The sequence below is a fragment of the Dendrobium catenatum genome, unplaced genomic scaffold (assembly GCF_001605985.2).
Source record: "Dendrobium catenatum unplaced genomic scaffold, ASM160598v2 fragScaff_scaffold_1082, whole genome shotgun sequence".
NCBI classification, from domain to species: Eukaryota; Viridiplantae; Streptophyta; class Magnoliopsida; order Asparagales; family Orchidaceae; genus Dendrobium; species Dendrobium catenatum.
The window spans coordinates 267,042-339,130 of NW_021319544.1; the positions used below are offsets into that span (position 1 = coordinate 267,042).

The 72,089-nt window shown below is 31.8% G+C and overlaps 3 protein-coding genes across 3 annotated transcripts; 2 read left to right on the forward strand and 1 right to left on the reverse strand.

Annotated features, from left to right (window-relative positions):
- Nucleotides 1-19,521: 19,521 nt before the first annotated feature.
- LOC114580536 lies at nt 19,522-20,607 on the reverse strand. Its single transcript, XM_028698402.1, has one exon. The coding sequence runs from the start codon at nt 20,605-20,607 to the stop codon at nt 19,522-19,524; it is 1,086 nt and encodes a 361-aa protein (XP_028554235.1).
- A 9,454-nt stretch (nt 20,608-30,061) lies between these two features.
- Nucleotides 30,062-41,746, forward strand: LOC110100971. Its single transcript, XM_020828694.2, has 3 exons — nt 30,062-30,305; nt 30,411-32,948; nt 41,346-41,746. The coding sequence occupies exons 1-3, from the start codon at nt 30,062-30,064 to the stop codon at nt 41,744-41,746; spliced, it is 3,183 nt and encodes a 1,060-aa protein (XP_020684353.2).
- A 10,067-nt stretch (nt 41,747-51,813) lies between these two features.
- Nucleotides 51,814-53,300, forward strand: LOC114580537. Its single transcript, XM_028698404.1, has 4 exons — nt 51,814-52,782; nt 52,903-52,981; nt 53,147-53,223; nt 53,280-53,300. Exons 1-4 carry the CDS (start codon nt 51,814-51,816, stop codon nt 53,298-53,300), a joined length of 1,146 nt encoding a protein of 381 aa, XP_028554237.1.
- Nucleotides 53,301-72,089: the final 18,789 nt, after the last annotated feature.

Sequence of the window (72,089 nt, forward strand, 5' to 3'; positions counted from 1 at the left end):
AACACTCTACCTATACCCACTCTATTTTATCTAAATAAAAAAGCATCAATATTCACTTTAATCCATTTGGTAGGATGATGTGCCAATAAGAATGAGATAAAAGAAAAAGCTTATCAATTATGATTATGAAAAATAGCCTCCAATCATAATTTAGGCAAGATTTTATATTTTATATATTTTTTCCTAATCATTCAGGATGATGTACATAGTACTAGAAGATCTATGACAATCATGCCAAATAGATCCTCTGATTAGTCAATCAAATCTACTTAATTTTGATATTGTTAACATATTATACAAATTGGATCATATTGTATGATCAATAAAGATAATCTTTTATGGCAGAATTGCATTTTTAGGGTTTTTGAATCTCTCTGTTTAAGCTTTCTACCAAGACATTATAGGTGTCTTTGGAATGCATTAAGTTTTGTAATTTTGAGGAAACTTGAAGAGAGAGCCTTGAAAGAGAGAGAGGAGAGGGTGGAGTTTCAGAGGGAGAAGATCCTTCTAGGTTTTAAGGGAGTGTGGAGGGGGTTTCACATGGTTGCTTTGGCAAGCTTGCCTCTTAGTAACATAAGATTCAAAGTTAGCTTTAGGGAAGTTTTGTTAAGAAGAATATTTATTTGGTGTTAAAGGACATAGCTACTCTGCCGCATCAGGGAAGGTGAAAGGGATTTGTGGTTATCAGCCATCTCCTTATGGGAAAAAAAAGGAGTCAAGGTTCTCTTCCTGTGAAAGGAGTTTCGGTCCTCTACCGCACCGGGTTGGTGAAAGATATTTTATATGGGCTTCTCTACTTAGCTGTGGGCTAAAGAAGAGTCACTAAAGATTTAGTCCAAAACCTGGAACGAGAGGTTATGGAGTGTGGATGTAGGTCAAGTTGACCAAACTACTATAGAACCTAGTGTATTTATTCTTGAATTTATTTTTCCACACTTTATTTTCCATATTTATTCTGTGTTAACTGTACGATTGAAAATCTCTGGTTTTCTATTATTGTGAAATTTTTTTATTTCTGCATCAAGAGATAAAACTATCAATTTTTAGATGTTAAAAAATCTTTTAAAAAGGGGATTTTTCTTTGTATTTAAAGAAGTTTTTTAAATCACCAATTCACCCCCCCCCCCCCCCCCCCCCCCCCCTTCCACCTCTTATACCCTCTTTTTAGCCTTGTAACTAGTTCTTTAGGGTTTTACAACCCTCACAAACTTTAATATGGTACCAGAGTGGGATTCATAAGTTATGTTTTAAAAAACTTTTTAAAAAAGATCAATGGCTAACTTTTAAAATCGTAACATTCTAGAATGATATTCAATAATACGACCACCTTTATTTGAAAATATTTCTTGTGATTTTTAGAAAATTTGCTTGTCTACTATCATGTAATCTATTGATTATCAAATGTGGCATATGATTCAAACTGGTTATTGTGTGCCCTCATGTATTGTAGATGGAGTCAAAATTGATATTTCTTTTGTTGAATGGAGTAGAATAGAACAAATCTAAGCTCAATTGAATGCTAAAAGCTTAAATTGTTTTTCTATGCTTTGAAATTTGAAGATTACATGAGAAACTCTACTTGTACTGTTAGCAAAGAAATTTGGGATAAATTATGCAATACATGTGAAGGTACTAATGAAATCAACCAATCTAAGTTGAATATTCTAAGGACTGATTATGAATAATTTTATATGAAACCTTATGATATAATCTTAGATATGTCTATTAGGTTTACTCAAATTGTAAAATCATTACATGCTTTAGTTAAAGAACTTTCAAACTTTAAAAAGGTCAATAAAATTCTACATTTTCTATTTGATAAATTTTATACTAAGTTACTGCTATATATGAATCAAAGATTTGAATGATTATTCTATTGATAATCTGATTGGCTCACTCATTTCTCATGATAAAAGTGTGAGTCAAATGATTTTGAATGTAGACGAACCTATAGTGCTAAAAGCTAAAGACATGTGTGGATGTTACTTAGTATATGATGAAATTGAGGAAATGGCATCAATAATAATAAAATTTAAAAATCTATTACAATGCAAGCATCAATATCAACAAAAATGGAACAAAGGTAAATATGGTAAGAAAGATAAGATTTCTTCTGATGTTATTTCTTTAAGGTGTAAGAAACTCGGACATATAAAAAACCAGTGCCATAATATAAAAACTCTTCATGCAAAGGAAAAGGATAAAAAAAAGCCAATTTTAATAAGGAAAAATGATAAAGAAAAACTAAAGATCTCCTAAGCTGACCTAGCTTCTAAATCAACAGATTAGGAGAAAGATAATGAGATGTAAAGTTTTGCTTGCGTGTTTATATGTGTTATAGTTGACGCATGTGTGTATGTTCTTTATTTTGTTTTTGTTCATCGTCAATGTTTTTATTTTTTTTATTGTTTTTGCAATGCTACACTCTTAAGATATAAATCTGGAAAGAAGTTTGTAAAGATCATATTTTATTTCTAATTTGTTTTTTTAATTAGATTATTATTTAAAAAAAAGACTTTAATCTATAAAAAGCCTGAGCTAGTGTTAATAAAATTTAAATTTCCAACATTTCTAGATCTTGTGCAGTCAATTCATTACTTATTCAATATTTTAATAAATTGAAGTTATAACTTTCTCATTTTAAAAAATTTTACTAAAATTAATTGATTCTTCTTAATCATTACCACCACCACCTGATGAGGGTCTATATGATTTTTAGCTTATTATGTGTATTACATTTTATTTTTTCTATGTTTCTCTTCTTTTGATAATGTCAAAGGGGAAGAATGTATTGGTTGGTTGTATTTGTGTTAAATTTTCATATGTCCATCGTGTATTCGCATTAGTTTATCTATTATTTAGGTTCTAAACTTTTTTTGTTTATTTCTATGTATATATATATATATATATATATATATATATATATATATATATATATATATGTTTGTATGTATACTAACATTTCAAGAAATCCATGCACCATCCAACGAAGATTTAAGGCTCAAGATTAGCTAGAATAGGTTATGTTGTAAAGATTTTTTGTAATATTCATTGATGTATTTTTTATTTCTTTAGTTAAGTCCTATAAGGGTGTATGCTAGCTTAGTTACCATGTACACACACACACTTAGGGGGAGTAAAATTGAACAAAAACTAGATATTCAAATTTTGAACTAATTATATTTTACGATTTATAACATACTGTACAATCAGCTCATTTAACTAATCGTTCAAGATGGCTAATTATGATAATGAAAAATAACCATCAATCAAAATTTTATCAACATTTAGAATTTCATTTTTTGTTCTAATCATCTAGGATGACGTACATCATACTGAATGATCTATGACAATCATGCCTAAATTGATCATATAATTAGTCAATTGAATCTGCTTAATTATAATATTCTGATCGTACTATATGAACTGGTTCTTACTGTATAATCAATAGAGATGATTTTGGTCATCCCATATTTCATCATGGATGAACTTTATTTCAGTTGAACTAATCATCCCATATAATCATAGAATCATCCTGAATGATAAGTACAAACCCTTGAACTTATCGTACATGATAATGTACGTCATACTATCAAAAAGTGTTATTTTGTACTAATCATATAAGATGATCATACAGGAACATCTTAGATGTCAGTACAAATTTGAACTAATTGTATTGGACTATCTGGTGATTGTAAATGACTATCAAGTCAAATTCTACACATCGTATTAGATTATCTTGTGATCGTACTGTATGATCTTTGACGGCAGAATTAACTTTTTAGGGTTTTTGAAGCCCTTTATTTAAGTGTTCTTCAATGACATTGTAAGTGTCATTGACATGCATTGAGACTTTATTCTTTTGGAGAAAACTTGAAGAGACAATCTTGAAAGCGAGAGAGGAAAGGGTGGAGTTTGGGAGGGAGAAGATCCTAGTAGGTTTCAAGGGAGTGTGGAGGGAGTTTCACATGGTTGCTCCAGTAAGCATGCATCTTAGTACCATCAGATTCAAAGTTTTTTCTTGAGGTATGTTTTAGGAAAAAGAATATTTCTTTAGTATCAAAAGATCCTGCAACTCCCCTGTATTGGGGGAGGTGAAAATGATTCATGGTTCTCTAGTATATCTTGGAGGGAGAAAAAGGAGTCAAGGTTCTATGCTTATGAAAGGAGTTTCAATCCTCTACTGCACTAGGTTGGTGGAAGAGATTTTATATTGGCTTCTCTGTCTAGCTTTGGGGACTAAAGCATAGTCAATAAAGGTTTAGTGCAATACTTAGAATGGGAGGTTCTTGGGAGTAGATGTAGGTCAGGTTGACCAAACAACTATAAAATATGGTGTGTTTATTCTTGGATTTATTTTTCTACACTTTACTTTCAACATTTATTTTTGTGTTAATTATGTGGTTGAAAATCTCTGATTTTTTATTATTCTGAAATTACTTTACTTCCACATCAAGAGATAAAACTACCAGTTTTTTTATATTAAAAATGCTTTCAATAGGGGGAATTTTATTTGTGTTTAAAGAAGCTTTTTAAATCACAAATTCACGCCCCTCTTGGTTAGGCTCGGGACTAGTTCTTTGGGGTTTCACAACCCTCATGATCTTTCCGTTTAAACTTTTTTGAAATAGAATTCACACATTGGCATCCAATCAAATGATAAAACCTTCTAGATCAATCTTATTAAAGAATTCACAATAGGTGAAAAGCCGATGATAAACATCCTATAATAACCTGCCAGGTCTAGAAACTATGGACCTCAATTACTAATGTTAGCATTGTTCACTCTAGCATAGCTTGCACTTTCTCGGGATTTGGGATTCCTTCCTTACTCATAATATACCCCAGGAAGACCATAAACATCAACCATAACTCACATTTGAGGAATTAATAATATGGATTATGTTGCCTAAAGTTCTCTAGAGATAACCTCAAATGTCTTGGATGGTCAACTTTTATATTTGAGAACACTCGAATGCCATCACTAATTGTAATAATAAACTAGTCAAAGTAATTCTTGAATACTTTACACACCAAATCCTTAAACAAAGTTGGTATATTCATCACTCCAAATGGTATTACTAGAAGTTCATGTTGGCCATACTTGGTGTAAAAATTATCTTATCCATATCCTTAGCTTTACCCCCAATTAATGGTAACTTGATCTCAAACCATTCTTAGAAAGTACATCTAAACCTTTTAATTGATCAAATAAATCATCAATCCTAGGTTATGGATATTTATTCTCATAGTTACATTTTCCAACTCTATAATCTATACGCACCTATATGCATCTATCTTTCTTCATCACAGATAATAAAGGAGCTCCCTATTGAGACCCACTTGACTTGATAAAGCCTATATCTAATAACTCATGTAGCTGAACATTCAACTCCTATAATTCCCTTGGTTTAATTCTATAGAGAGCCTTTAACATGAAAGATGTATCTATCACCACTTCAGTACAAAAATCTATAAGTCTTTAGATATAAACTCGTCATCTTATATGGGAAGGCATTAATGAAAGTTTTATGATGCACTAACAGGGGTGAGGGAGGGTGTGAATTGGTTTCTAAAACTTTTACTTTAAAATTTGAGTATTGTGTAAAATCTAAGTGAACATAAAAATAAAAAGTATAAACATTTTTCTTTCTTTAAACTTTGTATACTTAAAAAAAAAAAAACTTTATCTAAAAGCATAACTAAATATTCTACAAAAAAAATTCTCTCAACGATATGCAATATAAACAATAAAGTAAGAAAGTAAATTTATAAAAAAAGTAAACAATGTAAACTTATAATTTAGAAGTGTTTTAATCACCAGATTGTTATCTACTTCCCAAGTTCCTTCTTATTGGGAATTTCACTATATATATAACTCCTTTAGCACTCACTCAAGAGGAGAAGCCCTTCTATCTAACATGGGATAAATGATCTTTATATAGTCTAATATCCCTAAAATTATTCAAGTGTAAATTGTGTACTATTTTTTTATTTTTAAATAAAGTTATAATACATTTTTCGGTGGTGTTTGTGTAGGAAATATTCATGAAAAGTAAAAAATCTATGTGTTTTAAATAGCTCTACAACTCCATCATTTGAAATTTCAAAACATACATTATTATGGCACCTCAGCACCAGATTCAGACATTATAGTGCCATTGCTACACCAAAGTCAGCATCGTGGTTTTACATAGCACTATTGAACCAAATTTGAGAACTACAATGCTAGTGTAAGAAAAAAAATTATTGGGGTGGTGAGCCATATATGAACTATTAATTTAATCTAAAAAGCTTTAAAATTGTATAAGGAAATTCCCTATTTAAATTATCATATGCTTTTGTAATGTCAATTTTATAAATAATATTACCACCCACAACTTTATAAGGAAAATCATGAACTGATTCTTGGGCGAGAAGAACCTTATAGAAAATGGAACGACCTTTAATAAAACATGATTACTTTAAATGAAATAATTTTAGGTAAAGTTATAGCTAATCTACTCACTATGATTTTATCTATGAGTTTGTTGAAAAAAGAGCATAAACTGATAGGACGATAGTCATTCTAAGATTTAATGGCATTAGACTTAGGAATTAAAACTATAGTAGTGGAAAAAAATTAGGAATATTTTTTCCCAAAAAGAAATAACCCAACTTATGTAGGTTTCATGTATAAAGATAATTAGGTTTGCTAATTGAATTTCCAAATCTCAAAACATCATGAAATTTTAAAATTATGTAAATAATAACTAAATTAAACTTAATGAATATATAAAGACTTTTAGAGTAATATTTGATTCTAAATAATTTCTATTTTTTAAAGTTTTATCATTATTCAAATACACAAATAATGTATTTCACGTATGTTTAGGAGTTTACTTACTTTTCCTTTATTGTAAGTTTTATTAAGGATCTTATCCAACTTTATTTATATGTTTATTACTTTATACAATCATTTAGATATTTCTTAAGTTTCTTGGTCATCTACTAGGCTAATTTGAATGGTTTACTATTTCATTTAACAATTGGACTCAAATTTTATAAAATTAAATCCATGGGTCCTTAAGGACAACAAAAGGTTACCATAAAAATTTGGATATATTTGGAAACTTGGGGAAGTTTTTAAATATTCCCTATGATGACAATTTATTGACACTAAGAGATTTACCTAGGACAATCTGGACTTTAAACTAGGATGCAATCGATGTTCATCTAACCATTATGCATAAATATAAATTCCACAAAAAATTTAAACCCTAAATCCTTATGGATATATATATGAATTTTCAAGTCTCTAGGTTAAAAATTGACCTTTAACTTTAAAAATTCTATGAGGATAGAGAGGCACTCAAACATCTTTAAGAAATAGTAGGGATGTTATACACATCCCTAGGCTTCTTCTAATCTAATTTGAACTTATCCAAAGTGATTAATCGAGAAAATAAAATACTTAGGCTATTTAATAAATAAAATATTCTCATAAATTCACTATGTATTTTATTTAACAAATAATTTTATTGGATAGTACTTCATTTCTTGAATCCATAGAATTAGTAAACTTATAATTCCACTGGATCATTTCTTATAATTTTCAAAAAAATTATTATTACAAAAAAATTAAATCTATGAATTATCAGCATTACACATTCAGCACTGACTAAGTTGTACTTTATAGTTAGCATAAGTGGTTATATGGAAGGCACCAACATCATATAGGATATAATCCTAGCCATGATCCAAGATTATAAGTTTGGGATTTATATCCAAGAATAGTGGTGCCCTTGTATAATATTTGATCCAACAAATTTAGAGTCATTCTTTAAAATAAAATGAAATGGATAACTCTAATATTTTCTTTGACTTCTTACATCTTTTCTCAACCATCAATGTAATCTCATATGATCCATGCATTCTACAACTAAATTCCTCTAAAATAATCTATTAGGATTTATGCAAAGAAAATAATCAAGCTACAGTTGGATCCCTTTTAATTAATGGATCTATTTATATTATCTCTGACCTCTATTAAACTAGCTTTTGGTTTGAGAATTACCTTAATATTGAGGTCAATTAAAGTGGCTTTCCATAGAGTTAAGTTCATGGAGCTTTAGAAAGCACATCGATCTCCTTCATGTAGAAATAACTAAAGATACTAGATCAACAAATAGAATTTGACCAAAGGATGCTCACCGAAGCTCACTCAAACTTGAGGTTGTAGGCTATTAAAGGAATGTAGTACACTCAGAATCAAAGTCTCATTCAGTAGAAAAGTGCATGTAAGCAAGAGTTAGAGCAGATCCCTTTTGGAGTTGGAATATTTAAAGAGGCTTAAAGTTCCTTTGGGATGAAATTTTGGCAAGGGTTGTTCATACTAGTCCATTGGCAAGTTCTGGGAAATCTAATGGGAAGCTAGTAAGTTGTTAGAGTAAAGACAAAAGCTGAGATAAGTTGGATGAATCTAATTTGCTAATTCAAATTCAAATAGCTTTGGTTGGCCCAATGCATAGGCTAGTTATGAGGGCTAGTTTAGTATGTTAATCATTTAATGGTAGGGTTAGAATCTAATGATTTGAATTCATGAAGGTTAATCCTATGAAATAACCCATATGGGTGAACCATATTTGTCTTAGTAAAATAACCCATGATCAGCATGGGTTAGATTGGGATTAATTAAGTTCATGGAATTATTTTGGAAGTATAGAACTCCACTTCCACTTATGACTCCTAGGTTTAACCCGCACTTAGTGAAGGAAACCAACATTTTTCCTTTATAACTCCACTTTAACTTATAACTCACTTAATCCTTCCACTCCCACATAAAAAGGACAAGGATAGAAATAACCTCTAACATCCATAAAAAGTAGATAGCATCATAATTAGAAGTATAATATAGAATAAATTTATACCTATATAATGATTATTTTACAACACTTTAACATCCTCCCAAATCAAAACTTCTTCTATAAGACATGAATGCACATGCAAAGCTTAACAAAATTAATAGATATACATTATAATGAATATGGACATAAAAACATATATACACAACACTTTAGAAGATGATGCATATATAATTTGCCGACACATCAAATAATTTCCATTTGAAAAACCTATTCATAAGAAATCTCTAAAATATTATTTAAGACTTTTGATGAATAATGGTCAAAGCCTAAATTACTATTTTCAATAGAAAGTACCCAAAAATTAATTAGGCAAAACCTATCCAAAAATTTTTGGCTTCTTATAGTTAAAATAACCAGAATAAGTCATTTTATATTATACCATAAAATGTAAAATAGAAAGGTTATTATACTCTTTAAAAATCTATTTTACTTAATAAATTTTTGTAAAAGTACTAAAATTGAAAAAAGAAAGGACATTGAGAGCCTTACTTAAGTAGATTTATTCTCCTAACTTCCTTTACGGATGAATCTCATACTATAGACTATGAATCCTTCTTTTTCTTTTCTTTCTCTTCTTCTCCTCCACTCGAGTGAGGGGTAATGGTTTAAAATTTTTAGAATATATAAAAAAAATACTTACTGGTTAGCACTATTATACTCTAATATGCAACGCCATAATGCTAACACATAATATTCTATATTCCAAAAGATTTCCCTAAAACAAAAAGCTCAACATCATAGAGTTCACCCTCATTGATGCAATACTCCCCTAACTTCCTTTAAAAAAAATAATAGCATAATTAAGCCCCAAGGCATAACACCACAGTACTTCTAAATGGATTTCCCTTTTTTTATTTTGAATATTATATTATATTTTAGGCTTTCTAGTTTTAAATTTAAAATATACTTAGGTATAAGTAAGTTTCTTACCAAGTTTTATAAAAGTAGGTATTATGTATATTTTTCCTAGGATGATGATTTATTTAATTAGAATAAAGGAAAATCTATATTTTTAAAATATAGATAATATTTGGATACAAATAGTTGAAAATGAAAGAGAAAGGTGTGGCAAGGACAAATTTTACTACTACAAATAGAAAATATGAGATTTTAATAAATCTTTTTTGAGTGCTTAATGTACCTCCCATTATTTATTGATTTGATGACTAGAATATTTAAGGCTTATTTGGATCATCTTAAAATAATTTTTATTGATTATATTCTAGTGTTTTCAAAGAATGTGGAGGATCTTGCAACCCAATTGAGAATTAAATCAGAAACTTTATGGAAACACCGATTGCATGAAAATTTTTGAAATTAGAAATTCTGAATAAGTAGTATCTCATTTCTGGTTCATGATATGAACAAAGAAGGGATATATGTAGATACCCAAATGTGCAATCTATTATTAATTAACCAAGGCCCAATATTATATCTATTTTGCATAGTTTTTTGGGTATGGCGAAATACTATATGAAGTTTGTTAAAGGCTTTTATAAAATTATTATTCGTTTAGTTTGACAAGCATAGAAAGCAATTTTATTTAAGTAGAAAAATAAATGTGAAATTAATTTTTGAAGTTAAATAATTATTTATTGTTAGCTCCTATCCGGACCATCCCTTTTAGTAATAAAATATTTCAAGTGTTTATTAATGCATCATTGAAGGGTTCTAAATATGTACTGATGCAACAAGGCAAGGAGATTGCTTATGCATCTAGATAGCTAAAGTGTTTTGAAAAGAACTATTTTTCATGATTTGTAATTGGTAACAAGTAATTTTTCATTAATTATTTAGTGGCACAATCTATAAGGAATTAGGCATGAGATTTACTCAATCAATAAAGTCTTAAGTATATTTTCAACATGGATGTGGTAAACATGATATTAAGAAGGTGATAAGAATTAATTAAAGATTAAGATATCATTATATAGTATCATCTTAGTAAGAAAAATTTAGTAGCAAATGCTCTCAATATAAATTCTTCTCATGTAATTAATTTTATGATGAAATCTAATGTTTCACTAGTGTATGATATAGAGAAGTTAAAACTATAAGGGGTTAAATCAATTGTTATAAATTTTGTGCTTTCTTAGATGATTAGGTAGTTAATAGAATTCTAGAAGCTCAAAAGGCCAATAATTAGTATATAAAATTTATAGATTTTGTTAATATTGGAATGAAACTTGAGCTTTAGGTAAGTGACCAAGGAGTTACAAAATATAAGTTGATTATGTGTTCCTGGTGGTGCAGCCTTAAGCCAAGAAATTTTATATAAGGCTCATCATTCAAGATAGAAAATTCACCTTGAGAGCAATAAGATATATCTTAATATAAAATTAGTGTTATTGTGGCTCAAATTAAAAAAAATTGTATCAAATTTTGTTTCTAAATGTGAAGACTTTTAAATGATTATATTGAAACATTAATGACTTGGTAGCTTTTTATAGCATTTTCTAATTCATGAGTGGAAGTGAGAGTAGATTTATATAAACATTACTATTCAATTTTTTATGTCCAAATAGTGTCATGATGCTTTCTGGCTCATACTTAACTGACTAAATTTTTTTTATCATTTTCTATCAGTTTGAAAAACTTATTCTATAAAAATTTAATATAATCAATGTGCATAAAATTATTATAATGCATGGAATACTAAAAGTAATTATTTGTTATCATGATGTTCAATTCACTACTAGATTATGGATAAGTATCTAAGAAAGTTTAGAAACTAAATTGAATTTTAGTACTACTTATTCTTCATAGACATTTGGTTTGCTCAAAAAAATTATTTAGTTATTGCAAGAATAACAAAAATTGTGTGCAGTTATTTTTAGTTGAAGCTTAGAAAATTACATTTTATTTATTGAATTTGCTTATAATAATAGCTTCCATCTAGCATTACAATGGAACCATAGAGACTCTAATGGTCATAGATATAGGAAACCTTTATCTTAAACAATGTTAGGAGAAAGAAATCTATTAGGAAAACTCTAGTAGACCATGTTTTGCCTTATGATGTAGGAAATTAACAAATAAAAAGATTCTAATGATAAAGTAGAATTGAGGCACTGGTCTAATAGAGAAGTAACATGGAAGAAGGAATAAAAGATGAAGTAGCATTATATTGATCTATTTTGACTAATATGTAAATTGAAATGTCGATGATGACATTTTTCTATGAAGGAAAGGTTATAATGCCCACTATAGTAGTAATTAGAGAATCATATATGATTTAAACTAGATTTGGTAAGCTATCATGTTCATTTTCTTTTTTTTCATGTTCATTTTTTTTTTTTTTTTTTTTTTACATTTATATATGTATTTTTAGTATTAGATTAATTCTTAAGGGTCTTCTATATGAAAATCAACATTTGTGTGAAAAATCCCTATGAGCATTATGACACAAACTTTTGGTCTTTAAGGTGCTACCTTCTCTATTTTTTGGTAGAAAAAATATTTTTTTCCAGAGCATTATGGTGCTAGGTTTTGGGAGCTATAATTTTGTGTTCTCAATTTCTAGATTGTTTGGGTCCTCTAGAGCAGTGCAACATTTATCTATGGGTGTTATGACGCTAAGCTCTCTATATTCTAATATAAAATAGGAATCCTATGGAGCACTATGATGTTGAGACCAGATCTTTAATAGATGTCAATATTCTCTAAAATTCTTATCTCATTTAAACAACTGGTTCTAGACCTGGTGAGAGAAGGAGATGATTTTCTAGAAAAGGAAAGTATATTTTAAAGGTCTACATCTATTTTCTTTTATTAGGTCAATTGAGAAAGTTATCCAAATAGAGCAAGATTACATTTATCTTATCTCTATTTTTAAAAATATTTTTTATGAGAATTTTTTGTTTTTTTAATAGCACAAAAGTGGAAAAATGCTAATATGTAGGAAATTTTCACTATGTAAATTTTTGTATGTTGTTGCTTCTAATATTTTGCATGCTTTGACAAATTTCTTTTTAATTTTCCTCAAGTATTTCTCATTATACATAGTTTTTAGAATTTTGATGAGTGCCCAAATATTGATAAAAATAACTACAAAATGATAAAACCTAAAATGCTATTTTGAATGTTACCTGTTAATAGCTTTATAATTTACAATTATTAAATTGTACATGTAAATTTAACCCAAAATATTGACTTCTATGTTATAAATGTGTAACTATGAATACTTCTGATACATGTCTGATTATGTTTATTTTCATTCAAAGTGCAACATATCCTATACTTTTTTTAATTAAATCTATGTGAAGGAATTATTGGTGAATACTTATTGTGCCTTTGTGCATCCATGTGGAGGTATTATAAGGGTCTGAATTCTTGATGAATGAATAGTGCAATGTAATGAGAGTCATAAGAGCCTAATACAACATGTTATGCACTAGAGTTATAGGGGTTTATTTTTTATGTCCTCTGTATAAAGAGTCATAAGGGACTAATTCTACAACCATTTTGTTATCTATGAAAGTTTGGGAAATATAACATCCTAAGGGACTAATCTGATATGATGAGCTTAGAGACTAAATATGATATGAATTTTCTTTTATTATTTGACAATGTTTTTTATTTATATTATTTAACTTAATTATTATGAACCTTTTGTTGCTTTGCTTTAAATGTTTTGTTGGATTATCTATCTTTTTGTTTCTATAAATGTGGAGTAATATGTTTGTTTCTAAAATTATAGAGTAATCTTTTTATATTATTTTTTATTTACTATTACAAATTTAGGCATGTTCTATGTAGCTTACTAATCAAAGGTTTGCTCATACCTAATTTTTCTACATGTGTTAATTTAAGGCCAAGGAAATGAAATGGAGCAAGCTGAGTAGATAGAGGGTGTAGATTTTTAATGGTAAGATATGTTTTTTTGTTATTAGGTTCTTTCAACATTCAAGATGTATGTATAATGATATTGCACTATATTTTTGTACCATGATTGTTGTGTGTATAAATTTTTTATTTGTAAAGCTTTTTGAAGATGATACAAATTGTTCATGATGATATTGTACTATATTTTTGTACCATGACTGTTGTTTGTATAAATTTTTTTTCTGTAAATATTTTTAAAGATAATATAAATTGTTTTTAGTTATTTTCTACAATATAAATTTGATGCTTAGTTGCTTGGTATTTTTTAAAATTAAAATAAAAAATAAATTCCTTCCAAACAGGTCTTAGGAACTAGTTGTTGTGTTCTGAAAAGGTGTTACCAGTTTGGCACAAGAGTTATGTCAAGTTGGATTATGACTTGTAGCTCCTAAATTTGATGTATTTAATATAAAATCAAGTTAAGTAACATTTAATGGACACCCTTCCACATTGGATACCCAATCTTTTTTTTTTTTGGGGAAATTTGGGGCATAGCCCATTTTATTAAAAGACAAATAAAAAGTTCAGCAATAAGGACCAAACAAATGCAGAAAAAAAAGAAGAAAAATACAACTACAACCCATCATTCTATAACTAATATAGAATGAAGAAAACCAAACCTATTAAAAAACCAACATAAAAGGAATTAAGGAAATAAAGTACAATAAAGAAGAGAACATCAGACTTCAGCCTTTCTCAACCAAGCAGAAGGTAGATATATCAAATCCAAGAAAGTCGTAGAAAACCCGAAGGTATAGACAGGATCAAAGGATAAATCATCAACACAATCCAACTAGACCCCATGTCCCAGAATCCTCAATCTCTTGCGTTCCATCTTCCAGCAATTGCAACTATCCATAAACTTCCAGTCCATATCAAGTCCTTCCCATCAGGTGTTGTCCAAAAAAAGTCCAGAATATGCAAAAAAGATAAAATAGTAATCAGTACATAAATATTCAGACTAAAGAGCCTGTAAATCTGGGATGATCTAAGTATATTTTTGCCTTCATTCATCGTAGGGTCCTTCCCACTTTGGTTGCCCGTAGGCCATCAAAAAAGTGGGTAGAAGGTGATCATCATAGTCCACAGCCCAATAACCTGCATATCGGGCTTAAGGATACCACAGAGACATTCAAACAGATCTAGATCAGCGACATAGGTGAGACAGGCATCAAGATAATTTGACACCAAAATTCCCAAAGCAACTCTATTCAACAATGTCATAATTTCAAACAGGAAATCAGCACCACCCTTCAATAGTCATAGATAATAGGAGATATCATCAATATACCAAATTCAACGCTTCTTTTATCACAATGCCATTCTTCCATCCCAATAGTTTGATAATAACAACTTTCGAGATCTTCTTGATCAGAGAATTAGAACATGAAGCAATAGACTTAAACTTTCTATTGTTCCTTTCTATCCAAATGAAGTAGATAGAAGCATTAAAAATGAGGAGGATGCCATTTTTATAGCTCTTAGGCATATCCATATTTTCAATATGTTGAAAGGCTAAAAAAATCGTTGGTCTGAAGTAATAAGTTTGAAATGAAGGTATGAGATTTTGGAGCACTTTAAAAGAGTAATCACATTCGAACAGAATATGAGAAGTGGTCTCCAAACTATTGTGACAAAGAGAACAAGTATTATCTGAAAAATGAATGTTTCTCCAACCTAACACATCACAAGTTTTTAACCCTCCTTTGAGAGCCATCCACGAGTATACAAAAAATCTCAAAGCATGGTTCTTCTGCCAAACCATATGATGCCAATCGACTTTTACATCATTAGAAAAATAATATAAATAGAAATCCCTAAATTTGGCATTCCCTGTCCAGTCCCAACTTATATGATACTTATTATCAGAATTAATAGGAATATTCAGAATGAACTCCCTAATGGAAGGTTTCTCAAATACCGGGATGTTCTAAACATCTTGCTGAATCCAAGTAGCTAACTGAGTATTCTTTACAATGTTAGTGGGAAAATTATGAAATTTATCAAGGATTGTTTCCCCTAAACACCAATGATCCCATAAAATAGAAATTGGGCTGTTATTAGTAATGGAAAAAATGAATTTCTCCCTAGCAATTTCAGCCGTATTACAAATATTTTTCTAGAAAGCAGTTGCAGTGTTCGTGACAGGTTTCCAAGGACTGCTATATCTCGCAAGACACCACTTAGCAAGACGAGAATTAGTGTTATAGGATCTCAAAATAATATCGCAATTTAAAGCAAAGTTTAAATCTTGTAAAGAAGCAATACCAAGTCCATCATAAGAATACGATTTACATGTATTATTCCAAGAAATCAAATGTAATTTCTTGCTATCAGTCTCCCCATGATATAGAAAATTAGAGCATAACTTACTAATATGTTTGTAAATAACTTTAGGCAAAGTCATGCTCCTAATCCAATAAGCTATAGTGTTAGTGATAGTGTATTTAATGTATTGCATTCTACCAGCAAAGGAGAGCATCTTCGCCTTCCAACCAGCCAATAAAGTGATTATTTTCTCTATCAAAGGGGCAAAGTCAGACACCTTAGTCCCACCCAAAGATATAGGAATACCCAAGTAATTAAACCGATCAGAAACATTATGAATTTGAAGCATATTAGAAATGTCATTAGGACAAGAAACACTTCGGGAAATAATGAGAGAACTCTTATGCAGGTTCATGTGAAGTCCCGTGAGCATAGAGAACAATTTAATAACCCTCATAAGCTTGTCACAATTGTTAGAATCCGCCTTTCCAATAACCAAAAGATCATCAGCATAAGCAAGGTGAGTTAGCTGGAAAATTTTCAGTTTAAAGCCTTTAAAACCACTGTACTCAGAATTATACTCTAGTAGACAAGATAGAGCATCCATAATAATACAAAAAAGAAATGGACTTAAAGGACAACCCTGTCTGAGTCCCTTGGATGATGAAAAAAACCCATCCAATGATCCGTCCAGACAAATAGAAAATTGAATATCATTAATACAGGCTTTAACCCAGTTAATAAAAATATTAGGAAAACCCTTGTCAGCCATACGAGCAAAAAGAAAGTTCCTTGAAACAGTATCAAAGGCTTTCTTGATATCATATTTAGCACAAAAGAGATTCAACTTATTATGCTTTTTGAAAAGATTTATAATTTCCCTAGCTAGAATAGGATTATCAGTAGCAATCCTATCAGAAATAAAAACAGCTTGATTATTCTCAATGATATCAGGCATAATGATCTTCATACGACAAGCTAGAATATTTGCAATAATTTGTGAAAAACATTGAAAAGTGATATAGGCCGAAAGTCATGAATATTTTCAGCATGAGATTTCTTAGGAACAAGAGCTATAGCAGTAGCTTTAGCACATTTAGGCAAGTAGCACTTATTGATTGCTTACAAGCTACCTGTTGTTGATATCGTCTCTATTTTGATGCATAACACAGTATGTGGCAGCTAATCTTCTTGTTTTTTCTTTGCCTCTACCTCCTTCCCCTTCGAAACTCGGAACTGCTATGAAACGACTTATTAGCATATTAAGATATCATTTTTGAATGGCATATACATCACATATCCTGGATCAAGTGATTTGGGTTTCCAGCGACCCCGGTATCCTTTCGAAGGATCACTTCAAAAGGCTAGACGACAGGTTTTCCTTTTGTCGGTGAATTTGTTGAAGTGAAGTTATTAGACCAAAAGTATAGCTAGCACCTTACTGTCTTTTGCTGTTCTTTTTGAGCTGAGGTGTGGAGCATTTGATTTCTTGAGGTACTTTTTTGGCCGGGAAAGAAAGGGTAGAAGGATGGGACCTATTATGAGACATACAATGCAATGCATTACAGACATATGATCATTACGCTGAAACCGGGATAGAGAAGGATTTGATAGCCTTACAAACAAGAGGACCTGTAATACTCCACGTTTTCTGATATAAATCAAAATTAAAACCATCAGGTCCAGGTGCCGATTTGGAGCAGCCAGATTTAATAGCCAGATATATTTCTTCATTGGTAACGAGTCTATCTAAAGTAGGAATGGCATTTTCAGGTACCATTTTCCCTTTAGGAATAAGCCTTGTATCATTTAATTCTGGAGGGGCAGAATTATACATATTTTGAAATGATGAATGATACTAAATTGATTGCCATTATCATTATCATCATGCTGATTCATAGCAGCATTTAGAGAGCTACCATTAAAAGCTTTCCTTTTCTTGATTTTGGAGTATAGAAACTTCAAATCTTCTTCTCCATGCTTTAACCATTTAATCTTAGATCTTTGAATGGTCCAGGAAGCATGCAATGAATTGTAGTAGTTAATATTAGCATTAATTCTTTTAAGATCACCACACAATTCCTTATTGAGAGGGTCATTATCAATCATTTTCTGACAAATGTCCTGAGTGACAGCTAAGGAAGCACATTTAATAGCAATGTGATTGGAAGAATTCCAGTTTCTAGTTTAATCTCCCTTTTAAGAAGTTTCAGCTTCTTATAAAGGCTTAAAATAGGATTCCCTTGCTCCGGATATTAAAAAATATTTAATAGAATGCTCCAAAATTCCGGAATATGGCTCCAATAGTTTTTATACATAAACCTCTTAGGGGTATTCTTAGTAGGGACATCTCTGAGAATGAGAGGAGTATGATCAGATACAAGGCTACTCAACACATTATAGTGAGAGTTAGGGAATTGATTGATCCATGTTTCATTCACTAAAACCCGGTCCAACTTAAGATGAATGGGATTATCTTGTCTTTGATTGAACCAGGTATAAAAGTTACCAGTGGAAGGAAGATCAATCAAATTATTATCAAATATAAAGGAATTAAATGGATAAAGCCTATCCATTGTGATAATATTCCCACCTTTTTTCTCTGATCGCATTCTGCAGGTATTGAAATCACCAATCACAGCCCAAGGCAAAGCACCTTGCGGATTGACTTCCCCCAATTCAACCCGAAGCTTATTTCTCTCTTCAAAAGAATTGGAAGCGTAAACAGCAGAAAGGAGCATGATAGTTTGAGACCCCACCATTAAATGACCCGAAATCATTTGAGGAGAAGAATAAATAGGATTAAAATAAAATTTTCCTGAATTCTATTTTATCAAAATGCGTCTAGGAGTAGCAAGATCAAAGTTATTGAAGCTGAGTTCATTATCAAAAATCTTGTGAGTAGAGAAGAACCAAGGGTCCAGAAGATTAGAAGAGAGGATACGATTTTCCAGAATACAAATTAAGTCTAGCTTATGCTCATTGACCAAATTCCTGCAACAGAAATCATTGTCCGGGTTATTGAAACCCCTAATATTCCAGGCAGCCAATGAGGGACAATTCATGAGATACTAGGATTTTTGGTTAGGGCCTTTACGGTTTCCCTTTCCCCTAGTATTTCTATACGAATAAGGTTCAGAAGAGTTCATCATTTTGGTATTAGAATTACCAATAATTTCTTTCTTGCTCTTAGCAGAGTACCCTTTGGAATCTTCCATTCCCTCATTATGCAATGATGAAGAGGAATCATCTTCATTATCATCTTGAAGCACACTAAACTTGTTAGCAGAAGTTACTCTATACTCCTTCTGACCATCCAATTGAAACATGGGAATAGAGGTAGAGGAAGTCAAAGAGGTAGGAGAATTGAGATTAGGGATGTTAGAGCTTGCCCCTGCTAAAATATTAGTAGGGACAGAATTTTCAGTCAGCGGACATTGCTCAACATTTTTGTTAATCTTATTTATCTCAGAGTTAAGAACAGCCTCCTCTTTTGTTGGAATATCCACCGCATTAGTTTGGATAGCTGGACTAATGGTAAAATGTTTTGATTAGTCGCCTCAGTAAGAGCATTAGCCGAAGAAGGAATCAAATCATGAACTTTATTCACTGGAATATCTTCAAGATTTTTATCAGATTCACCAGCAATAACAGAATTCTTGTTAGAGGGATTAGGAGTAGGAAGAAGACCTTTCGAGTTTAAGGAGTGAGGTCTAGGTCTGCGGCTAGTGCTTCTCCCTCTAGGAGGGTTAGGAATGTGGTTAATTCCAGGGTTAGGATTAGCAGAACATTTAGAAGAAGAATGATTAAGTGAGCCGCAAAATTCGCATAAGGTAGGACGCCATTCATATTGATTTTTTAAGTTAAAAAGTTTGCCTTCAACACATATAGGTATAGTTTCAGGAAAATTCGCTTTGTCATCAACTTGAACACAAACCCTAGCATAGGTAAGTCTGGACTTAGAAGCAGTAAGAGCGTCAACCGCAAGCGGATGACCTACTTTGGTGGCAATTTTTGATATTCCAATAGGAGTCCAACAACATAAAGGTAGATTATGGATCTTAAACCAGATCGGGACAGATGTAAGTTCTTCACGAGTTGAGGAAAAGTGAGAGTTCCTTTTTTGAAAAACAAAAGGTTTTCCAAAAATAAACCAAGCACCTCTACTCCAAACAAGTTCGTAGTCTTCCGCGTTAGAAAATTTGAACAGAAAAAACCCATCACTAAGAGAGATAAGTTTCAGACTACCTTTAAGATTCCATAGCTTTTTAACCGAGTTAAGAAGCGCCTCATAGTAAGGTCTCTTACCGAGAGAGTAGCCAACAAGCGCCAGATCCCATTCATTAACAGCTTCAGCAATGTCTTCAGTGGAAAAATTGATGATTTCTTCTTCAGTTGGCAAGGGGGATATAAGAAACTCACATGCATTAGAAGTTGGTCCAGAGAGGATGCGATCCCACGAGCGAGAAGACTTGTTTCCCGCAACAGTGGAAGGAAGGAGAGGGCGTGTTAGAGGAGGAAAAGCTTCGTCGAAGACGGAGGGATCCATCGGAACGGATCCCTCCGATCACAACGCCAAGGAAGCACCAAGCGAGTCGCCAAAAACCCTAACCCTAGCAGAGCTCTCGTGACGGCTATATTTTTGAATCAAGTGCTGATTTTGATTCGTTTTGGGTTCCAATCTGTTTTTGGAAACAAAACAAGTGCAGTTTTTTATTTGATTCGAGTTCTAAACTGTTTTTGAAAACAAAACAAGTGCAGTTTTTGATTTGATTTGTGTTCCAAACTGTTTTTGGAAATAAACAAGTGAAGATTTTGATTTGATTTAGGCTCCAAACTGATTTGGAGATGATTTCTTCTATTTGTTTCACTGCCCTATAGCCCCATCTTCTTCATCTTCTTTGTTTTAATCCGGATGGCTAGAGTTGATGAATGGCTCGAGGTTCTATGATTATCTAAAATCTTTCTTTTGGCTGGTTTCTCCCTGTCATTTTTGTTGATGGTGGGCAAGCGCTTGGTTGATCATGGTTCTTTTGCCAACAAATTTTCTTCGAAGTCTTTCTGTGATGCTTTATCTAATGCTTCTTCCCCCTCTCTTTTCCCGAATCTAAAAATAGCTTTCTTCCACTATTTGCTTTCGTTGTGGATTTAGGAACCTGAAATTTTAGCTTTAGTTACTCCTTTTAGTTGCTTTTGTAGGAAAATTCCCTACGCATAGACCGTCACTTGAGGATATTCAAAAAAAAAAAATTAACCTCAACCTCAATGGTTAGTTTTCTATTTTTATTCTTAATCACAGGCATGTGTTAATCAAACTTGTTAATAACCTAGACAACTGCCATGTGTTTGCTTAAAATTTTTACTTTGTATATAATTATTACATGAAGATTTTTAAGTGAACTCCAACCTTTGATGTGCAAATTGAATCACCCATTATTCCTATCTGGATTTCTTTACCTAACTTGTGACCCCATCTCCTCTCCCCACATATTTTGAATGGTTTAGGTTCTACGTTTGGTCAGCCTCTTAAGATTGATCATGATACGTCATCTGGCTGTAGGCCTTCAGTGGTTCGTGTACTGGTTGAGCTAGATGTTATGAAATCTTATCCTGTTAGGGTGATGGTTGGTCTGGAAACATTAGGGTATATACAATCAGTTGTGATAGAGGATTTCCCTATTATTGCTCACATTGCAAGTCTCTCGGGCACTCTAAATCTTAATGCAAAATCTTTCATCTCCATTTAGCTTTAGCTCATACTATTTTGATTGAGGCTGGTGAACCTATTTTAATTAATTTTAATCTTATGGATAACTATGTTGATGGAATTTAGCCTTTAGCTTGTGTGGTGGTGCCTGAACATATTTTGAATAATGTTGATATTTTTGATACCCCTGTTGTTGGCATTCAGCCTTTGGATCATATAGTGTTGCATGTGGATACGGCTGACACTCCAGCAGCTATAGATTCTATGGTTCCTCCTTTGGATGTCTCAGTGGAGGATCATATTCATGCAGTTTGCTCCCATATTTGTGCGAATGCTATTGTGTTGGAGGGAGCTTGTGCGCTTGCTGCTCCAATTATTGGTGAGGATTTCCCTAGTGACGGTAGTTCTGGTGAATTTTTGGTGGATAATAATGAGGGTTAATGTGGTGCTAATATGGTCATGGATGATAGATCCATTTATTTAAGTGGGTCTACTGATGCTTCTCCTGTAACTGTTTCAAGTACATCTATGGGGGTTTTTACGTCTGCTCAATTTGTTGATGTGCTGGTGGCACTAAATTTTGATGTTGCATTGCAAGCTCAATTAGGTAAGTTAAGAGATTGCTCTATAGACCATTCAGATTGCTTGGATGTTTCCCCGGTTAGCTTGGATGGGGATCGAGCTGTCTTTATTGATTCGTTTGAGGGTCTTCATGAAGCTTATAAGTTGCAAGTGGATCCTCTTATATGAAATGACTTTTCATTGATTGGGGGAAATCATCTTAGTCAGAAATTCAAATAAGTTTTTTGTATTTCCTTTTGTTTGGATGATGTGGTTGATTGGTTTCATAAAATAAATTATCTTATATATATATATATATATATATATATATATATATATATATAACAACCTCAACAATAGATTGAATAGAATAAGTTACTACAATGATTATAAGTTTCAATTGTAAGGAAATGATTATATGAGGTACCTTTACTCAAACAGCTACCATTATGATGTTCAAATAAATTTCCTAACATTATCTATGTCCTTAGCTAGTCCTAATATATATTTTTCATGTTTTATCTTGATTGACTTCATTAGACCTAAATAATAGAATGAGCTTTCAATTCCTCTCTCATTTGATTTATTTCTTTTATACACATTGTAAATGATTATGACAATTTTTTAAGTAGGTTTATGAGAACTAATTTGGCTCAGGATCAAAGCCAACATGAAACACCTAACATATCTTGGGATCCATATAAGCATTTTATAACTATCAACATAATGTTTTATTCATCAATCAATATTGCTTCTATAGAATTTAAATCACCGACCTATAAATGACTTGGTCATAATTGAACATTGAAAGAAGTTAGATCCTTCTAAAATACTAGCCTTAACAATTAGGACCATATTTGGTGAATACAAATCTAAACCATTAAATTGAAAGAGTTTCCCCTTGGAAATGAAATCATAGGTTAATAATAATATTAAAAAGATACATTAACCTTCTTTTGAACTTTGATTGGACCCTTTGGCACAATTGAACACAAGTTAACATACTTAACTATATAAGACAATCCTATTAAATTTAGTAAAATTTGTCAACTTATTTATTTTGAACTCCTTATAAGCTAGAGACAAATTTTATGACCATAGTTAACCCTTGAATTAGCCAATTACTTTGCCTAGCCATTTTAAATCTATGATGTTCTAAAGTCCAATTTAACCAATTTGACATGCATAAACAAATTGACTCAATTAAACTTTGAAAGCAAGTTAAATTAATTAATTATAAATTAACTGAGCTTAGTTAGCCCACAACCAAGCCCATTTGACTAATTAGCTCATTTTCCCTAATTAACCCAAAAAAGTTATAGGAACAAAATTAACAAAATTTCATCAACTTTGTTGGAATTAAAACTTCCAAATATTTTAAATATATGTAGATAGATAAACTAAACTTTGTTTCTCCTATGTTATGGTTAATTGAACATAATTGAGTAAACTTAGTCAAAGTGACTTCATGGGCATTGAACCATTTTGAGCAATGTAACCATAGTTGATCGAATTTCTTAGCCTAATCATCATTGAACCTTTAAATGAAATTAAATCATGAACAATTGTTTATTGGATGGTATGTTAAACTAAGTTGGAACATGCATTCCATAGCGATATACATCACATGAAAGAATTTCACCTATTTGAAGTTTGTTGGACCAATTAAAATAAATTGAAAATTTGATTCAAATTGAACCTTCCTTATAATTTTTAATTACTAATCCAAATAAAATGGATTCTTATAATCCATTGTCCTAATCATGGTCAACCATTTTGACCTTAAAAAAACACTAAACCCTTGTGACTAAACATCAACCCAGTTGGACTTGGACCTTTAAACACTCGAATCAATGGACCCTATATAAGCATCAAGTTGATGCTTGGTAGTAGGTGTCCTAAGGGCCCAATTTAGGACAATCTCATTTAATCACAAGTTTGATAATATTTTGTTAAATAAATTAAATTGACTCATAAAAATACACTTTCGAAAGTAAATTAGCTCAATCAAGCAAGCAAATTATATTGAATCGAAGGTCATGAATGTTGAATAGGATTTTTTAGAAAATAGCTCTAATTGTTTTAACTTAATTAACTTTATGAAAGGGTGTCAATTTGACCAAATCGATTAACATGTCCTGTTTGAATTAATGAGAATTAAAATTGAGTTAACACCACTACAAGACCAAATTAATTATTCAAATAGTTCTATTTTATTCCTAATACACTAATTAAAATCTTTTAGCAACCCTAACCTTGGTTAAGGACATTTAGCCATTGATAATGACAACCAAACTAAGCTTGGAAGTGGATTTGAAATAATACACAAATCCAATAAAATTCTCCACAACTTCCTTCAAGTATAATACCAAACTCGTCGTCTAAATATTCTTATCACATTCTTAACCATTGATTAAGACATATGAAGATTAATCCAAGGGGTTTAACTATGGGTCAGTCATAACAAGGTATAAATAGGACCAATATGGGGCAAGTTTGTGGATAAATTCTTTCTTATTCCCAAAACCTTATGAAGCTCATAAGAGCCCCTAGCTATCCTATACTTTCCAATAATCCCATTATCACCAAGAAAATCCTCAACAATGTTAGGTCTTACTTCACTAATTATGAGGAATTTATCCTGAAAAGCCCAATGCTTAAGTATGTAGAATTTTCTTACCCTAGCTAGAGCTTCATGGTGCTGGACTATGGGGAAATCTAGGTCAAAATTAGTTGAGCATAAACCCTAGAATTGTAGCTATTAATTCCCTCTAGAGTCCAACATTGATAAATATTCATGTAGTAATCCTTACAGAGAGAAATCTATCCAAAATTCTTCTTATCAATTAACCTTAACCTTGCCTAAATCCCTAGTCATCCCCTAATGAAAAGAATCAAAAATTAGACCTATTTAAAATACATCCATTCACACATTTATTAATATGGAGTTTTTCTTAAGAATTTTTTCTTCATGATCATACTAGTGGACTAAATCACATTTAATTTTATCCTTGGACACATTAAACCTAGTAAAATTTAGGAAAAATACTTTCACATCAATGTTTTAATATTTTTTTCTTAAATCATTATATTTTATTTATTTCAAACATCAATGGATTGAGAAAGTTCACAATTTCATTTGAGACATTAATGAGACCATTTTAAATCGCTAAAGACTATGCATAGCTTGTGGAATCATGAATTATATTTAATAATTTTTCAAAGGCATATAATCACTATTCCAAAATGCAAATATTTAGGATTTAGATTTAGAGATTCTACAAAATGTATGGATGATTATTAGTATGATTTTGAACATCCCTAAATTAATTAGAAAGTTTTAGTGTTCATTTTGAAAGTGTTATGGCATACCAAGTATTACGTGGAATCTAATAAAATAAAATATCGAAAGCACAAAATAAAAAGATAATTTTTTAAAAAACTTTAAATCTCTTTTTTTTTTTCAAACTTTATATAAGAACTTTAACTAAGAATTTAATAACCACAAATAACATTGATATAAGCAATGCAAACAAAAATGAAGGAAAGTAAATGTAATAAAGTAAACTAAATAAAAATCAAATTTTTATAGTGGTATGGTATAAATTGAGAATGTTTTGAATTTCTGGAATGAATCACTCTAATTTACAAAGAACTTAACTCAAGTGAACCAAGAATAATAATCAACAATTACATATCCAATTTTTTTCTTCCAGACTCTTGCTCTAATAGGTCAAAACAAATCCATGTGAAGTACTTCTAATAGCTTAATGGTGACTACATCTTTACACCATAGTAAAAATGTTTTTATTAATGCCATTTATGCCAAAAAATGGCCAAAATTCACAAGGAATTAGTATTTCTGATGAATATCATATGAATGTTTTTCCTCTAGTAAAACACGTGTCAAAAAAGTGCTACCTCTGCTAAAAATATTTCTGATGGATTTCTAGCAAAAATAATCCTTTGGTAATATTTACAGTAGCATTTTTCATAAAAAAAAAAATTAAAAAAAAAAAAGAATTATGTCATGAGCAAGTAAGACTACCTGCTAAATTTAGGTAAGCTGGACAACCTAACCTCCCCACTTCAGGGTACCCCCTCAAACCCGCTCCACCCCAGTCCGCCATAGCATACCAACCCTCCTGCCTACGGGCTCAGTGCCTATAGCTGGGCTTAAACCCCTCCCTTTGACATTTTCAATGCATAACCATTAGGCCACTTAGGCAAAGCTACTTAAAGGGCTACATTTTTTATTTAAAATATAACTTGTATAATATTAAAAGTACTTATTATTTTAAAAGTAAAACTAAATTTTTTGGAAGATCAAAATAATTAATTTATTAAATTTAATTTAATAATCAATTATTAAATTAGTTAATTTAATTTAAATATTTTAATTTGATAATAATTTATTAAATTATTTTGCTTAATTTAACTAAATAAATAATTTTAAAATTTTATTACTGTCATTTTTTAGAAAAAAATAATTTCCATCTGGAATCTACCAGAAATTCCATCATATATCTTCCAGAAATTCCATCAAAAACAAATCCATCAGAAAGATAATATAAAATCCACTGGAAATTCATTAGAAATTCGATGGAGTTTTTTTCTCTAGACTTTTACCATGATTTATCAACAGTGGACTTCAAATAACTAGTGTGATTATGGATGACTTCTCTAATGTGCTAGATTTTTTATGAGAGAAGTTAGTGAGAGAAGTTATGTGAGAGAAGCTCTGGTTTTTTTCGGGATAATTTGAAATTTTAAATTGCGGGATTCCTGGTTTCCCGATGGTGAGCAACGGTCGCCGGTCATCTTTAGCCGGCGTACCACCTGAAGATCATCGATCAACTGGACACTCGAATTCTGGCATTGTTCTTGGAGGATCGTCGTCTCCACCTACTTTTGGAGACGGTAGTATTTCATTTAACAGAATGAATATCAGATTGAACAAGCCTTTGATGATCAATGAGGGAGGTTTACTGCTGAAGAAGAAAGAGCCTGAAGTGATCGGAAAAGGTAAAGGTTTAATGCAAGAAGGCAAATTGGAAGCAATATGTTCCAAAAGGATGGAATTGTAAAGTTATGGAGAAGCTGTCAAAAATTCCGCTACTGTCTTAGAGAAAGAAGCAAAACAATCAATGATAATAGAGGATAGATCATCATTTTGTTATGAGAAGGAAGATAATCTGGTCAATTCGACAAAAAAGCCTGAGGAAGCTGTGAATAAGGAAGGAGATAAAGTTTCAACATCTGGAACATGTAAAAATTCTAAATTGAATGAAGTCCGAAAATGCAGCAATGGAGATTTAGCTGGATGCGCTATCATGAATGTGGAAATGCCTAAAAGACTTGTCACTGGAAACAACTTTAACGCCTGGGAGAAGAAACAAAATATCAGAGTTGATGAATTGGACTTCGGCAACTTCTTATCAGAAGATGGGAAAACGATTAAGCTCCATGAGCAAAAGATGGCTGAAAATTCAAATAAGCTTACAAACTCATTAGTTGTCAAAATCTTTGGTGATGACATTTCCTTTTCCTCAATCAGTTTTGAGCTGAGAAAGCAATGGTCTGTGTTTGGAAAATTTCATATTACAATACTAGGAAAAGGATGGATGCTTTGCTCGTTTTATGATCCTAGCCATGTGGAAGCAGTATTAACCAATGGGCCTTGGTTTGTAAATGGCAACATTGTTGGAATTGATAGGTGGACTCAAAGCTTCAATCCAAATTCTCTTAAAGGACTCACATCTCCTATTTGGATATGACTTCCAAATCTACCATTACATTGTTGGGATGAAATCAACATTTGCCGTATAGCATCTATGGTAGGCAAGCCTTACTTGATCGATGGAAACATGTTTCAATGGTCAAGAAGAGAATTTGGAAGAATATGTGTTCGAATTGAACTAGATGCTAAACTTCCTACTGGTGTACGGGTAGAAGGAGCTAATGACAAATTCTATCAAAAGATTGAATATGAAAAGATCTCAAGCTTATGCTATGGATGCGGAAAGATCGGTCATAGCAAGGAGAATTGTACCAATTATAACAAAGAGAACAAAATAAAGAATGATCAGCCAGATAAGGCGAATCAGGTAATATCATCTGAATTGGTTGGTATCAATCAACCTTGTGATACGGTGGAAGGGGAAGACAAGGAAGATTATGGTCCGTGGATGATAGTGGATTATAGCAAGAAAAAACCATTTCGCATCTATCCTAGGAAGCAACCTCAAAGGCAAGAGCAAAGCAAAACGTATGCTCCAGTGAAGAAGACCAATTTGAAAGGAGATAAATTGGTGAAAGTTAATGTTGCAAATCTGGAAACAGAGAAGCTACAATCTTTCATCAGAGAGGAGGATATAAATGTTCAAGCTACTTCAGAAGTTCATTTTACCAGGAATTCTAACGGGATCACTGATGATAACAGCTTTAATGTTCTAAATGATCTTATAGAAGAAGGAGAGGTTGCTCCTGATAAAGAAAAAGAAGGAAAAACTATCAATACTGGTAACAATGAAGATGCTGCAACAGAGGAAGGTATTCAGAGCTGTACAGAATTGGCTGTCTTGGAGAATGAAAAGTCTTTGAAGATTGAAAGTATAGGAAAGGAAGAACAATCCCTCTCAACAAAGAAGAAAATTTCAAAGCAACTGAAGAACTTGGGACCCATAAACTCATCTACCAGATCTAGAAGATTGGAGCTTGAAGGAAAAGGTAGCTTGGGGAGGAATCCCCCTAATCCCTTTTAATGTATTCCATTGCTTTTTGGAATTATAGAGGAGCAAGGAAGAAGAATTCTTCTCTATATATCAAGGAATTTATCAAAATTCATGATGTTTACTTCTTGGGTTTGTTTGAAACCAAAATAAATTCTATTAATAGAATGGATGTTAATCTTTTGATTGGTGATGAATGGGATTTTATTTTCATTCCATCTTCGGGTTTGTCTGGTGGAATTATAATTCTTTGGAAGAGCAAAGTTGCTGAATTTTCAGTCATTGATCACTCTTCTCAAGTGATCATTGGAGATTTGAAGGTCCAAAATAAATGTATATGGAGAATCGCATCAGTATATGGCAGCATAGATGTACATAAAAGAAAGGAATTATGGGGAATGTTGAGTAAAAATTCTGATAAATATATACCTATGGCAATAGGTGGAGACTTCAATTGTATCTTAGCTAAAGAGGATAAAATTGGTGGCAGGAGATTTCTTTTCTCCCAAGGACCAAGAGACATGAAGAATTGCTTAATAGAAAATGATCTTCATGAGGTGGGTTTTATAGGACCCAAATACACTTGGTGCAATAACAAAAGTGATGGAGCTAGAATTCTTGAAAGACTTGATAGATGCTTTGTCAACTCCAAAGCTTTAAGTTCCTCTCATAGATTGGTTACTAGGCATTTGGCTAGAATTGCCTCGGACCATTGTCCAATTATTTTAAATATTCTTGATTTGTTTCCTAGAATCAAAAGAAATATCAAATTTGAAGATTGTTGGGTGTCCTACAAAGCATCTTTTACAGTGGTGAAAAAGGAATGGAATAAAAACTATGGTGATAGTTCTCAAGTGCTTAACAAGAAATTTCAAAGATCTTTGAAATCTCTATTCTATTGGAGCAAGGCTAAACATAAAGATCTTAACAAGCATAAAGAGGAACTAATGGTGGAAATCTTGGAACTCTAGAACAAAGAAGCCACGGAAAGTACTCTTTCGGAAATGGAGCATTGCAATCTCAAAAACAAGGTTTATGAGGTGAATTCCACTTTGGCTAGATTAAATGATTGGTGGAAGCAAAGATCCAACGTGAAGTGGCTTGTGGATGGTGATAGTAATTCAAAGTTTTTTCATGCTTATGCTAGTGCAAGAAGGAATTCTAACAGAATTATCAAAATTAAAAATGAATATGGTGAAGTAGTGGAAGAACAAGAACAGATTGAAGACTCCTTTCTCAAATACTTTGGTAAAAAATGGGAAGATTAAAACTACAACTTCCACGGATGGCCTGAGGTTAATGCTCAATTGAATGAAGAGGAAAGAAGATAGCTAGAAGCAGATTTTTGTGTAGAAGAAGTGGAAAGAGTGCTGAAACAAGTTGGAGGCAACATCTCACCGGGCAAGGATGGAATCACTTACTCCTTCATGAAAGCTTATTGGAATATAATAAAAGAGGATTTTTGGAATGCTCTTAAACATTTTCTTAGCAATGGGATATTAAATGAAGATTGGAAGAAGACTCTCATTGTTCACATTCCAAAGGTATCAAATCCTATTCTACCTTCTAACTATAGACCCATTAGCCTTTGTAACTCGGTTTACAAAGTGGCAGCAAGGGTCCTCTTAAATAGGCTTAGTGAGGTTATTCCTAAGCTAATTACAAGAGAGCAAGCAGCTTTTATTCGTGGAAGATCTCTATCCGATCATGTGCTTATAGCTCAAGAAGTCTTCTACAAATTTAGAATCTCTAAAGCAAATAAAGGTATGGTCTCATTCAAAATAGACATGGAACAAGCATATGACTCAATATCTTGGGGAGCTCTTACAAAAGTATTGCTCTACTTTAATTTTCCTCCAAAATTTTCTAGTCTTCTCATGAGTTGTGTAAAAGATCCGAAATTTGCTTTGATTATCAATGGAAGATATTCTAATTGGATTAAAGCTAAGAGTGGTCTTAGACAAGGATGTCCTTTGTCTCCTACTCTTTTTATTCTTTGTGCTCAACTATTATCTAATGCTTTTGCTCAAAGCAATTGTGGTATTAAAATCAATACCAACGGTCCAAAAATATCTCTTTTATTATTTGCTGATGATGTGGTTATATTCTCTGAAGCCAGTAAAAATGCAATTAAGAAGGTGAAGAAGATTCTAGTCAATTTCTACAATTGGACAGGCCAACGGGTGAACAATAGCAAGTCTTCCATGTTGTTTGGAAAACATGTAGATAGAAGAAAGAAGAAAATCATTGCAAAAACTATGAACTTCAAAACTGTCAAAGAATTCAACTATTTGGGAATAAAAATGACATTAAGGAGACTTTCTTATGATGACTTCCAATTAATCATAGATAAAACCTTCAAGCTACTGAACATTTGGGGAAGCAAAATTCTTTCAGTTGCGGGTAAAATAACCCTTGTGAAAACCGTTCTACTGGCTTTACCAACTTACTATGGTACTCATTCATTGCTGCCGAAAAAAATTCTTGATGATCTAGAGAAAATATGCAGAGACTTTATATGGAGAAAAGCTAAAGGAAATTCGGGTATACACTATGTTAGTTGGGAAGAAATGTGTAAACCTGTTAATGAAGGAGGAAGAGGATTATTCTCATGCTCGGCAAAAAAGAAAGCATTAAGATCAATATTAGCTTGGAGGTATTTTAAAAACAAGGATTCTCTTTTACAAGAAGTTTTTGCTGCCAAATATGATGAAAAACTGAAAATGGGGAGTAATAGAATCAATTATTCACCTTCTTGGAAACTCTTGAATGAAGGTTATAATATGCTTAAACCAATTGTTAGATGGAGATTGGCTAATGGTGAAAAAGTGGAGGTGTTTAATGATACTTGGATCTTAGATAAAAGTATCAACCGTTGGCCTACATTTGTGGTACCTCATGAAGAAGAAGCTTTTTATGTCAAAGAATTAATCCACAACGGCTCCTGGAATGTACCAAAATTGGTTGATATGTTTGGAACAAAGTTGGTATCACTTATCCTTCAATTGAAGATAGATCAAGGTAGTGGAAAAGATGAAATGGAGCTTGTTCAGCACAATTCTGGTTTGACAGTGGCGGGAATGGCGTTCAAAGCTATAAACCATCATAACAGAGAACAGAACCACTGGAATTGGTTTAAAAATATCAAGTTGAATGCTCTGGTGGAATTATTTTGGTGGAAAATATTCAAAAATGCTATTCCTACTTTTAAATACTTACATCGGAGGAGACTAAGAGATAATGCAGAATGTCCAAGAGGATGCACAACTATTGAAGACCAAGAACATGTTTTATGTACATGTTTAAAGCTTAAAGAGGTAATTAATCTTCTTAATCTCTGGGGTTTTTGTATTCCAAAATTTCGGAATTATGAAGATTGCATTAAATGGCTAGAAATGGTAGCACGGAAGAGAGGATTGGTAGCTAGCTTATATTGCAATGCTGTTTTCTTATCTTGGAAATCTAGAAATAAGAAAATTCATGAAGGAATGGAGGAAAGCTCTACTTTTATTGCTTCCAATGCTATTTGCTACACATCTATTCTTAATAACTTTAATCACTTCTCAACGGGCAACTGGGATGTCAATCAATCGAAGAGATTGTCTAATTCTTGGCAACCCCCTCCACCCGAATGGCTAAAAGTTAATGTAGATGCTTCTCTCTTAACTTCTTATAAAGCTGGATTGGCGGGTGTATTCAGAGATTGTAAAGGAAGATTCTTATATGTGTTTGGAATCAAATGTATACATTGGGATATTGCAAAATTGGAGCTTCTTGCAATTTATTCTTTGAAGGAACAAATGAAGGATTGGATGTTCCAGTACAAAGGAATTATAATTGAAGGTGACAACTCCAACATCATCTCTTTCATTCAAAAGACTTGGGAAAAAGGTAACATTGTTAAGGATGACCTTGATTTCCTTAAAAATTTCAATTTTGTTATCTTTAATTGTATTATTAGAGATAACAATAAATTAGCTAATTATTGTGCCAACTTAGCTCTTTTTAGTAGCTTTTCTTGGGATGATATCTCTATCAATAAGGTTCCTCCTTTCTTGGACATTTTGAAGGAGGAATCCAACATCTAGTTGTATCTTGTTATCTTCTTTAATATAAGCTAGCGCCTCTAATTAAATTGAAATGGGTGATCTTCCTAAGAGTCTTTGTAATTATATGGCATAGTCTCCTACACCACAACCATGATTTATCAAAAGTAGACTTCAAATAACAACATCATTTGACTTATTAATGCAATTCAAGTCAATCATGTGGACATTATTAATCCTAAAATCTTTTAACATAATTTTACCATTCAGTATTATTAAGTATTTTGTAGAAAGAAATTTTATATCAAATCACTTATTGTAAAGTTGACTTATGCTTAAATGAGTATGCTTTAATTCTTCAACAAGAAAAAAATTTTAATTAAAAAGCCATTTATCCTACACTTCATTGAATTATCATTTTCTTTCCAATTAATCAATTATGTCTATTTATTTCATATTCATGGTCAATGGATATTATGAAATGATGATTTTTACAAAATATTTATGCATAGAAGTTGTAATTTTTTGCTTAAAAGATGCATTGATTTTAAAACGTTCAGATTCTTTGTGATTAAGGAATTCTAATCACATGTTTAAAAGAATTCTGTGCATAAATAAAATAAATTATTTTTTTAGAAAATTATAATTTATTATTCCTTCTAGACATTAGTACATATAATTAATTTTATGGTATGATATCATGTTTAATGAGATTGTATATCTCATAAAAAGTAAAAAAAAAGAAGTAAAGTTTAATTATTGTGTTGATTTATTTAATTAATGTTTTATGAATATATAAGCTAGATGATGACTTATAGAAGGCTTAAATGTATGTAATTTTCTTAACAAATTGAAGATTAATTTAAATGTTGAGAAAATTAAATTAATAAATTCTTTTATATATTTTAGTCAATTGAAGTAATTATTATTGTTATTATTTAATTGATCTTTACATTAAGCATAAATCATTAATCACCAAAGTATTCGAATTAGAAAGTATTTGTGAATATCAAATTAAATTTATATAATTACTCAAGACTTTGTGTGCTAATGATGAATAACAATGAAATTTTTTGTAAATTCAATCATACTAATTAAAGTTCATTGGTTATAAATTACTTAAGGATTTCACAAAGGTTGATTAGTCAATTTTTAATCATGACCATAATTATAGTTAATTAATATATTTAATTAGATGTGTTTTATAAAATTGAAAATGCAAAAGAATTTATAAAATTTGTGAAAGAATTATCTCAATTTTAATATGATGATAAATTACGTGCTGGGACATTAATGAGTATGCTAACCACCATGAAGTTTGATGGTTCACATACTATGCATGAGCACATTATTAAAATGACAAATATTACAATAAGATTAAATTCCATGTGAATGAATGTGAGTGATAGTTTTCAAGTACAATTTATTGTAAACTCCTTGCCTCTTGAATATAGTTCAATCCAAATAAATTACAATACTATTAAATATAAATGGAATGTGGCAGAATTACAAAGTATGCTTATTCAAGATGAATTTAAGCTTAAGAAATAAGAAATTCACTCAATTAGTCTCATGGGTGGACTAGAAGTTAGAAAGAAACTAATAAAGAAGGATGCTAAGGGCTATAAAGAACTCTTGAAGGCTAATGTTTCATCTAGTAAAATTCAGAAGAAGGGACCAATAAATGATAAATGTCATTTCCTTCACAAGAATAGAGACTATTAGATAGATTGGCAAAAACATAAAACTTGGCTCAAAAATAAAGGTAAGCCTAGTGCTTTTGTATGTTTTGAATTAAATTAGGCAGAAATTCCTTATAATTTGGTGAATTAATTCTAGTTGTACCACACATGTTTCTAATATCATGCAGAGATTCCTTACCATCCCAAATGAAAAGTTTGTCTTCATGGATAATAGAGTCAAAGCTCCAATTAACACCATTGGAACATATTGCTTAATTTTAGATATTATACATCATTTAGATCATTTTCAAACTCTTTATGTTTTATCTATTACTAGAAATTTAGTTTTTTATCTAAACCTAATATAGTTGGATATTATTTTAAGTTTGGAAATGGATGTTTTAGTTTGTTTAAGCATAATTATTTTATTGGCTCTAGTGTTCTTTGTAATGGTTTATATAAATTTAAACTTAATAATTTATTTTCTAAAATATTATTGGCATTGCATCATTATATTTGTATAAACTGTTGTTTGGTTGATGAAAGATCTACATATTTATGGTACAAATGATTAAGTCCTATATTAAATAAAATAGTACAAAGATTAGTGAAAAATAATATTTTTCTTGATTTAGATTTCACTGATCTTAGTTTATGGGTGGATTGTATTAAAGAAAAATCTACATAATATATAATTAAAAAAACAGCCACAAGAAGCACATAAATATTAGCTATTATACACAATGATATATGTGGACCTTTTTATATTTTCTCTTTTAATGGAGAAAAATATTTCATTAACATTACTGACAATTTTTGACATTATGATTGTATCTATTTGTTACATAAAAAATCTTAGTGTCTAAATGCTCTAGAGGAATTTATTAATGTTGTAATGAGATAATTAGATAAAAAAAGTGAAAATTATTATATTTAAATTGAGTGATGAATATTATGAAAGATGTTATAAATATAGATAATGTCCTGATCCATTTGATAAATTCTTAGAAAGGTATGCCATATGTGTCAATACATAATGTAAGGTATATCATAATAAAATGGTAATGTATAAAGGTGAAATTGTACTTTAATTAATATAGTTATAAGTGTGATAATTATTCATCTTTACCCTTATCATAATGGATGTATGGATTAAAAACTATTATGATTTAAAAAATATTCTAAACTATGGACAAGACAAAAACTTAGCTTAAGGCACCAACATTTTAGGGGTGGCCAAAAAGAATTAAGAATTTATAATTTGCATGAGAAGAATTTGTATTTAAAAATAATTAGTGGATTTTTCCTTAGCTATTCTAAAAAAACTAAAAGGTATACTAATTATAGTACAAACATTATTGAAACTAAAAAGGTAAAATTTATTTAAAATAATGATATTAGTGGGAGTTCAGAATCACAAAATATATAAATTCAAGAAGTTAGGGTGAAAATTCCATTACCTAAAACTTCTTATAAACTTATTGTTCATATAATTATTGAATAATCTGATAACATGAAAGAATAATAAATGAATGAATTATTTTCTCATAAAAAAATTATCAATAAGGAACCTATAATTGATGAACCAAAAGAAATAGCATTAAAGCATTCTCAAAGAAAAAAAAAAACAAGTTATTTTTGAAGATTATGTGGTTTATTTATTAATATTATAAGCGCTTAATGTCCTCAAGTAGGTTTTGATATGTGTTTAAATTAAAAATTTGGAATGCTCTATAAGAATTAATATAAAAGATACCTTTCAATGAAAGAGTTTTTATTGGGGGAGATTTAAATAGATATGTTGATCAAGTCGTAGATGGTATTAAAAGCAGTCATGATGGCTATGGCTTTAAAGCAATTAATGAAAGAGGTAAGATCATATAAAATTTTTCTTCAGCTTATAATTTTATAATTGATAATATCTTACTTAAGAAAAGAGATAAACATCTCATCACTTATAAGAATGGATATAGTAAAACTCAAATTGTTTATTTTCTTAGAAGAAAAATAGATTGTTTTGATTACAAAGATTTTAAAGTTATTATGAGTGAATGTTTATGTACCAAACGTCATTTATTTATTTTGGACTTTAAGATTATTAAGCAAAATATAAAAAAAAAATAAATCATTATTCTAGAACTAAATGTTGCATTTAAAGAATATTAAGTAAAATATTTTTTAAAGTAAGATTTTAGATCTTATGATTTTATATGTATGAGGAAGCTAATGTTATGCAAGAAAAAGTAGCAAGTGATATTAAGAATATTACAAAAGATGTGTTTTAGTATCAAAGGAAAAAAACTACTAATAGTAAAAATAGTTAGTGGTGAAATTAAAATGTGTAAAAAAGATTAAAAAAATAAGAATATTCGTTATAAAAATTGGTTTAGCTATAAAAACTATAATAGTTGGAAAAAATATAAAGAAGCCCATAAGGAGTCTAAGAAAGCAATTTATAATGCAAAAATTTAGCTATTAATTAATTATATAATATTTTAGATACAAAGGAGTACAAAAGATATGTTTATATGTTAGCTAAATAAAGAGGTTGGAGTAGTAAGGATTTTTTCTAAGTGAAGTGTATTAAGAATGAAGATCAAAAGGTTCTTTTATTAGAAGTGGATGTTCAATAAAGGTAATAGAGATATTTTACTAAACTTCTTAATGAAGATTATGAGAATGTGATTGAATTAAGTGATCTTAAAGCCCTAAATGAAAATAAAGGCATTTGTTTTTATTAGCATATTAGTAAAACCAAAGTAAAAGAGGCTTAAAAGATAATGAAGGGTAGAAAAGCTGTTAGGCATGATGATATTCTAATAAACCTGTGGAAATACTTAGGAGATGAAGGAATTTCTTAGCTTATTATACTATTTAGTATTATTTGTGGACTAAAAAGATGCTAGATGACTGGAAAACAAGTGTGTTGATTCCAATTTTTTTAGAATAAAGGTGATGAACAAGATTGTGCGAATTATAGATTCATGCCATGTAGGTCTACTATAGAAGCTATAAATTATTTAGAGCTGTAATGGAGAAATATATAGAGAAAAAGGAGGATCTATAAATGATTTTTATAGATTTAGAGAAAGCATAAGATAAAGTTTCAATAGAAGTGTTATGAAGAGTTATTTGTATAAAGGGGTTATTAATTCTTATATTCAACTCATTAAGTACATGCATGTAGGAGCTATTACTTCTGTTCAAACACAAGGTTGTTTGACGAAGTATTTTCTTTTCAATTGGATTATTTCAAGCATCATCCTTAAGCCCATATCTTTTTGATTTAGTCATGGATGGTCTCACAAGGCATTTGCAAGAGGTTGTACCTTTGTGTATACTTTATGCTTATTATATTCTTCTTATTGATAAGATTAGAGCGGGAGTACAAAACAAAATTGAATTATGGAGGTTAACCTTGGAGTCTAAAGGCTTTCCTTTTAGTAGATAAAAAAATTGATATTTGGAGTGTAATTTAGTAATAATAGATCTAGTAGGAAGATTGTGACTTTGGGTGATCAAGTTGTTAATAAGAGCACATGTTTTAGATATCTTTGATCTATTATTCAGAGTGATGGTGAAAAAAATAGGGATACTATTAATAGAATTCAAGTTGGATAAATGAAGTGGAGGAATGCATCGGGCTTTTTGTGTGATAGAAAGTCCCTTTCAAACTTAAGGGAAAATTCTATAAGATGGTAGTGAGACCTGTAATGCTTTATGGTACAGAATGTTGGACATTAAAAGAGAAGCGTAATATTAAGTTAAGTATTACATAGATGAGGATGCTCAGGTGGATGATTGCCTTTACTCTTAAATATAAAATATGAAATGAGCATATATGTAAAAAGGTTGGAGTAGCTTTATTAGAAGAAAAAATTAGTGAGAGTAGGCTTAGATGATTTGGTCATATAAAATGGCAGCCTAGTTAGAAAAGTAGATGTATTAGATATGCCTTATGTTAAGAAAGGTAGAGGTAGACCTAAAAAGTTTTGGTTCGAAAATATTAAAAATTACCTTTATTTATTATATTTCAAAGAAAATTTTGACTCTTAATAGGACACAATGGACAAATGGATTCATGTAGCCGACACCATATAGTGGGATAAAGGCTTGGAGTTGTTGTTGTTATTATATGTGTTGTATTTATAAGAGTGAGAATATGACTAAGAAATTTATGATGATATAGTTTCATTTTAATAAGCCATGGAACATATTAATTTTAGAAAATAGTTAGCTATCATGAAAGAAAATTTAAAATAAATGGATCATAATAAAGTCTAGGGTGCTAAATTGCTTGAAAGTTCAAAAAAAGTTGGATGTGAATGAGTTTTTAAGACCAAATGTGACTCTAATAGCGATATAAAATAATATAAAGTTGACTTATTGTTATAAGTTCTAGTCAAAAAGATGGTATTGACTATAAAGAGATATTTTCATTTTTTTTAAAAGAACTCATTAAGAATAATTATGATTTAGAATTATAACAAATATATGTGAAAACTGCCTTTTTAAATGGAGATTTAGATGAATATGTTTATATGGATCAACATGAAAGTTTTCTAACTAATGCAATGGAATACATGGTGTGTAAACTTAAGAAATTAATTTACAAACTTAAACAAGCCTCTCGATAATGGTAAGTTTAATGATACTATCACTATCTTTGGATTTAGAGAAAGTATTATTGATCAATGTAGATATCTAAAGATCAGTAAAGAAAGTTTATATTTTTAATTCAATATCTTGCTTATCGCTAATGATCTTGATTTATTGTACGAAACCAATAAATTTCTCTCTAATTATTTTGAGATAAAAAGATGAATGTGAGGCATCCTATGAGATAGTAATTGAATTATTCCATAGTATATCTCAAGGATTGCCAGGATTATCTCAGAAAATACATATAAATAAAATTTTAAAGAGATTTAATATGGAAGAGGGTTTTGTATGTGTAGTTCTAATTTAGAAAGGATATAAATTGAGTCTTATGCAATGCCCAAAGAATGAATTATAATAAAAATAAATGGAACAAATTTCCTATGCATTTATTATTTATAGCTTAATATATTCTCAGACCTGCACTAGACAAAATATCATTCTTACAATGAGAATGTTTGGTAAATATTAAAGTAAACTAGAAATTGATCATTTGAATGTTGTATTGCTATTTTTTTAAGGAACTAAAGAACATATGATTACATATAGAAATTTTAATCATCTTGAGGTGATTGGATATTGATATTTAGATTTTGTTGGATGCTTGGATACTACAAAAACCACACACACACACACACACACAGATATATATATATATATATATATATTCCATTAGTTAGAATTGTTATTTCAAGGAAAAAGTGGAAAATAATCCATTATTGTTGCATCCACTATGGAAGATAAATTTGTGTCATGTTTTGAAGCAACAATTCAAGGATAATGGCTCTGAATTTTATTTTAGGACTTGGGGTTATCAATAATATTACCAAGCTATTGAAAGTTTGTTGTGCTAATACTGCAATACTATTATTTTCTAAAAATGACAACTATTCAAAGGGCTAAATATATGGAATTGAAATACTTTACCATTAACAAAGAAGTTCAAAAATAAAGAGTGTCAATTGAGAATATTATCACCATTATTATTATTGTTGATCCATCAATTAAAGGGTTACCTTTTATGATATTTAATGAATATGTTGAGATGATGGGTGTTATTGGAAAGCTTTATTGATTTTGTATTATGTCTATGATCTTGTATATTTAACACTCTAAGCTATTTAATGTACTATTTATGATACAAAATCTATTCTGTTATTCTCATATGTATGTACATAAAAGATTATCTTAATATTTGTAATATTTGCTTTAATAATATATTAATGTTAGTCCACTATCGATTTCTCACATTATGGATCATTTTAAGTATAAAATTAATTTTGCGATACATGTAATGAAATGTGTTACATTAATAATGTATAACCATCATGATTCTTATACGTTTTTACTTATCAATGAATAATGATTTAACTTTTTAATTTATATAGTGAAATATTTTTTTATTTAATAATGAATAAAGGTAAAACAATTATGTTTAATTAAAGGAAGATGTCTTATTGTCCCAAAATGTTTTGTAATATAAAGATGTTAGATCAAATGGTGTTGAAGATGTTCCTTGTGTTTCCAGTTTAAGAAATTTTGCGAATAATGAATAAAGTCGCAATCCCGTCACTAAATCTATTACTACCAAACTTACACTCCATATATTAAGTTTTTAATCTTTATACACTAAGGTTTACATCCATAATTCAAGTTTACTTTCATTTCCCTCTCTAGCCTTATCAACAAGAAGAATATCTTTACTCAATTCTCTACAACTTCACTCAAGGGCCATTCTTCTCCAATTTGGATAAGAATTCCTAATCTTCCACTATTATGTTGGGATGAAATCAACATCGTAAGGATTGCATCGCGTATTGGCACGCCACTTATGTTCGATGGCAACATGTTTCAATGTGGAAGATGAAAATTTGCAAGGATATGTGTCCGTGTGGAATTAGATAAACAATTACCATTGGGAGTTTATGTGTATGGAAGAGAGGGAAGGTTCTTTCAAAAGGTGGAATATGAAAAGGTGTCATCCTTTTGTTATAGATGTGGAAAGGTCGGCCATTTAAGCTTTAATTATAAGATCAATAATGGAGAAGACAAGTCCAGTAATCAAAATGTGATAGCTGTAACAAATTCAGAAAGACAAAGACAGGAAGAAAAGAAAGGAGAAATTGGAAAACAAGACAACTATGGACCTTGGATCCATGTTAATCATAAGAGAAAGATGAAGACAAAGGAGGTTCATAAGAAGTTTGTGTATGTTCCTAAAACTAGAAAAGCTCATGGCAGAACATTTATACAAAATGAGGAAGAGTGTAAAAAAGATGTTGAGGAAGACATTGTTGCATAAGAAACAACTATTTCGAGAAGGCTGGACACCAAAAAAATGAAGGACTCAAGACGTTATATGACTGATGAAGGCAATGATAATGTTCAGAAGAAGAAAATTAGTCAGATATCAGAAAACAATATGTTCGGGCTGCTGGATGGAATTGAAGAGGATGAGGTGACTCCTAGAGAGAAAAATAAAAATGCAATCTCTAACCTGGAAGAAGAAGAATTGGAAACATCTTGTATTAAGGAGGATGGAAATAAAGATGTGATAACAGATAATAGAATTTCTACTAAAGAGAATGCTGAAAATGCAGGAGATAAAGTTGTTGGATCTACTTCAGGTAGAGATTTTGTTTCTCTGGTAGGGATTTCAAAAATCAAGCTTAGCAAGGAGATCAAGACATTGGGTCATATTAGTTCTTCAATGAGAATCAGCAGGAATGAAGGTGGGAGTGGGAGGAAGATGGGGGGACCTTCCCCCTCGGTGCTCAAATGAGTTCAATTCTTTTTTGGAATTGTAGAGGGGCCAATAAGAGGGAGGCCTCTCTTTATTTGAAAGATGTTGTGAGGGACTGAGATGTCATGTTTATTGGATTAGTTGAAACAAAAATCTCTTCTACTAAAAAAGAAGAAGTTTGAAAAAGTTTGGGAAGTAATTCGGATGTATTCATTTACTCGTCTGACGGGCAATTATGAGGCATTATGACCATGCGGAGGACAGATTTAGCTAGGTTCTCAGTTTTAAAATGTTATTCTCAATGTGTAGTTGGGAGATGATATCTCTGAAGAATAATATGAAGTGGTTTATTTCTACGGTCTATGCTGACTGTGATCCGTAATAGGAGAAGTTTATGGGAGTTTTTGGGATCCATTTCCTGCAGCAATCTTCCTTCTATTTTAGGGGGAGATTTTAATTGTGCTCTATCTCTAGATGAAAAGAGGGGAGGGAAGAAGTTTAAATATTCTCTAGGACCACAAGAGATGAAAAACTTTATGAACCTCAATGATTATCATGAAATCGGGATTGTTGGAGCAAGATATACTTTGTGTAACAATAAAAGTGAAAGTGCGAGAATTTTGAAGAGGCTAGATAGGTGTTTGTTAAATACTAGAGATCTTCAAGTTATACCACAAGCTTCAACCAGACATTTGAATAGGATTGCATCGGATTATTGTCTGATCCACCTGAAGATCTTCAATCCTATGGAGAAAGTGGATCATTGCAGGAGGTTTGAAGATGTCAGGGTATCTTACCCGGCATCTGCAGCTAAAGTTCAGAAAATCTGGAATAAAAACTATGAAGGATACACAATGGAAAAATTAAATTCAAAGTTTGATAGAACATTGAAGGCTCTGTATTTCTGGAGTAGAGAAAAAAATAAAAATTTTGTCTGGAATAAAGGACAAACTGAAGAAGTAAGTAGCTGATCTGCAATTGGAAGAGTCTACCAGTGGTTTAAATGAGGAAAAATTGATGTTGCTTCGAGAGCTTAATCTTACACTTAGTAGAATCAACTCTTGGAGGAGACAAAGAGCTAAAGTCAAATGGTGGAGTGATGGAGACAGGAATTCAAAGTTCTTTCATGCAGTGGCTAATGGCAGGAGGAATTCTAATGTTATTCATCAAATGAAGGATAATCAAGGTGATTTGGTTTATTCGCAAACTGAAATAGAGAGTATATTGCTGTAGTTTTTAAAAACAAATGGAGGAGGGAATGCAAATTATCTGGATGGCCTAGTCATCTCTATAAACTAAGCTCAGAAGACTCTAAATTATCTTTCCAGGAAGTGGAGGCTGTGGTGAGAGAGCTTGGTTCGAACATTTCCCCAGGTATGGATGGGATAACTTACTCATTCTTTAAACAATATTGGAAGATTATTAGTCAGGATGTTTGGATTGTGATCTAATTTTTCTTGACTCATGGGAAGATGAATGATGAATAGAAAAATATGATGGTGGTTCTTATTCCTAAGAGTAAAAATCCTGTTCTTCCTTCTCACTACTGTCCGATCAGTTTATTCTTGTCTATTTACAAGGTGAATGCTAAAATCATTTTAAATAAACTTATGAAAGTCATTTACAAAATAGTTTCAGAGGAGCAAACGGCTTTCATTAAAGGAAGATCATTTTCGGACAATATTTTATTGGTTCATGAACTGTTTAACAAATTTAGATTTTCAAAATCTAAAAATTGATTGATTGCAATTAAAATAGATATGGAGCAAGCTTATGATAGTATGGCTTGGCCAACTATCAAGCAAGTGTTGAATTACTTTGGCTTTCCTATAAAATTTTCTAATCTAATTTTGGAATGTTTTATGGATCCCAAATTTTCAATTATGTTGAATGGTATAAAGTCGGATTGGTATGAGGCTAAAAGTGGGCTTCGTCAAGGATGCCCTCTATCTCCATATATTTTTCTTCTTTGCTCTCAATTGATATCTGATGAGTTTCATAGCTATGGGAAGGAATTGGGAATTAAAGTAGCTCCTAATGATCCTAGGATAAATCACTTGATGTATGCTGATGATATTCTGCTGTTTTTGAAAGCCAAGCAAGATCAGGTGAGAAGGATCAGGAAAATAATCTCAAAATAATATTTATGGACGGGACAAGCTGTTAACATGGGAAAATCTCATGTATTTTTTTGGAAAATGATGGGGAGGAAAGCTAGGAAAAAAGTTCAGAAAATATTAAAATTCAAATAAATGAAGGAGATTAGCTATCTTGGGATCAAAATGACCTTCAGGAGGATGTTGTCATCGGATTTCTTGAACATTATTGATAAAATTGTTGGTAAACTCAATGTATGGGGTAATAAATTCATCTCATTAGCTGGGAGAATTGTACCATTCAACATAATTGGGATCAAAATGACCTTCAGGAGGATGTTGTCATCGAATTCCTGCAAGCCATTCCTATTTTTTGTGTCCCGTTCTTTGGTTCCAATGAATATTTTGAGGATAATTGACAAGCTTTGTAGAGACTTTATCTGGAACAAGACTGGAAATAATCAAGGTATGCATTATCTTTCATGGGAGGAGCTTTGCAAACCTGTTTCTGATGGTGGAAGGGGACTGCGTCGAGCTGTTTCTATTTCAGGATCTCTTAGAGCCAAATTTGCTTGGAGCTTTTTCAATAACTCTGATTCTTTATTAAATATATCAATTATAGCTAAATATGGGAGTATCTGGAATGCATAAGTCAAGAAAAATAGCTCAATTACTTGGAAAATTCTCCTAAGTGGCATGGAAGCTCTCAAATATATGGTGAGATGGAAGATTGGTTCTGGATATTCTATCAACATTATAAAAGACATTTGGATCTTAGACAAATGTCTTGATAAATGGTCAACATTTATTGCATTTTCTAATTAAGAATTTCCAAAATTAATGGAGTTTATAGATGACGGAAGCTAGAATTTATCAAAGTTAAGAAGGTGGTTTGGACAGAGTTTGGTGGATAGTATATCTCAAATTCAAATTTATAATAACTGTTACGACCAGTTAGAACTGATGTTGAAATTATTTGGAAATACTAACTCAGCTATGTTGGCTAAGAACAACAAAGTTCATGAGGAGAAGGAGTACTACAAATGGTTCAAGGAGTTCAAACTTTCTCCACAGGTTGAATGCTTTTGGTGGCGTTTGCTCAATAACGCTTTACCTACCAATGATTTCTTATTTTATAGGAGGATGTTAAGTAACAACTCTTTTCCTAGGGGTTGTTTGGAAACTGAAAATATCAATCATTTGGTAGGGAATTGCTCTTTGATTATTTTGGTTACAGTCAAGCTGAACATGTGAGTGTTCAATAATCCAACAATTACTTTGTTAATTCAGTGTATTTCAGAACTGAAGGTTTTATCTGGAAGAAATAAATTCATTAGTAATTTGTATTGCTCTATGGTATTTGTTTCTTGGAAAAGCAGGAATCGGGTTAAGCATGGAGAAGAAGAATTCGGTGGGAGTTTCATTGCATCCAATGCTATCAGTATAGCCTCCAATGCTTTAAAATTTAATCTAATTTTGGGAATTTGAGGTACTAACCAGCTTCGAATGAACCATTCTTATTGGCACCCCCCTCCCCCCGATTGGATTAAATTCAACTTTGATGCAGCTCTATCACAGTCATATAAGGCAAGTATTGGTGGAGTGTTTTGAGATCATAAAGGGAGGTTCCTCTCAGCATTTGGTATTAAATGCTCTCATTGGGATATAGGAGCATTGGAACTTATGGCTTCTCAACATTTAAAAGTGGCTATTAAAGGATGGATGATGGAAGCTAAAGGATTAATCATAGAGGGATATATTTTTAATGTCATCAAGCATCTTCAAAAATCGAAGGAGAAGAATTATGGGAGCAATATGGAAGTTGATTTTGTAGACTTATCATTTCTTAAAGATTTTGGTTCATTCATTTTTATTTTTTGTTATAGAAATGCTAATAAGTTGGCACATTGTTGTGCTAATTTAGCTTTAGAAGAAAATTTTATTTGGGATGATCTCATGAGTAATAATGTTCCTCCAAGTTTTATGTCTATTCTTGTGGAGGATGGTGATAGATGTGCTATCACCTAGTAGCTTGTATCTAGGTTTATTTCCTCTTTTATTTTAATGCATTTGGCATTTCCATAAAAAAAAAAAAAACAAGAAGAATATCATCAACAAAAAGCATACACCAAGTTACATCCTCTTATAAATATCTAGTGAGAACATCCATGACTAAGGAAAAAATATATGGGCTTAAGGCTAATCCTTCATGTAATTTAACCGAAATAATAAAATACTTGGTCAAACCACCTTGTGCTTAAACACAAGTACTAGCTCATGCTTACATATCATTAATGATTTAAATATAAGTGTTACGAAATCCATTCTTTTCAAGAACTCTCCATAGCAATTTTCTTGGAATTTATTCACGTTCTTTCTCTAATCAATAGATATCATATGTAGATCCTAGTTATTCTCTCTATATTTCTCCATCAAACCTCTCAATAAATGTATGGCTTCCATATTAGACCTACCCGACATGAATCAAAATTAATTTTGAGAAATATTAGTATCACACAACAACCTACACTCCATAACTCGCTCCATAGTTTTAAAGTATGACCCATTAACTTAATTCCTCAACAGTTTGCACAATCTTGTGCATCATCTTTATTCTTAAAAATACCAATTAACACACAAATTCTCTACTCATCTAGAGTCTTTTTAGTCTTTGAAACAATATTAAAAAGATTAGTAAGACAAGAAATTCCTTCATCTCCTAAGCATTTCCATGTCATTATTGGAATATAATCAGGTTCAACAACTTTTCCACATTTCATTTTCTTTAAAACATCTTTAACATTGATTTTACTAATACGTCGATAAAAATAGAAATCTTTTTTTTCATTTAAGGTGCTAAGGTCACTAAATTCAATCATATTTTCATATTCTTCATTAAAAACTTTAGAAAAATATCTCATCAACCTTTGTTGAACAACATCTTCTAAGAAAAGTACTTTTGTTCATAACCCTTAATACACTTCACTTGAACTAAATCCTTACTACTCCTATCTCTTTATTTGAAAAACATATACATATATATTTCTCCCTCCTTAGAATCTAATCTATTAAATAAATCATTAAAATCTACTTTGCATCACATATTTCTTTCTTAGATTCTTTACGTGTCTCTTTATATCTTTCCTAATTATCAAAATTTTACGTCTAAACAAATTTTTTTAACAAATCTTCATATTTTTTTTATCTTTTTTGCACATTTAGATTTTATCAAAAACTATTTTTACTATTAGGAGATTTCTATTGATACTCCAAGCACATCTTTTACATTATTCTTAACATCGCTAGCCACCTTTTCCCACATAACATTAGCATCCTCAAGGACATACAAAATCTTAAGATCTAAAATCTTAAACTCAATATTTTGTTTATATTCTTTAAATACCCCAATCTAATACTCAAATATCTTTTATAATATTTTTTTATTTTATACCACTTTATCTTAATGTCCAAAACTAATAATAAATGTTGGGTACATACGGTATAACTTTATAATCTTTGTAATCTAGATGATCTAATTTTCATAAGAAAATAATCAATATTAGTTTTACCATATCCATTTTTAGAAGTGATTAGAAGCTCGTATATTTTCTTAAATAAGGTATTAGCAATTAAAATTTTCAAGCTAAAGAAAAATCTAATATGGTCTTACCACCTTCATTTGTCATTCGAAACCCATGGCCACCTTAAATAGTTTTAAAATCATCTATCACTCTACCAACATGTCTATTTAAATCTTCTCCAATAAAAACACTTTCATTAAAAGGTATCTTTTTTATTAATTCCTTTAAGTAATTCCAAAATTTTAATTTTAAACCTATATCCAAACCTACTTGAGGGGCATATACACATGAACATAATATTTATCAATCTTTTTATGAATCAATATCTATTAATTCCATTAATTATTTTTATAAGTGAACCTATATTCCAAGTTTCTATCTTAATCTTAGTTTCACATGGACAAGATTCTTTTCCCTCATCTAGCCTTGTTTTGAAAACACTTACATATTTAACACTACACCCGGGTGCGGATGCAACGGGCTTGCACACTTATTGTTGAATTTATGCCATGCAGTGCATCACTTCTAGGGGACGTCCTGACATTAACATAATTTTTAAAAGGATTCATGTCATAATTATTTGTTAAGTTTTATGCTGGCCATCAACTACCAAATGCAACCATCCACTTTTCTCATCTAGGATTTAAGACCTTGCAATGGCAGTGTTAATTCCTGTGAATGTTGTTTATGGTAATGATTACAAAATTGTTGAGGATGTGTCTCTTGTATCTAAGGTGATGGAAAAGAATTCTCCTAAGTCTTTTCATCATAAGAATAAATTCAGTAAAAATTTGAGAATATTAGGTCCTATAAACGATAGCCAAAGAATTAGAAGAGAAGGTAGTATTCATGAAGGGGCAGGGGCCTCATCCCAATATATTTCATAATGTCTTCTATATTTTTTTTAATTTTAAGGAAGTTAATCAAAAAGAAGCTTCCTATTATTTGAGAAGTTTGGTTGTATATAATAGTGTTATCTTTGTTGGTTTAATGGAAACTAAATTAGATTCCATGGATATTAATGAAGTTCGAAAAATTATTGGGAATGAATGGGATTTCTTTCATTTTGCTGATAGAGGAACTTCATGTGGCATTCATGCCTTATGGAGAAATGGTGTTTCTTCTTTTTAAATTTTAAATTCTTCCAATAAATGTGCTTTTGGAAATTTAAATTCTCCTAATGGTATTATATGGACTATTCACATGTAATCCATGTTAATAAGGATCTTCATGAAAGAAGAAACTTATAGAAAATGATTGAAGAATATACATCTAATGATAAATCATTCATTATGGAAGGAGATTATAATTGTATTTTGTCCAAGAAATAAATGAAAGGTAGAAAAAGATTTATTTTTTCACTGAATTTATTCTTTATAACAATAAAATTTTATCATGATATTGACATTGTTGATCCTAAATACATTTGGTATAACAATAATAAATGGACTTTCTCATATATGGGAAAGATTAGATAGAATTTGTTTAAATTCTCAATCATTATTAAATCTTCCATTTGTTGCAATAAGACATTTATTAAGAGTTGCTTCAGATCATTGTCCAATATTGCTTAATTTAAACAACTCATTTTATTTCAATCAAAAAGTCACCATATTTGAGAATGTGTGGTGTTCTTATGAAGCATCTTGGGGTATTGTTAATAAAGCTTGGAAAAATAAGATTTTGGATCTACAGCTGATATTCTTCAAAGGAAAGTTAAAAGATATCTTAAAATTTTGTTTTTTTTTTTGGAGTAAAATAATTAAAAAGATCTAAACAATCTTAAAGCTATGGTAAAAGATGATATAATCTTATTGCAAGAGGAGGAAAGTTTTTTGGATGGTCTTAATCTGAACAAGTTCCTTAAATTGAGGGAAACGTTCATGAATTGAATGTTACCCTTGCTAGACTTGCAACTTGGTGGAGACAATGCTCTAAATCACAATGATTGGAAGAAAGTGATCAAAACTCTTAGTTTTTCATGTTATTGCTACAACTAGAAGAAATGGGAATATGATTAATAAAATTTCTTTTTCTAATGGCAAAATTGAGATAGATCTTGATTTGATATAGTTAACTTTCAAGATTTTTTTTTAGAAAAAATAGAAAAAAAAAAAGAAAAGATAACGCATCTTACAAAATTTGCTATCCTTTAATTTGAACATTGGTTGAATTAAGAAATGATATAAATGCTAACAACAAATTTTAATAAAGAAGATATTTTTTCTACGGTTATGAAGATGGATACTAATTAATCTCCTAAAGCAAATGGTCTAAATGCTTATTTTTTTAGATCTTTTTTGGAATATAGTAAAGAATGAAATTTGGAATGCTATTGAAAACTTCTTTTCTTTGCGTATTATGCTTGATTTTTAGAAAGAAACTTTGGTTGTACCGATTCTAAAGTCCCTAATGTTTCATAATTAACAAAATTCAAGCCGATCAGCTTATGTCAAACCATCTATAAAATTGTATCTGAAATGATGTTAAATAGATTGAAGAATTGTCTTCTTTCGATTATCTCTAAATTGCAAGGAGCTTTTATGCTAGGAAGATCTATTTTAGATAAAGTTTTGTTAGCTTATGATATATTAAATAAATTCATATTTTCTATAGCTAAACATGGGCTTATATTAATAAAATTAGGCATTGAACAAGCATATAATAGCATGTGTTGGGATACATTATATCAAATTTTAAGTGTTATGGGTTTCCCACTGAAGATTATAAACTTGATTACTAAGTGAATAAACCATCTAAAACTCTCTATTATCATTAATGGAAGGAAAACTTATAGGATAAAAGCTAAATGCGATTTTTGACAAGGATGTCTATTATCTCCTTGTCTATTTATCTTGTGTTATAAATTACTTTCAAAAGCATTCCATGAGAAAGAAAGAGAGCTTGGTATTAAACTTGCACCAATTATAAAAAAAATTCTTATATGTTGTATATTGACCATGTTTTAGTTGTATTTGAAGCTTCAAAGTACAATGCTAATCTAATTAATAGAATTTTGATTGACTATTGTAGTTGGACTAGACAGTATATAAATACATGGCTCTTTTGGAAAAGTTTTATGTAGAAGAAGGAAACAAAAGTAAAGAAAAATTATAGTATTTGTTCTGTTCTTGAAATCACATTTTTAGGTGCAAAGATGGCTTTGGGAATACTGAAGGCTAATGATTACCAAACTATTTTTGATAAGGCTATGGATAGACATAATACTTGGGGATCTCATACTCTTTCATTGGCTAGAAGAATAATGATGATAAAAATTGCTTTTAATATATTCCCTCATTTATTATGAGTCATTCATTAATTCCAAATGGTGTTTTAAATGATAATGACATGTTTTGTAGAAACTTCTTGGCAAAAGGAGCAAGGAAGATAGGGGTTACATTATATTTCTTGGAATACTCTATGTACTCTTACTAATCAAGATGGTCTTGGAATTCAAGGTGCAATTGAAAGAGAGGGTCTGTTAAGGGCACATATTACTTGGAATTTTATTTAAAATCATGACTTTATTCTAAATAAAATAATGATGGAAAAATATGTTACTGACATATGGAAAGAGGTAATAAAAAGATGTTCATCGCTAGCTTGGCATATAATAAAGGGTAAAGGGGATATTTATTTTTGGCAAGATAATTGGTTAGGGATGGGTTCCATTGACAATTTAATTTCTTCTCATACCATTTGTTCTACCAAGGTAAATTCTTTGATTGACAGAGGTTCTTGGAATGCTGATATGTTGAAACCTCTTTTACCTGAGACTATTTTTCATCAAATTTTAAGCATTCCTTTAAATATTATTGAGAATGACCGGATTTTATTTAAAACTTCTACTAATGGTCTTTTTAGCATTAAAGAGGCTTGGAATGATTTTAGAATCATAAAGGATTCTTCTAGGATTTTTGCTAATATTTGGCATAATAATATCCCTATGTCGTATTCTATCCTTACTTGGAGGTGTTTGAAGGGTTTTCTGCCGGTGGATGTCAGGCTATGGAGAAAAGGTTTCTACTTACCTTCTAAATGTCATTGCTGTGCTGAGATTGAAGATATTAAACATGTTTTTCTTTTTGGTAAGATTGCTCAAAAAGTGTGGACGTATTATGCGCTTTTGGTTAATAAGCCTGTGCCTGATTGTACTTCCTTCGATCAGGTGTCTGTTTTGTCGGTGTTAACTGACTGGATGTCTAATGTTAGAGGCAATGTTCTTAATATTCTTCATATTTGCATTCTTTGGTTTCTTTGGAAAGCCAGGAATGAGGCTAAGCATGATGGGATTAAAAAGAAAGATACTGTTATTATTTCTAATATCAATCATAGATTATTGCAGTTTTTTAATGCTAAGCTTATTAATTCTTATAATATGTCCAACTGTCAGGATTTGTGTGTTAAGCTGGGTATGAGTATTCAATTGGAGGACGTTATTAGGAGGGAGAGAATTGTGAGATGGTTAAAACCCAAGGCTCCGGCCATCAAGTTAAATTCTGATGGGTCTGTTGATAATTATTCTGCTGGGTTTGGGGGTCTTATCCGGGATTCTTCTGGTAAAGTCATTGTGGCTTTTGCTGGCCCTCTTCCTCCGTGTATGGTCATTTATGCTGAGTTAATGGGGCTGTTAAAAGGGCTGAATATTTGTATTAAGAGAGGGTTCATTTATGTTGAGATTGAGGTGGATGCTTTAAACGTTATTCAAATTATCAATTCGACCCATATTTCTTATCCGCAATTTTTTTATCTCATTAGAGAAATTAAGTCTGCTCTGTCTAATCTTAATTTTACTTTGGCTCATCTGCTTAGAGAGGGTAATGCCTGTGCTGATGCTTTAGCTAAACTTGGCAGCACGTTGGAGGAAGAGAGGGAATTTGATATGGATAATTTGCCTAGGCTGGTGAAAGGTTTGGTGAAGATGGATAAGTCGAGCATGCCGTATATTCGTTTTAATTAATTCATGTTTCTGTTGTTTCTTCTTTTTATTGGGCGGTCTTTGCGGTTGTTTTTGTTTCTGCTGTATTCTTCACAGCGGCTGCAATTTTTTGTTAACCTGGGTTGTTATTTTGAGATCGGGAGGGCTGTTTTTATTTTGGAGTTCAAGTTTCTGGGTAAGTGTCTTGAGATCGGGATGTTTGTTCTTCAGTTGATTCTCAAGGCTTGGTTGTTCACCTATCATAGTATATTATGTCGCAAAATGGGCTTTAACTTCAAAATTTGGTATCCTATACAATTTTTGTGCATGACTAATAGTTTTTTTGGAGTCTCCCTTGCAGGCTACATTTCACTAAAAGCCTATTTACGTGCAACATTTAAACTTCTTGATCAAGTGGGCATATTGAACAACTGCAAGGTACTCTTTATTTCTAGTTTTTTTGTTTTCCTTTGTCGTTTTCTTCACTTTTGCAGGAAGATGGTGCTGAATGCTGATTTAAGGATCTTCCTTTTTTGGGTGCTGTCTACTTACAGCCCGAGAGTTTTCCTTTATTATTTTTGTAACCTTAGATCAAGGAACCACCGGCTCTTAGGTTTTTTTTCTTTTAATCTTGTAGCTCTTTTGAGCAGTAGAGGGCTGGAGGTTCCTTTTAAGGACTTTGTAACCATTTTTTGGATATTAACACGTAGGCCCCTCCGTGGGTTTTAAATAAAAAAAAAAGATGGAATCATACTATTTTAAAGAAGTATTTTTCTATTGATTTTCTTTTTTTTGAAAGATGCATATAGCATTGAAATAAGAAGAAGCTATTACAAACTAGTACCTAGGTAATCCTTTAAAAGAGGAAGGAAGCCTTTATTAGAAGAAATTTAAGCATAGAGAAAAAATAAAGAAAAAAGAGACTATCATAATGAAAATAAGATCCTCTACTTATCATTTTAAACCAATTGGGGTGGAGGGGATACCAAAGATTAAACAAGAACCAAAAAGGCTGATTAGTATCCCAAAATTCCTGATTAGGTAAAAAACAAAAAATAGAGAGATGCTTATGTTCCACTAATCTAGCTTCCTATTCCAAATTCCAACTTATGCTCAAATTAAAACTAGAAAACATAAAAAACTAAACAAATAACATTAAAAAAAAAAAACAATTACAGCCGCTGAGTAATAAACTTTCATCTTCTCATCTTCACTAATTATGTCATTCTCAATCTTCGACTTCTTTGCCCAATGCACGAGCCAACCTTTGAATTTTCAAATGTAATTATAACCATATCAAGAGGCAAATGATGAAGTGGATCTAACACTATCACCAAGAATACCCAACTTTTTTCCTCTTAGGCTTCCTTTGATTTGACCAAATACATTCAAATCTTTATTGAATTTTTTCTTCAAATTTACTTTTCACGTTGAATTCCTTATCCAAAGGAGTGATAGAACTTTGCAATCCATCCAATACTTTCATGTCTGTCTCCTGCTCTTTGCACTTCAAATGATTAACCAGATTAATTTCTTCATTAACTTTGAATCTTTGTTTTCAATATTCTCAAAACTAATAACCTTTAATTTTTCTGCCTCAACTTATTCCAGAATAGTAGAACAATCATGCAATACTTCTGCCACTCCAGCAAACTCAGCACTTTGATTAATTTCACCCTCTTCTAGTTGTTCCGGTTCAACACTCACCAAACCAAAATTTGTAATTTTTTCTTCTATTACCGTGACTTGAAAATCTGGATCTAACCTGTTATCTTTGGCTAGGAGTTCATGATCTTCAGCATCCATCCTAACCAATTCTTCAGCAAAAACCAGGGAAAGTAATTTGAATTTGTTTCCAGATTGCTCTTCCACCGGTGCCAAGTTATTTTCAGTATTCTTCATCTCAGATGAAACCTGAGATTTATGTTTATGAAATCTTCTATTCCTCTTGAACTTCACATGAATCCAAGGACCATAAGAGTTTTGTGGATTTTCATTATCCAATTTGTCCTTCAATTTCATATCATAACCTGATCCAAGCATTTTTGAATTCACCACATTGATTCCTTTAGCTTCATCTAAAACTTCATTGCTCACTCCTTTATCAATTTCTATACATGCCTCCATTCTATGACCTAATTTTCCACAATTGAAACAATAAGAGGAAATATTTTCATATTCAATTTTCTGAAAAAAAATTTTCATGTAACCCTTCAATCCAAACTCCATGAGGTAACTTAGAGTCTAGATTAATTCGTACACATGCTCTAGTAAATTCACACCTTCCCCATGAACATTTTCCCATCCAATAACAAGGGAACTCTTATCTTTGAGACAATTTTTGTAACATTAGTCTCATCCCAACAATGTAGAGGCAAATAAGGTAAATGAATCCAAATCGGAGATGATAGCCCTTTCAAAAAAGTAGGGGAAAATTGAGGAGTCCATTTATCCATTCCTATAATGTGCCCTCCCACATACCATGGACCTCCATTCAATACCTCTTCCATTATCTGATTAGAATGAAATGAACACAAAATCCATTCAACTCCCAACGAGGTAATATGAAACTTCCAAATTTATCCCATTGACGCCTTAATTCAATGCTACAAAGAGAAAATGGGATTCCTTTCCCAAACACCTTCAATATAAGAGATTTTTGAAGCAATTTAACATTTTTAGCAACCTTATTCAAGTCAAGTTTTACTACTTCTGAGTCAATATTTTCTTCCAACTCTGGATGAATTGGAGTAGCTACTATATGTTGATTCTTAGACAAAACATTTAGTGAATTTAAATTCTCACTATTTAGTAAGATATCTTGATCAACTGCTAATTGATTCCCAACCCCAAAAATCAATCCTTCAGCTTCCTTAGTTTTCATCAAATTCAAATTTAAAAGCTCCTAATTTTTCACCTCAACACAAGGTAAATTTGAAAATTTCTTTACATTCAATTTACAACCAATAGAGGATGAAGCCTCCGAGACATTAGCCACACCAGTCGTCCAATTCTTCAATGGGGAGGAAGGAATCACTGGAATCTTTTTTCTCAAATTTTTCAAAGTTTCTTTACCTTTACCCAGAACCGGAACCACCATTTGATTAGGAAGAGTTCGACCTTCAGTGATAACCAAAGGTCTTTTGATCACTAATTCCTAGTTCCATGCGTTACTACCATTGGTTCTGCAATGATTAGAATCAAAGGGAGACCTAGTAGAATGGAATTTTGAGGTATTCTGGTCATCCGGAGATGATGATCAGTAACACTCCACCATCCTTCAACCGGAACCATAAGATCAGGATCAGAAAATTTGAAAATTAGTAAATTCTTCTCTCTAGAATTCAAGAGTCTCTCTCTCTAGAATTCGGGAGAGAGATTATTGATTTGGTAAAAATTATTATAGAAATTCCTATTATATCATATTCTATTGATGACAAATTTGAATTAATTGTATCATATTCTAGAAAATTAGTTACTACAATGTCATTTGAAGCTTCCTTTAAAGTTCAATAAGATGTTGGTATAAATATGAGATGGTTGAAAAAAGTAAGGGAGAGACCCAATGAATATTTATTTTGGTGAAGACTTTTAAATAATGCTCTCCAACTAATTTGTGTTTGAATTATAGAAAATTGCATTATTGTATTACTTCTTTGAGAGCTTGCCAGGACATTGAAGATGTATATCATATTGCATTCATTGCAATAAGTTAATTGAAGTCTTTGAGATATTTAAACAAGTATTCATTTACCAAAATTTCAAAGTTTATCTCTTTACTCTTATAATATGGAAAAGACATCTAATACTAATCTAGAATTAGTCATAATTTTTATTTCTTTAGTTAATCAGATTTGGAAAGCCATAAATTATTTTAAGCATGGAATTTTTTTCCTTCATCTTCAATGATTGCATCTCAAATTCTTTCTCAAACAATCCAACAACATTTGTTTCCAATTGGTTAGAACTGGGATATTAGCCAGCATGATGTGTTGTTTAAAAATTGGTATCCCCCTCAAATTTTATCAAGTTGAATGTAGGTGCCTCGCTTTTGCAGTCTAACATGGCGGGAATAGTTGTTGTGTTACAAGATCATAAAGGAAGGTTTTTACTTGCATATGGGAAAAAAATTATTGCATTGAGATATATCTCTATTGGAATTGATAGCAATTTTTTATTTCAAAATATTTATTCAAGAATGGATGATTGACAAGAAAGATATTAATATTGAAGGAGATAATGTTAACATTATCAATTTGTTGCAGAATTCAATTTTGAAGACCAAAGAATTCAATAAAGGAATTCAATAAATGGACTTTTCATTTTTAGAATATTTTAAAATGTAATTTTTTAATTTGTTTCTAGATATAGCTATAGATTGGCTTATTTCTTTTCTCATCAAGCCCTATTAAGTGATTTCTTTTGGGATGTTTTTGTTGATAGTGAACTTCAATTTTTGTTGACTTGATAAAGAAGGATTGTGATAGTTTCACTATCACGTAGTATCATGTATCTTTTTCTTTTTTGTTTAATGCTATTTGCATATGTGCAAAATAATAATATTAATAATGATTTGAATAAATTAAGAAATTTTGATATTTAATGAGCATTCTACCTAAATTGAATAATATTATACAAGCTAAGTAATAGAATGTAAGAATTAATAAAATAAATTTATTATAGAATATAATGTGGAACATATTAATGATTATTCAATTCATCATTTCATAATTAATTAAATACTCAAATCTTATGGGTCAAGTCGTCAAGATAATGTTTGATCAATCATTTATGGATAGTTTGATCAAGTGAAAAATCTCTTCATGAAGTGAACACTATTGAAAATATTGTTTTCTAGTAGTTTTTTTGTGATTTTTTTGCTGCCGGACAAAATAATTTCAAGCAAAATTTGGGTTTAATTTTCTGTGGTTTTTTTCTAGAGGAAATCCCACTGTAAACTCTGCGGTGAAATTTCTGTTGGAAAACTTGCAGGCTTACTCAAAGACGCGAATAATTTCAAGCAAAAATTTTGCCAGAGACTATATCGACAATCACTAGTGGAAAATTGCCCATTTCTTGCGCATTTTCCGATAGGTTTTTCATAGAATATTTTTTTGTAGATTTTTCGGCACATTCTCAACTGATACGATGAGATATTTCTAATTAACTGATTTTCTAGCAGATTTTCTAGAGAATTTCTTGAGACTTTTCCCACGAATTTGTTTCCGACAGATTTAAAAAGTTCTTAGAAAATAATATATTCTTAATTAACAATTTTATAACTTATTTTAAATATTAATTTAATAATTTATTTTGAATATTTGAAAAATATGAAAAGCCGTATCGAACCACGCTGGCAAAGAGGCGGCACTGGCAAGCTGGCAGGTAGGCTTGCAGGCAGTGTGGGGGGACTAGCAGGAAGGCATATGGGCAACATGGGTTGGTAGCTTGGCGAGCAGATGTTTGGGCAGCCATTATGGGTTTATTTTCTAAAATATTTTTATACTTATTCCATTATATTTTTTCTATATAACAGCCACAGAAAAATTTTATGGCCCAAAAAATTTTGCCGAAAGGTTTTTTTAGAGGATTTTTTAACGAAAAATTTTTACAAATGCTCAATTTGGCGTCAAAATTTTTTTGCAAAAATTCACCAAAAAATTTTAAAATCCGTAAAAAAAATCTACCAGTAATGAGCAATTTTCCTATAGTGAATCCACCCAATATGCCATCTAATTACACAAATTTTTGCTTGTCTGCTCCCATTTCGCTCCCATTCACCCATTTTCTTGTGAAAATCCTCTCTTCTCCATTTGTAGAAGGTTTGTTCCCATTCCCTCATCCATCAAACTTGCTCTAAAGGATCGTTCATCCTTGACTTCATGGTCTGTAAGAATCAAATAAAATCTTCTCAATAGAGCTTGAGGGGTATCTTATATGTAAATACCTAAACTGACTTTTTTCTCTAAACAAAAAAATTTTGTTGAACAAAGAAATTCCAAAATCGATCACGCCCCAATTATAGCTTCACCATCGGAATTGAACCCAAATTTTCCTTATATACCTCATAGTTACCTCAACCATAATCAACACACAAATCAGGTGATTGTATAATGCTCATGGCCACCATCATTCACCATTTAAAGTGACAAAGCTATGGCATCACCCTTCTCCTTAGCTTTCTTAACCAATAACCACCAAAACCCTTTCTTGTGCCCGTCCCTCTTTGCCTCTTTCTCAAAGTCACCAACAAAGAAGATTCCTTCTTGTATTCTTCTTCTTCATTCTCTTCAACCACGAATGAGTCACATAACTTTCTCCTTTGTCAACAAAAATTTGCAAACATTAGTGAACTTCATCTTCTTTATATCCTACTCTATTTTCATTAAGTTCTTCCTTCTCCTCCATCTGCATTATTTCCTTAAGACCTTATGATTTTTTGTACTCTGATTTTAATTAAATTATGCTAGGTTATGTTTTTTTCTAATGCATGAAATTATCTTGGACTTTTTTAATAAGGTTAGAAAATTTTAAAATTAAATATTCATATATAAGTGCATGTCTAATTCTTTTACTGATAATTAATCATAATTGATTATTGGTAACCTAGGTAAATAAGGTTCCATGTATTTCAATAATAATTTTCAAAACTTTTATTTTTGTACTGCTAATCGATTGAGCATTTGGTTTTCTATTGTGATATAATGTATGATGCCTATTATATAATAATGATATGAAGGAATTAAATTATATAATTATTTATTTTGAAAAATATTGCCTTTATTCTATTTAAAGTACGTTTATTCTTTTGTTTATTTTTTATTACATTGCATTGATCATAAATTGGTATCACATTAAATAAAAACATCTTATTTATTTTCACAACAAGTATATTAGCAAATTGGTGATGGATAATTTATAAGAATTTTACTTAAAATGTTTTAAGATGATGTGTTAGAACATATCCTATTTCGCTCATGTTACATAAGTTTTAAAACTACATATTCAACTCTCTTTTTTATGCCTTCAAATCATTAGTGCAAATACAATCTCTAATAACTTAATATTATGTGTAGGAAAAATTCTTAATATTATGGAAATTAGGAATTAAAGATGTTGGATGTATAATCGATTGGTGCTTGAATGGATTATATTAGGAAATGAGTTGGTTAATGGGGTGAATTTTTTTCATTCAGATAGCCTATCGATTGTATTCCTTTAACTTGGATGGGAGGTTTCATTGTCCATGTTCTAAATATAAAATTAAATGAACCTCACACCATATGAGTTAATTATTGATATATATAGCAGATGATTCATGCCAGAATATTGGTATTTAACTTCTCATGTTGAGTGTGATCCACATTTTTACTCTTGATATAGCCCGTTTATAATTTTCAATATATATGAGGAAGAAAGTATCAAAAATACCGAGGACTTAGTTTATGATGCAACAGGGATAAAATTTATATAATATACAAAAGATTCACCAAATAAGGAGGCACAGAACTTCTATAATTTCTTGCATGTTGCTCATTAACCAAATTGATGTGGGAGCACTATTTACTCAAAAATACTAAAAATTTTAAGGATCAAGATATAATATAATGTCTCCCTTGAATGCTTTAACCAATATACATATTTACAAACTACACATCTTTGCTCTAAAGTTAAGTTGAATGACCCTTTTAATTTTAGAAGTTTTTAACTTCCACCATCCTTTAACTCTAGAATTTTTCTCCTGCAAATCTCCTCTAAGCCCATCTTAACTTTATATTATCTTCAAATTTATTATTGATTTCCATCACTACGTTGAATACATTATCAAACGTATTTTCCTCTTTATACATCACATCTAAGTTTTGTCTGATCAAGTTATTTTTAATATGTCAAGGACAAAAAAATGCTCTTTTTGGTCTAGTTCTACTTGACTTCATACCCTTGCAATATGTAATCAGCTAGTATTGGAGAATCAACTATCATGGGCATACACCATACTCTTTCAAATATTTTCTCATTGGTTAATCTTGAAGGAGGTTGCATCATTAGAATTTTATCAAGACTGAACCCAAGGGATTCATTGCGTAGTTTTCAAATAAGATGGGCTCATAATTATCAAGACTGAACCTAAGGGATTCATTGAAAAAAATAAATCAATACGAGGAGCACATCAAGAAGAGTTTATATCAAACTTAAAATATCTTCTTAATGATATCAACAATTAAATTTTAATTAATGAGAGTGAGTTATAGTTAAATGAGGTAAATTTAAACATGTATGAGACTTGTGAGGAATCTGTTAGGGGTGAAGATGTGATTTATCGAATGGAAGTGAATCAACAGATGATTGGTAAATAAAAGGTGAAGATGTGATTTATCGCCGACCCCCCCACTTGACGATAGATAAAAAAACATGTTTGCTTTGGTAGGCAAAATAAGATGACTAGTGACTCATTCGATTGTCCTAAAGGTATTGATGAAACCTCTTCCTCTCATTCTTACACTGAAACCTAGGCATGCTCGCCTTTACCTAATCCTCTATATGGTAGACCTCAATTTTGATACTCATACCCTAACATTCCTTCACCAGACCCCTCATATAATACTATCTTATACCCTTATTACCCCCATTATTTTCTCATAGAGTCCTTTCCACTTATTCTTAGTTACCATATCCCTACCATTTTACTACCCACAACCCCCTCAGCCCTCTTTAGGTGGACTTTCTACCCTGCTGCAGCACTACCCTACTGCAGTAGAATAAATATCAAATGGGTGCATGTTGATTGCCCATGAGGGTAATTCTATATACTGCACTCTTTTATCACTAAGATAACTGGAGAAATATTTTTCCCATAACATATTTTGAGTAGTTTTCATCTGTCAAAATAGCTCACACATATAATACGGGATACCATACGGAGCAGGTTTGACACACCTTATATTTCTTGAAAGAAAATTCCAAAGGAAGTGCGTGACATGTGGTTCAAAGAATTTGAGGTTAGTAATTAGCAGTATTAGCAAGAACTATGCATTTTAATTAAGCTAACAAAAATATTCTATGTTGTACCTTTTATATGCAGAAAGATTTCTACTTGTTGCATCAGCATTATAATAAAATCAACAAACAGTTAAGAAGCACAGATCGACTTACTTACATGACATGTTTATGGATATTAGGAAGTCAAGTGAACGATCACTCTAGATTGGTGAGAGTCTATGGGCAGACCTGAACAGTGCTTGGGGAAGACATGATTATACTAAGAGGAGGGACTAGAATAGATATAACTGAGCTTTCGGCATTGGGGGCATGGGTAGTGCCCTCCATAATTGGGGCTTAGTTCCACACATTAAGCATATGAGATGTTTGATAAGAATTTTAACATATTTTAATATTTGTTTTAATTTGGAATACTAATGTGAGTATATTGTAGAGAGAGTTGTTGGGTATAAAATCGTCCATTATTTAATTGCATAATCATACCCACAAACACTAGGATAACTAACAATGGGTGGACAAGTGAGTGAGGAGGGCCTATGTGAGTATATAACTTTAAAATTTTAAGCATCAATTATAAAATTATTAATCTTATGTTAACTTTTGTAGGTTAAGTATACACAAGTTTGAGAGACCCTGCATGGAGCAAGTGAGGGATCCTCTGGGTGGTCTACATATTATTTTGATTATTGTATTTGGTCGTAAGTGATAGGTTGAATATAAAATGGATGGGTTTATGGATTAGGTTCACAAGCCTATGCATATGAGTCCATTTACTCTAGTGGCTCCATTTTCACATGAAGCAACTATGAGAGTTTGTAAAGCCAACATGTGTCCACCCTTACAATAGAGCAAGATATTATCTGAAAAATCATAAGTTTGCATGCAAATGCAACAAACTGAGATATTTGAGGAGTTGCAGACAATGAGGTTGTAGTTAAGTGGAAAGCATTCACCTTTTGCAGAAGAGGAGAATGATGAAACATATTCCGACTAGACTATGTGTTATTATTGGACATGTTGTTACTGGATGTTTGTAGATTTTAAGTTGAATTTTGATTCTATAAGAAACTTGATGTTTGTCGTAGAGCCATTTGGTAATTTTAGAACATTTTCTTTTGATGAAATATGTTATTACTGTAGCATTTGTGTTTCTGTGTAATGTTAAAATGTGAGGATAATATATATTATTTTTTACTGTATCATTGTAAAATTATTACGTTATACAATAGTTAAGAGTTTTATTTTTTTGCCTATGGTACAAGTTTTTGATGAATTTCCCTCTAATTATCCACCAAAAATTGTGATATGACGAATTGAGAAGGAATTTTCATTAGGCTATATCCGTCGAAAATTCTGGTGGATATAGCCTACCAAAAATTCTAGCAAATGAATCTACTTGTAAGTGAATTATAAAAAATGTCTTTTTTTCGACAAAGTTCAGCCAAAAATCCGTCAAAAATATTTCCAACTGAAATTTCCTGCTATAAACACATATTAGACGTGTGTTTTATAGCTGAACCTTTTTTGTTGGAAATTTTTCATAAAGTTATTTTTCCAGTAGATATGGCAGCTAGAATTAAGCATTTTTATTGTAGTGAAAGGATATCTTCATGAATATATCAACCGAGTTCCTTCCTATCAATTAAAATAGTTTTTATCTCTCAATATAGATAATTAACATTAAAAGAAAGAAATTGCCTTGAAGGATGAGAAACCCTAGTTCTTCAAATTCAAGAAATTCATGGATAAATCTATGTTGAATCAAGATATGTTGTAATATTTAATTAAAGATATATGAAAATCATATTGTCCAAATTCTTGAGATAAGGTGTTTATACATGTTGCGGCCTAGAATATATGCGGCGAAAGAGTTAAAAAACTTCCATCTCAGTGTGGTACATATATTTAGCACACAAACAGTGGAAAAAATGCAACACCAGGATTTTTTTGTGGAAAACCCTGAAAGGGAAAAAACCACGGGGCCATGCCTAGTTGAAAGAGTTTCACTAGTGTTTGCTTGAAATATAAGAGGCTGACTCATCCTTAAAATTTAGGATGATCAGATTACAATGAATCTCTTCAGGAATGAAAATCAGTTACAACGTCGAGTAGAGTTCCAGTGTCACTTAAAGATAGGGAAAAATTTTGGCATCCTTCGGAGGTCGGGCAAAATTTCAGCGTTGTTCAGAAGTTGGGTAGAATTTTGGTGTCGGGCAGAACTCTAGCGTCACTTGAGCGTCGGATAGAACTCCAGCATTGTTCGAAAGTCAAACAGAATTTTGATGTCAGGCAGAACTCCGATGTCTTTAGGAAGTCCAGCAGAATTCCGACGTCGGGCATAACTCTAGCGGTTGTCGAGGAGTTTTTCCCTCCTATCCCTCTCTTCTCCTTCTCTACTTCTTCTCTTCTTATTCTCTTCTTCTTGCTTGGGTCCCCTCTCATGAGAAATGAGGGGTCTATCTATAGATATTCTGGAGTGGCATAGCTTGTAAATAGGTGAGAGATCAGGGGTAACTAGGGAGTGGTCGAATGGACGACCGATATTGAATCCCTTGATCGTGCATTATTCGTATGACATTTAAAGGTCTTATTGATGTTAGAATTCAACGATCTTGGGCTTGTTGGATTTGTCTTGTGGCTATAGGGAAGGGTCCCATTATATCAATTCAATAAGCCAACAAGCCCAAGATCGTTGAATTCTCCAGCCAAAGAAGATCATAGTGGCTATAGGGAAGGGTCCCATTATATCAATTCCCCATTGGGTGAAAGGTCAGGGACTCTATTGTGATGTAAGTTTCAGAGCGAGTGTATGGGTTAGATTGGAATGCAATTTATAGTTTTTGCACTTTGAGTAAACTCAAGTGCGTCCTATTTCATTATAGGCCAATAGAATCCTTATCTCATGATCTTGTAAGTCAATGCTCTTCCTCACAAATGCTCTCTGCACACTTCTAAATGAACTTCTCGGAGTGAGGAATCAGCTTTTGAAGGTGGGAGACATTTGAGGTATGGTCCAGTAAAGGCGCATTTATACAACTTGTCACCAATAATGGTGAAATTTGTTACTTATATCCGAATTCATGTTGCAGCCATGGGTTCTTCAGGTAGTACCCCATCCTGTTAAAAAGATAAGATGGGATCGATCCAAGATGCCTCTCTTGGCTCATTGATTGATTGTATGACCCACAAACTTTGAATACTTTGAAAGTGGATCTCCTCAATATTGATGTAGCAAGTTTTGAAAGAGCATCTGCTCTCTCATTTTGCTTTTGAAGAATATGAATAATCTAATGCTTCTTTATAAGAGTTAATAGTAACTTCACGAAGTTGCAATACTAGGCCAGTTGAGGATTATGGATATCAAACTTCCCCTCCACCTGAGAGGCAATTAATTGTGAATTAGTGTGGACTACTAAATTATGTACCTCATAATCAATTGCTAGTCTCAATCCCGTAATAAGGGCCTCATATTCAACTGTATTATTTATTGTCGGGAACTTGTCAAAGTTCATACTCAAAGGTAACTTTCTACGGAGAGATCAACAGAATTCCAGCCCCAGCACCAGAACTTCCAGAAGGTCCATCGACATACAACGTCCAGTATGGAAGAGAAGGCAAAGAACTTGGTGGAATATCAAATACTAAGACGGTATATTCAACTACAAAATATGCAAGTGTTTGAGATTTAATATCAAGCTTAGGCAAGTAGTGGATGTCAAATTCTCCTAACTTTACATACCACTTAATGAGCCTACTCGATGCTTCTAGCTTTTGTAAGATCCTTTTTAGTGGCAGATTTGTGTAAACCCCAATTAAATGGGCTTGAAAGTAAGGGCGTAGTTTTCTGGCAGAATAAACTAACGCCAATGCTATCTTATCTGGTAGAGGATAACATCCCTCTATTTCAGATAGAATTTTACTAACATAATAAATGAGATATTGTATGACATTTTCTTCTCATACCAAGATTGAACTAATGGCTTGGGTAGAAACAGCCATATACAAATATAACTTTTAGCCTAGTGTCAGTTTAGAAAGTAATGGCGGGGATGCCAAATACTTTTGTAGCTATTCAAAGGCTTCTTTGCATTCATCAGTCCATTGGAATCCGATCTGCGAGCATATATAAGTATCATGAAGAAGGGCAAATATTTGTCTCTTGAACATGCCAAGAAATGAGATAGTACTATAATTCTTCCATGTAGCCTTTGGACCTCCTTGATATTCTTCGATGGAACTATATCCCTTAGTGCCTTGATCTTCTTGGGATTAGCTTCAATCCCTATGTGGGTTACCATAACCATTGGATGTGGTTTAACCTACCTAAGATAGAAGGTCTGTGCTTTTTGTTGATTACCGCATACTACATTGACTCATGTCAGGGTAAGAAACTTCAGCTTGAGGTGATGGATAGAGGCGACGAACCCAAACATTGACTGGACCAGCCTCCCAAAGATAGCGTTATAAGCTGATTCTGACTTTACAATAATGAACTGAATGGAGTGTGTCGTCTGTCGAGAAAATTCTCCAAGTATAACTAGGAGACCGATTATTCCTTCTGCTCGTATAGGTCGATTATCAAATCCATATAAATGACCTACAGCAGGCTGAAGGTTTTCTCTTGAGATACTCATCTTGAGAAAAATGGAGTAAAACAGGACATCTACGGAGCTTATATTGTCTACAAGAATTCTTTTGACATTGTAACATGGGTCACCTATCCCCACATTTATTACAAGTTGATCTTGAAGAGGGATTTTTACTCCCTCCAGATCAGAATCATTAAATGTGATGGAATGATTAATATAAGCCTTCTTTAAAGTTGGGTTTTCATCTTCAGCCAAAAAGACTTGATCATATAGTAAAGGTCCTCTAGTAATTATTTCAATTTCACTAATCGTTATCTGATCATTCATTGATTATTTCTATTATTGATTTTTCCCCCCAGTGGGATGAGCTTCTTCTCGGGTAGGTGGATTCCCAATAAACTGCCAAAGATAACACTGGTGGATAAGTCTTTCAATCTCATCCTTAAGTTGCTTACAAGCTTCAATAGTATGACCATGATTATGATGAAAGTGATAATACTGATCTTGATTACCTATATTTGGCTTCAAAGGATATGACCATTTCATTGTATCTTGATCTCAAACAGCCATTAATACATTTTCTCAAGATATGTTGAGTGGAGTGTACTCCTTATCCTATTGAGGTTCTTGTCGTGGCAATGGAGACCTAGGAGGTAGATTATTCTTCCCTTACTTTTTCCATTGTGAGGATGAATTATTCATCTTGGGAGCACCCTTGCGCTACACGTTGTTTTGCTCAAATTACTTTCTATGAGCGTTTATAGCTTCATCTGCAAAAATATGTGCCTCCACATAATGGATCAGATTGGCATATAAATGAAGAGTGTCACACATGAGTTCTGAATAGAAGGGGCCAAGATGAAGGCCTCTAAGAAAGACCCTCTGAGCAATTTAGGGGTCTACTCCTAGAATTTATTGAGCCTAAGTAAAAAATTGTTGAAAATATTCCTTCAATGATTCTCCCTCATTTTGATGGATTCCAGAGAGGTGGAAAGAATCCTTAGCAATTCTTCAATCTACTATGAACTGTTCAACCAATTTTTAGTCTAATTTAACGAATGAAGGGATCGTTCTAGACAAAAAAGAATAGAACCATGTTCGAGCCTATCCTTTAAGGGTGGAAGGAAAAACCTGGCAAAGGAGTGCGTTTGAGGCTCGCTGAATATGCATGATGGTTCTATAGTGGTCGATGTGCTTGTATGGGTCAGACGTCCGATTGTAGAACTCGATGCTTGGTAATTCGAAGCCAATCAGAATGGGGTGCTGATTAATGGCTTCATTTAAAGGTGATGACTCTTAGAAGTTTCGCTGTCGAAGAGTTTGCCTCACATCTCCTCCGAGGAACTCTTCCCGTGCTAATCTCCACAGTTCATGATGTAGGATGTTGTAAGGGAGCTCAACAACATATGGTTGTGTTGACCTCAGGAACGATATGATCGCCTTTCGAGACGATATATTGTTTATAATGACGTGTTCAATTTCAAAATTCAAAATTAAATATTTCCCAAAGAAAATTAAAATATTTTTCAAAACTTTTTTTTTATCAAAACAGGTTGGGCTAAGTCTTCTGGGAGATTTCGAAGAATATGAGGTTGCCGAGCTGTGGGCGAAGGATGTGTAGATCTTGTTGTATCGGCAAGTTCGTTATCCTAGCATGATTGCAAATAACTTCTTGGTGTAGGAAGACGAATCTCCGCTTGAAGATGTTCGAGTTGAACATCTTCAACCAGTAGTGTAGCTCAAGGGAGAAGAACTTCCTCTCGCTCTGGTAATGCTGGCTGGTGAGTCCCTCATAGGAGTTGAAGGATCTCGTTCTGAGATTCTTCCATTTTTTGGATTCTCTCTTCAAGGGAGGGTCCCGAGGTTCCTTCTCTAGCGGCATTTTGCCCCCCAGGGTAGAAGAGGAAGATATCGGGCGTTTATGATTTATAAATTGATTTTTACACTGATGGGGGTTGAGGCTAGAAGATTCAACAATACAACTGCTGTGCCTGTTGATCATCGAAGCAATACTTGAAGTTGTGGGATAATGTTTCCCATATATGGCTTCAAACCATTGCGAACTAGAATATACGCGGCGACTGAGTTAAAAAACTTTCTTCTCAGTGTGGTATGAATATTTAGCATACAAATAAAGAAGAAATAGCAGCGCCAGAATTTTTATGAGAAAAACTCTGAAAGGGGAAAAACCACTGGACCACACCCAGTTGAAAGAGTTTTACTAGCATTTGCTTAACATACAAGAGGCTGGCGTGACCTTAAAATTTATGACGATCATATTATAATGAAATTCTTCAGGATTGAAAATCAGTTACAACGTTGAGCAGAGTTCCGACGTCACTTAAAGAATGGGCAAAATGTTGGCATCCTTTGGAGGTCAGGCAGAATTCCAGCGTCATTTAGAAGTTGGGCAAAATTTCAGCGTCGGGAAAAACTCTAGCATCACTTAATCGTTGGACAGAACTCCAGCGTCATTCGAAAGTTAGGCAGAATTCTGACGTCTGGCAGAACTCCGGCGTCGTTTTTGGAATTTCGGCAGAATTCCATCATCGGGCATAACTCTGGCGGTGGTCGAGTAGGAATTCTTCCCTCCTATCCTTTTATTCTTCTTCTCTTCTTCTTCTCTTCTTTTTCTCTTCTTCTTTCTTGGGTCCCCTCTCATGATGAATGAGAAATCTATTTATAGATATTCTGTAGTAGCATAGCTTATAAATAGGTGAGAGATTAGGGGTAAATAGGGAGTGGTCGGATGGACGGCCAATATTGAATCCCTTGATCGTGCACTAGTCATCAGACATTTTAAGGTCTTAATGATGTTGGAATTCGACAATATTGTGCTCGTTGGATTTGCTTTGTCGAGCCGCTTGATTCGACTATAAAAACGTCATATTTGGAAATTGTTTAGTAACTTAATTATGGTTTGAACTTTCCAATAGCACTTTGGGAGCTTGATTTGGACTCATTTGGGCTCGGATTGAGTCAAATTTGCTGTCGTTGAGTTTGTACTTTCGAGACACTCAGTTTGATTGTAAGTTTGTTGAAATCAGAGTTCAGGAGATCCCAAATTTAATTTTTGAAGTTTTCGGCTCAATTTTGCCTCAAGATTCGTGCCCGATCAATATAATTAATTGATGATACAAATCAATACCATTATGTTGTTTTATGACAAAGAATATCTTCTCAATTAATATGAAAATATCTTACAAGGGGGAGTTCAATAAATGAAAAATAAATCTCGTTTCATGTTTATACAAGTTTATTTATAGACATAATAACAGCCCATTAGTGGCACTAAAAATTCTTTAATCTGATAACTAAGCTGAGTACAAAACCGATAGACTGCTGCTATTCTCTCACCATTCTTTATGAAATAATTTATGTACAACTAGTTATGTCACCTATGTTGAAACTTGTTCGATATGAATTAGGTTGTTAGACCTAAGCATTTGTCCCAATTGCTAACCAAGAGGGGGGTGAATTGGTAATTAAAAATTTATCCCTCTTTAAAAAATTAAAACCGAGAATAACTTTAGTGAATTTTATAAAAAAAAAAAATTTAACCATAATTTAAAAACTAAAAACAAAAAGCAGGGAAAAAATAAAAGTCACAAGATTTATAGTGGTTCGGTCAAACACGACCTACATCCACTCCCCAGAGGCACCATCCGAGTATTGCACTAATTCCACTAGTGACTCTCCTTTTGCACCCACATCAAGGCAGAGAAGCCTTTACAAAAACTCTCTTCCACCACTACCTGATGCGGCAGAGAACCGTCGCCCTTTTATACTATCCAAGTGTTGGCAGAGAACCGTCATCCTTTTACACTCTCCAAGTTTTGGCAGAGAACCGTCTGTCCTTTCACATTCTCCTGGTGTTGGCAGAGAATCCTTCGACTATTCACACTCTCCAAGTGTAGGCAGAGAACCCTTCGGCAGTTCACACTCTCCAAGTGTTGGCAGAGAACCGGATCTCCTTGACATACCTTCTCATAAGAAATCTAGAAGGACGAGAAAAAAGAGTGAAGTAATCATAAATCACAAGTGGAGATTCTTACCATTGAGTACCAAGTGAATCCTTCACACTCTAGTAGTAAGAATCCTCCTTCAAACACTCTCTCCTTGACTCTCCCTTTAGTTGACACGAAGATCAGTAGGAAAAAAGATAAAGTGATGGTTTACAAATGACCTTTAATATGAAAGACACGAAAAACCGTCCAAAACCTGCTGATTTTCAAGTCAATACGAACAGGATCGTCACGTATAATCGTAAGATCGTCCTATGCGAATAGTGAAAAATTGTTGCGTACGATTCCTTATATGCATTGGGATGAGGTGACTTCGTACACGATCATCATCCCATATGAACTAGTTCATCCGATACGAATACTTATTTTATAGCCACCTAGAAAAATAACTGCAAAAGTTTCATACGTCTAAAGAACAGAGCAATTCATCCAGGGACGAATGCTTATGTTCATCCGTACGAACAGTTCAAAAAGTTGTCACCCGAGAAGATCATCCTGAGATGATTGGTGTATTTGGTCCATACGAAGAGTTCAAACTCAGAATCCAAAGGAGATTGTCCAGGGACAATTAATCCATTTCGTCTGTACGAACTGTTCAAACTCAGAATCCAGAGGAGATCGTCCAGGGACGATTAGTCCATTTCGTCCATACGAACAGTTCAAACTCAGAATCCAGAGGAGATCATCCAGGGAAGATTAGTCCATTTCATCCGTACGATTTTGACTTAGAAAAATTTCTCACTTTTTCTTATTCGTTCCATTGCTCTCCGAGGGGTATAACTGATTTGATTGACCCGTATAAACTATGTTCATCCCGTACAATCAGAAGAAAATTTTAACTTTTTAAAGATCTACCTCAGTGTGTGTATGCTAGTTTGCTCAATTACAATTACTCTCTCTCAGAATCAATAAGATAAAAAATACATACTTCAAAATGCAAAGTATGATATGCTGAATTTGATTTGAAGTCTTCAGTAGTCTGAAGTACGATTATCCTGTGAAATGTTAGTCCACACAAAAGCAAAAACATTTCTTCCAAAAAATATTAGGAAAAAATGATAATTAAATCAATAATATTTCGAATTATCAAAACTATATAAGCTGCAAGAATGTAAAACATGCAAATAGCAACTCTCTTAACAATCTCTCCCTTTTTGATGATGGTAAAATAATTATTATTTGTCTAATTTTTAATTTTTAAAGCATCTCCTAAACTCCCCCTGAATTTATAAGCATATGAGAATAAGGGGCATTTGAATATATCAGACAAAAACAAAACAATAATCAGACAAAAACAAAACAAACATATGATTACAAAAACAAAACAAAAACCAAGATCAAACAAAGATACGACAAAAAATAAAATAAAAACAAACATTACGATTGAACAAACAATATTTCTTCCCCTTTTTGACAACAGAAAAAAGATAAGAAGAAAAAGACCAGAAATGTAAGCAGTCATATGATAATCCTTTTATGATTGATCTTTGAAAGTGATTGAAATAAATTTTGCAAATAAAATCAAATAAAATGATTCATAGAATTTAAGAAGAGATATAACATTGATAAGAAAAATGATTAATCAAAAAACATGAATCAATTTAGACATTTGAGATTAGGAATATCATTGCATAAAGGATGAATATAAAATTTTTATATTTCAAATTTCAATACGAAATAAAAATGTACA

Coding starts and splice junctions, on each gene's coding strand:
- LOC114580536 (XM_028698402.1), bottom strand. CDS start 20,607: ATGGATCCCTCCGTCTTCGACGAAGCTTTTCCTCCTCTAACACGCCCT.
- LOC110100971 (XM_020828694.2), top strand. CDS start 30,062: ATGGAGCATTGCAATCTCAAAAACAAGGTTTATGAGGTGAATTCCACT. Junction 30,306..30,410: donor CTCCTTTCTCAAATACTTTG/GTAAAAAATGGG, acceptor ATTTTTGTGTAG/AAGAAGTGGAAAGAGTGCTG. Junction 32,949..41,345: donor TCAAAAGACTTGGGAAAAAG/GTAACATTGTTA, acceptor GTGTGGAATTAG/ATAAACAATTACCATTGGGA.
- LOC114580537 (XM_028698404.1), top strand. CDS start 51,814: ATGTCGTATTCTATCCTTACTTGGAGGTGTTTGAAGGGTTTTCTGCCG. Junction 52,783..52,902: donor CTAGGCTGGTGAAAGGTTTG/GTGAAGATGGAT, acceptor TATTCTTCACAG/CGGCTGCAATTTTTTGTTAA. Junction 52,982..53,146: donor TTTGGAGTTCAAGTTTCTGG/GTAAGTGTCTTG, acceptor TCTCCCTTGCAG/GCTACATTTCACTAAAAGCC.